Source organism: Amblyomma mixtum, chromosome 10 (assembly GCF_055824585.1).
Source record: "Amblyomma mixtum isolate Tamu chromosome 10, ASM5582458v1, whole genome shotgun sequence".
NCBI classification, from domain to species: Eukaryota; Metazoa; Arthropoda; class Arachnida; order Ixodida; family Ixodidae; genus Amblyomma; species Amblyomma mixtum.
Genome location: NC_143021.1, coordinates 34,292,348 through 34,364,436, shown reverse-complemented (window position 1 = coordinate 34,364,436; position 72,089 = coordinate 34,292,348). Strand labels below are relative to the sequence as shown.

Below are 72,089 nucleotides of genomic sequence, written 5' to 3'. Positions count from 1 at the left end.
CGCGCCTCCTCTTAGATAGAAGGACACAGCGCGGAAACACAGGACGAAGAAAGAACACGACTGCAGAACGCGCTGACTATCAACTCGTTTTTTTTTTTCGTTTCGTATTTTTGTGTTCTTTTTCCTACTGTAAGATGCACCAACTTGTCCAAGCATCGGCCCTAACACAGTTAATGTCAGATAGGGCCTTTTAAAAGCAGCGTTCAGTAGACCAACAACATTCAAGCTAGTTGAGGAAAAAACAAAATATAACTGTGCCTTTTTTGAAGAAAACTACCATATCTATCTTCTGCTTCTTTCAGCCACGCAAACACGAGACAGATTAGGGTACCTGTTTTCATCTACTGCTACTGCCTCTTAACCCGAAAACGAAGCCGTTGGCGTGTAGGGCACGTTTGCTATACCAGACAATTAAATCAACTTGACGCTGAGGCAGTTTGGGGACGTCCTGAATATGCTACTGGATGTGATGCAGATGTTAACTGCTGTGCACAGTCCTAATTCTTTTTGCACTTTCATGCATGCTGGAAAGCTACATTGCGCGACAACCGTCGTGACTTCTCGGCTGCTACTACAGAACGGAATCTGCTACTCGCACTTGTATCAGGGAAGCGCTCGAGGTCTTCGAGGACGTTGGCACATCTTAAGCATAGAATACTCAATTGCCGGTTTCTTCTAATCGTCGAATAATAGATGACCATGGCACTAGGTTTTAACTATCAGGATAATAGAAGTTAGGTTTGAATATAAATTTAACATGGAGCAAAGTTTTACTAAATATCAGCCATGGAACAAAAACGTTTGCCTCCAATTTCTTCAGAACAACTGCAAAATAAATGTTGCCGCCTTGCTCTATTATCAGTTAATTCTCAATCATTATTCCTTTTTATCTTCACATGTGCTGGCTGTTCTCTTGCCGGTTTTCACTGTCCAGTGTATTGTGCTCGAGACATTAACCTTAGATAGAACTGGCAACTTGCGACATTCTCTTTGAACAGCAGAGCTCTAAGCGGTAACAAATCCGCATGCGGCCTAGTTAGTGTGCAAACATCTCGGCAGCACCGCAAAAACTGCCAGCAAATGCAGGATCTTTTACTAATGCTTAAAGCCTGTCACTCGCGTTAGCTTTAAATACCTAGTATTGTTAAGTATTGTTAATATATTGGGGCAATAAAGTTACATGCAATGGCTATAACATTCCACATTGCAATGCGCTGCCAAATGACAGCTCTCAAATAGATATGCAATTATTTACCATTTCCTGCTTCGATCGTGGTCAAAAAGCACAAAATTTTACTGCCCACTTGACAAGGTGCCCGCTTTCACTTTTTCAGGGAAGCTTGGTGCCAAAGATGATTTCCTCACAACAGCCTTGAACTAATATATCCCAACGACCCGTCGCTGCGGATTCATTCGCTCACTCCTTCCTCAACATCGCTGCTCTGCTGTCTGAGCCCCACAGGCGTAGCCGTATTGTCAAGATTATAAGAAAAAAGGGTGCAGATCCGTATTAAAAAGTCGGGCCTCTTAATGCCACTCCGGCGGAGTATGTTAGTCGCCATAAGCGGGAGTTTTCTGGTAGCGCAGTTCAGTTGATTGGTTCGTGCTTGTGAATAATTAATCAGACTTCCTGTCATGCACTCGCTCGAGGCAACGAGAAGAGATTGCACAGTTTTTCACAGTACGTTTCGATTAGTTAAGAAAACTCCATCTTCAAAGGGTGGTCATTAGGGATAACGCAGTTTGCCGGCGGTACTTGATTAAAACTTGGCCATTTTGGGGGACGGGCACAGAACGTAGTAAAATCAAACATGGCTCCACGCGGCCTTAACTGCCGTACATTGAGGTCTATATTTCAGTATTTTTTTCACAGTTTTTTAGCTCACTAGAAGAATATCAATGCTCGGCAGTAACAGAGCACGTACCTCGGTGCGGCACGGCGACAGAGCGTACCAAAAGTTAGTCTGCAGTTCCATTTAAGCTTTCCCAACCATTCATTTGAATCTATCTAGCATCGTCCCGTTGGTGCGACCAACTTGCTTTGTTTCGCCGTACTAGTGACGGCGTGGAAGCTTAATACGCGGCAGGATTAATTTCGCTTTTTCTCTTTCACACTTTCCTCCATCCCTTCGGGCCTCAAACTTGATTTATAAAATCCACAGCGCTGTATCTAGAATCTGTTTTGCTCTCGGTCATGCATAGTCAGCAGCCTGTCAGACGTCGAAAGGCGATGTTCGTAAATGCGCGTTTAAAGAACGGAGTTGCTCTAGTTTGGTATGGCTGCAGCACTGCTGTTCACTTTGTAACCCTCAAAATCCCCTCGTCTGTTGTCTTCGGAACAGCTGTGATTGCAAAGAAATGGAACTCCAGCTGATTTTATACTCTTAGCTTTTTTCCGAATGCTCATTACCGAGAGACGCGCTGACACTCTTTAATTAAGAGCAGAAAGACTACCACGACAGCATTTCTTATCCATTGTTATCCTCGCTCTTCATTATTATTACCGACGCTTCTTCTCACGCAAAATCGCGGCTTCCTTTTTCACATCACGCCTGAGAAAATTTATTATTCGAGAGAAAATAGGGAGTTGGCATCAAGACTGCGTAAGGAATTCGATCAGAGCCTAGAACTTCCAAAAATCATGAGCTATGCAACAGCTTTAGTGAGATTAAAGGGACCGCTTTCTGGGACGTTTTGTATTCACAGCGAATAATAGCAACCGTAATTTTATTCACTCTCGAATAAAGAACTAGCCATACAATGTACCAGTCTCTCCACTCGGAAAGGGAAAAAATTGTGACCATTCAGATAATGATTACTCTATAATTTCGTGCGATAAGCGGTTTTTTCTTCTTTCTAACTACTTCTCCAATCACTTTCAACTTTATTACAGAAATAATATTAAAAATTCGTCTTCTAAAATTAATTTTTAGAAAATATAATTTTGTACTCCGAAAATTGCGTCACCTGTAATTTAACTGCAGATAATACCTCATGTACTCTTCTAAGGCAAATATTAATTCCCTAGATACGTCTTTATTCAGCTGCAACCGTCGAACCGGGTTGCCAAACTTCGTGGTTTCTTCAAATTTTACTGAGCGCCCCTCTTTATTAGGGTTTAGGCAGGAAGTTTGCGGGTCTGTGAAGCTTTCGAAATTTCAATTTTTTTAAGAGTACTTACTTTCTTTTTGCGTAAGAGACTGCACAGTGATTTGATGTCTCTCCGCCGCCATTCGATCGTTCTGGGCACTTTGGCCTCATGGGTAATGATGTACTAAAACTCGTGCGCAAGATGCCGTTTATTGCTTGCGCCAAAACGTTTTTCTTTTATATAAATTATACACCGCAGTTCTCCCTGTTGAAACCTGGCTTCAAAGGAAGGAACATTTTTGTCTCTTTTTTTAACTGTCGTCTGTGCAATTTACTTGAAACCATTGAACAGCTTCATGACGTAAAAGGATACGTTTTTGTTTTTGGATGTACTAGAAAGGACGCTAAAGACGGCGTTTGCTTTAAATTTCTACCCTGTACGTTACGTTGGGGCCACTCAACCTAGTTACGAACCGCCTTGCAAACTTTTAGCGCGAAAAAATTTTAGCGTGTTTACGAACCGTATGTGGTTAGTTTCTTACCACTATAGGCCACAGCAGCGGTGATGCAGTGGTTTTACTCGCTTCGTATTTGCGTGGTGCCATGATCGTATCTCGGGGGTGTAATTTTATTCGTTGACGCCAGAAGTAAAATGTTGCCTGTGGGCGTCCGGCGGTGGACTTGCGGACGTCGACGTAAACGACGCAAAACTGAGGAAACAGCAGCTAACGCTCTAACCATTAACGCACCCTAGCGGAGTGAGGTGCTGGGCTTGTAGGTGGGAGATGCATATATTCCGGTGGGCGTTCGGCGGTTGGCTATGTGGATGGTGCCATCGCAGCAACATTTTTTATGAACGAGCTGAGAATAGCTAACGCTGTGAAATGCACTAAACATGTGCGAGGAGTTTGTAGTTTGTGCTCAAAAAGCTGTTTACATTCTACGCGCTTTGTCCAGAGAAAGGAACTATTCGGAAACATCACTAATATGATGGTACCAAAGAACCAAAGGTTAGAAATATAGAAATAATATAAGTGCAGTTTGAATTATTTAACACGCAGACTAGTGCATGAGTTGACAGCATCCTATTCCCGCTTACCTGAGTACCACCATATTGCAGTTGTACGCTGTATGTGCTTCAGGGACAGTGAGGAAAGCTCTATTAATATCTTTTTTAAATATTAATACAGCTTTCCTGTATGTGCTTAAGGGACAGTGAGGAAAGCTCTATTAATATTTTTTTTAAAAGCAAAATTCGATAGTTCTGCATTTGATGGCTTTGTTGCCCCTTGGCCGGCAGCGAAAGATGAATTTATTTCTAAGGAATTTGGATTCGAAGTTGAAAAAGTTTTTCCCGCCGCTCTGATTCAAACTTGGGATTCTCTTATGACGACACAGGACTAAGTGACGTGAAACATGACGTGCACATGACGTAACGCAGACTCCGTGATTTCTAGGGGGCCTGCAGTGCGGCCTAGCAACAGCCGAAGAGAAAGCTACCGCTGGCCGCACGTTGAAGGCATCTATCGGCTATTGCGGCCGTCGCTACCGTCGCTTCGTTTACGTTTGTAACGGCGTTTTGCCAGCGTTACGATGGGTCCCGTTCCCGAAGTCGTCAACGAAGTTCTCGCAAATAGACACCTTTAGCCTAGCGTGTACCTTGTTACCTTTAGCGGAATACCGGGAGCCCGCCTACCTCCGGTGAGCAGACGCTGATTGGTCCCGATGCTACGGCGCGCGCGTAGCTGCCGGGTGCGTGGCACCATCTGGAGACGTCAAGTAGATATGCGCATGCTTTGGCTGCGCCTCAGTGATTCGCGGCTTCTCGTGTCTTAGTGTAGGTTCTAGCAGCACTGTTTGTCCTATGACGTCATCACGCTTGTACTTCCGAGTTTGGCCTGTGGCGGCGATACCTGTATTTTGGTTCTTGCTCTTTTCTACGTTACAACAGCTTTGTTGTCAGTATGAGTGGCGTGTTTGTAATCAGGAGCTGGTATTCTGTCGGTACAAGCCAACTGCATTTGCTCTTCAGTGTCCCTTTAAGCAGATAATTGATACCATTTCGATACCACTTAAGCTCTCTCCGCCATCCGCAGTTCCAGGTGTTGAAACCAGAGGCACTTCCTCTCGTTGTTTGCAACCAGGGATTTACAGTAACATAAAGGAAATCAGAGAGTGGTCTCAAAGCAGTTCAGCGTGTCAACGTGTGCACTATTCCGAGACTACATTGTACAACAACTGACATATCAGCTTTGGCCCAGGCCAAATACTTGACCAGCACATGATTAACGGTCTCTCTGCCGCTGTGTAAATTGTCGAAGCTGATCTTTGCTACCGTACAACCAAAGAAAAATGTAGAACAGTTCAGACTCGTTACCCTGTGAATAAAACTAACCCATCAGCCTGTAACGAAAGAGTCAGAGTTTGGTTTATTCAGAACGCCGACGGGCGGAAAAACGTTCCTATTTGCCTTTCAGTCAAACGCTTCCAAAGCGAACACAGCCTTGTAATTGTAACCACAGAATGCAGTGTGCGGCTCTGAGGCAGCAACAATGTAGATCACATGGCTGGACTGCCAAAAAGTAACCACCACATTGTCAAGTCTGAGTTCAACCGTTGTTTAATTGCAGTCGCAATGGGATTGACAATCGAACAGGAGGCACAGGGTGGCGTTAACAAACAGCGTGCATTCGTCGCACGTGAACGATGGGCTCGCGTGCACAAGGTCCGTGCTTGGAGACGTCTGTGTTGGGCACGCATAGTGCCGAGTTACTGTGGAAAGTGGGTTCGCAGCGGGTCACAAAATAAAAATCACCAGCTTTGTTGTCTTTGGTCCTAGCTGATCGCTACTATACAAACTACCCGAAGTGCTGATGTTTTAGGATACCTTAATAAGTTAAACAAAAAAATGCATTCGACAGTAACATTGTGCACACAACGGCCACTTGATTTCTTAGATTTTCCTGGCCCTTCTGCAACGCATCTTAGCCTTCCGCTTCCGTCGAATCTCTGAGTAGTCCGAGTGATTTACAGAGACCAAAAGTTTGAAGGGGTCCCATGTGAACGTTCAAGCACTGTCACGTTTAAATAATATAAATTGGTTGACGCGATGTATGCGTAAAAGCTAGCACCATTTACTTGCAGCCAGTCTCATATTCGAGCCCTAAGGGTGGAAACCTTTTCTGTACCAGCTGCTCGTTTTGGCGCTGATAAAGAGATTATTGAGTTCTTGGGCCTTAAAGCAGCGCCATACCCTGCACCCATATATACTGAGCGTTACCTAATAATTGAAAATCGGAGTGCACGCAGCTATAGTTGACTATTCTCCTTTTAGTACCAATTGGCGTACTGAAATAGAAAGCCAAGGTGAAGGCCATGCTGTACTGCACAATGTTATTACGTCTGTAGAAACTTAACCTTCAGAGAAACGGTTTTGTGTTTTTCGTTGCGATGTACCGATGAGCTCGCGGCTTTAAAAGGGCTCAATGCCGCGAACAATGGTGTAATATGAGTCCTGGTAGTATGAACACATCATATTTTTTACAGTTAACGTCCCAGAGACTTGGGCACGCGCGAGAAATGAACCAAGTGTGCTGCGTAGCTGGCACAACGCAGCATTTGCACACAGGAAAAGATTTCATTGCCAAAAAAGATGAGGGCATGCAAGGTGCACAAAAGAGGGTTTAACTCTAGTGCAGTACATCAGAGTTGTGATTGATCGCCTGTGCATTTAGTTAAATAACTCAACTGGTGATCCTACCTTCTGGGCACAAACTCTGGTTCAATAGGGTACGTTCTACGCGGACATCCAGAAATGCTGCTTAAAGACGCAATGTTTAAAGGTCGTGCTCTGCAGTGAAGGATGAAAGCGGTGAAAATGGCCTGCATCTACTTGTAGCACCATGAGTGATGGGCATCATATAAGAAACGCTTACAGTGTAGTTTTCGTCTCGTCGGTGGCGAGTGGCGCGTAGATATATATGTATATATAGATAGAAGTGTTTATATATGTCATGCTAAATGCATAAAATGCTAGGGTGCACAGATTTTTCTCGAACACGACGCAGTAGATAAAAAAAACATTAAAAATGCAGGGCCTACACTTTTAGTAGGAGCTCTCCGAAAGTCAGCATAAACTATATCTAGAGCCTAAAGTGACATGTAGCAACTGGCGCACATTCAAGAGAGATAACAGGAACCACGAAGAAGTTAACCGTGGCCATGGCTCGTTACGGAGAGTGTGAGATAATTTTTCTGCATTAAAACTCAAGAGGTACGGCTAGTTACAATAAATACAAACACATTACGCCGCTAGAATAGATGAGAGAAAAACTGTTTGAGGGAAAATTGTTTTCTACTTCAATTAGAAAGCTTGGCCTCGACTATAGCTGGCGTAAGATAAATAATCCAGAAAGCGTTATTCCAGCTAGAACCTCGCGCAAAGGGTACTCAATAAGATTTCTCAGGAAGAGAAAGGTAGCCAGCGTAAAATTTTAGAAGGTCAATTTTGGCAGCTTAATTTATTACTTCAGAAGAAACCTTTTTTATGGCCATACAATCGAGTAGATTTAATTAATGCAGGGCTCCTAATTTTTGCCGAATCACGGCGGGCTTTTTACACGGGATATTAAAACATATAATATATTAATGCAGAAAACACTCAACCTGCGACCAATGGGTGCGACCGGTGCGTTGCAACGACTATGGGCTTATGATATACCCGAGAAAGGCGCAGGTAAGGATAATGTATGTAATAAACCAAGCGACTAATGCTCGAAAATTGCATTTTTTTTATTTTGGCCTCCGCGATGTTTAATTCTGTCTTTACTTTCAGATTTCTTTTGCTTTCAAAGCAACCTTTGAAAGCGAATATTCTTCGTTGCTTTTTCATCCGATGTTATTTCTTTGTACCAAACGGTTGCAGCATCTTTTTACGAGAACTTAGCACACTGAATTAGTTAACGTTTCGCCGATACTTTTATTCAAGTTTGATAGATCAGCCATCCTTATAAGGCATTTTTGGCTTTAAGCATTTGTGACTTAGGGGGCATTAGCCTGATTGTTTCTGAAAAAAATTTGCTGAGAGGCTGCTAATGGCGTAAATTAAATGCTTGTGACATAAGCGTATGTTCTACTATTTTATTCCTAAGACTGACCGGTGTCTGGCCTCCCTCAGGTGAAGTCTTTAGCTGACTGCCTACGCCAACCATTCTGTTCTGCTACTATACTGTAGTGTATCGCTTTTGTTCCCCAGTGGCCTATGTAATGTAACCGTATGCTTCGTTTCATCAACAGACGCTAACACTTTAGTTTGGAAAGATAATGAAATCCGGCACTTGTGCAATACCAAGCACGAGCACCAATCTGCTGGCCACTGGTTAAAATGAGAGAAAAGGCTTAATAATAAATTAGTGGCCTATTTGCATCCGCACTGAAGGTGAAGTATTTTTCTGAGAAGTGATTTGGCGCTTACAGTACTACTTTTTCGACTGTGAACAAAAACGCGCACCCGAGCCTTAGCATTCCAATAAGTTCCAGCACGTCCAAGTGAATACAAGTGCTAAGAGCATAAAGTTCAGGTGCACAGAGGGACTATTTGGCGCATAATACACAGGCCGCAAAGTGCAACAGGTGAAAAGAGAATAGAGAAGCCACCACAGAAGGCGTACCAAAGTGACTGTACAAACGTGTTGATCCCTCGACCACCTGCGTTATATGTGGGCCTAGAGGCTCTACACACGCCGTTGCGCGCTGTTCGCTAAAACAGTGATATTAAGCTCAAAAAGGAAGGGTGGAAAGCAGCTCTGTGTGTGCAGAACATCAAATTGTGGTGTTTGCATACCACCATGGTACTTTTGTATAAGCGTCCCACTGTAATGATCTTCTAAGAGTTACCTAGGAAAGAATCTCATGCATTGCTAAATGTTACCTGATGTTAAGTGAAAGCGTGTAATTCTTAGCAAGCACAAGAAAAAATGAAGATCGTCTCAAGATTCCTGGAGCTTCTCCCATATATTAGGAATCCTTTCACATGTCTTTTTATGACCTCCTTGCTTATAATCAACAAAGTATTTCTTGTGATTCTCTGCTATCATTTCCAGTCAGTTGGTGATTATTAACACGTGTTTTTAAGTGGGGCAAGTTGCATTACTCGCATGCTAAAGTACCCTATACCCAAAGATATAGAGCAGCTTTTCGGGAAGGTGTGTTGGTTTCTCAGTCATAACAGCATCTACAAATCTTTCGCTCAAAAGATCACGAGAACATAGGTTCCTGTGATCTATATTCTTAGTAGGAGTACTGTACGCTAATCTTGCTTCTTTGAACATGAAAAGTTTTTGAAACAAGATCGTACAAAAGCACGCTGGAGCTGCCCGGAGGTATCTACAATATTTACTGTTGTTTAAGCTGTTTTCTCTCTTGGCGTGTAAACTGAGTGATAAGTGGAAAATACACACGGCTTTGGTAAGTTAAAAAGAAGTTTCAGTTTAGCATGTTCACCTCTGTATCATTATTAAGAGGACAAAAGTGTTATAACATTATTGTGTTGCAGCTTAAGTGTTGTATTCGTAACATACATAAAGTGAGAGACAGCCAAGACAGCAGTGTGCGAGTGACCTTATTGACACAAAGCCTATGAATTAGTGAGTTATTGAGTGAAAATACCTGTCATTTACATTTTTTTCTTAACTTAATATCATGGCTGCTGATGCGTTTAGACAGATGAAAATGTTGGACAGCAGAAGTAAGGGGAGCATTCGACACTGTTTTGCAAGCCACAAGAATGGTGCTTAAGATATGCAGTTGAATGCCAATGTGTAAGGTCAGCAGAACAAACTCCATAGATGGGTATTAAGTACGAAAACAAGCAAAGAAATAAATGAGGAAGTCTTAGTGTCAGTTCCAAAAAAAAAAACGCATAGGTACTTCGCGCTTTTAAGCGTTTTTTTTTCAATATAAAAATGAACGACAACAGTGAAGAGCTTGGACCCCTGTTGATTGTCTTATATCAGTTATCTGCACAAGCATCCGCTGAAGGAAATGCCGCAAGCCACCTCCACTGTTTGCGTTCCCAGTAAACATGAACGACCCGGTTTGCAACGGTCAGGTGGGCGAAATATGATCCTGCAAGATCTTTTTGCGCGATGCACGCTTAACTGCGGTCATCATCAACATAACAGTTTGGTTCGTGCAGCTTTACAGGTTTTGAAAACAGTATTTTGAAAAAAATTAACTAGCACAGAAACCTGTGCGTAACAGCATTCTTTAAGTGCGCTTTATGTAAGACCTTGTGTGCCGCTAAAACATGCTTGCAGATATTTTTACAAGTCTAAACCGCTTAAAAAATGTTGCATTCATTTTTCTCATGTGGTCAGTGACTAAAAAATGAACTTTTCAAGTCACGTACATTAGAAAAAATCAAAGAATTCTTTTAAAATTTATCACAGGTAAATAGTTGGGTGTGCACTGTTTCAACCCTTGGCCGACAATAGAGCATGACAGAAATGCGTCATTCCTCATTATTAAAAATTAACAGCACGCGTCTGATTAATTGCGAAGCTTATAAAAGGGCATTTTTCTCAATGTTTCTTCACTCGTCCATCTATTTGACATATACATTGTGCATACCTTAACAATTCAAATTCATTCAAGTTGTGCAGATTAATTTTGCGTGTCTATGAATAAATTGAGAGTCCGTGTGCGTGACGAGCATGCAAAAACCTGTGCATATGATGGGACTTATAGTGGCACAGCTTCAAGAGTGAGTTGAACACTTATTAGCGGCGTGAAAATACTGTGACAAAATTGTTATGCAAGCAACCTGGTAATGAAGCACAAATAAAACCACTTTATGTACAAGTTGAAAATGGGGCTTATGTAGCACAGTTGCATGTGCAATATCTTTGCTCCACTGCCTGCCATTAGTCACGCAGTAGCTGAATAGCTGAGCTGAGAACGATTTCGCTCATGTTTCCACAGAGCGCCAAAGCTGTGAACATTCTGTAGATTTAACGGTAGAATAGAATGTAACATCGCATGCCGGCCGCGGATGTGTTGCACTAATCGTAATTTCTTTACTGCAGACCCTAATATCAACACGCGGTCAACAACGACTATGTGAATTCTCGCATACGCGAGCGAGTGCGTATGAGTACATCATAGGTATCATTTACCGCCATCTTCTGGGCTGAACTGTGCTTTCTGGCAGCGTCACTTTTACACACATTTTAATACTCCTTCCTCTTTTTCAACTCGCTCTGTAAATGATGAGCACGCTGAGGACTACGTTTTGTCTCCATCAAGTGTGTAGTGAGGTTTTTGAACACATTATCCAGTGTGTTTAACATCTTTGAGCGCACATTACAGTTTTAGGAAAGAATAAGAGTTGAAGCACAGCCCACTCTCACGTTCATCGCCTTTCCTTTCGCGTTTTAGTCCAGCAAACCACGTGCTTTTGAAGAATGGCTTTCCTAGCCACAGTTCGGATAAACGGGTACACACTCTACGTTTCGCAGTAGACACATTAGTGAAAGCTTTCCTTCCAGCACGACACTCTTCATTCAAAGAGCATAAATCACAAGTGCCAAAAGCGCTTGCCAAATAACAGCTACGCAGCGGCCATCGCTTATAAAGAAGGGTATCAAAAAGACGGGACAATAGTGTTACACCCTGGTCGAGTGCAGGTGAGAGTTGAACGTTGCTCGTGACTATTTATTTATTTATTTATTTATTTATCATCATACCCATAGCGCCATTGGCTGGCATTACAGTGGGGGGGGGGGGGGGTAGAAGAAAAAGTACACAAATGCCACCGCGTGCAGGTGGTTACAAAAAAAAGATAACAATGAGATAGAAAGAACACGGAATTATTATACACAAAAAAATGTCACAGCATGGAAGAAAATGAATCATTTGATAATATGGACACTACTTCCTCAGGCAGCTTGTTCCATTCCGAAACCGTTTTGGGGAAAAAAGACATTTTAAAAAGGTCAGTCCGGCACCTGTATTCTTTAACTTTAAGTGAATGATCTCTACGTAAAGACACGTAATCAGGGTTGGCTATATATTTGGTTCTGTCTATTCCAGTTCTAGAATGAAATATATTATGAAATAATTTTAAACGCAGTACTTTCCTACGTTTTTGAAGTGAGTCCCAACCCAAAGATTTTTTCGCGCTCGTTACACTAAAATATCGCCCATAGTTATTGAAAACAAAACGAACGGCCAAATTCTGAACTCTTTCTAGCTTTTGAACGTCAAGCAAGGTTTTCGGATCCCAGACTGTGCAAGCATACTCAAGTATGCTTCTAACGTTTGTATTATACAGCAGTTCTTTAGTCTTTAAAGGGAAAAGTTTAGCGTTACGTCGCAGGAAACCTAAAACACGACAGGCTTTCGCAGTAACGAAATGCACGTGACGATGCCAAGACATTGAACTTGTTAAATATACACCAAGATATTTAAATTCCAACACTGAAAGCAGTCTGCTATTATTTATGTTATAAGTGAAAATATGGGGAACCTTCTTTTTAGTGAAACACATATGTACAGATTTTTGTAAGTTAATATGCATTCCCCAGTTCTCACACCACTGGGCCACTTTACACAAATCCTGTTGTAATGCATCGCAGTCACTTTGATCGTTAATAATTCTATACAATACACAATCGTCCGCAAAAAGACGCATGTATGAATAAATACCTGAAAAGATGTCATACATGTAAATTATGAACAGTAATGGGCCCAAGACGGATCCCTGAGGCACCCCTGATGTTACAGCCACCTCATGCGATTGTTTCCCGTTGACAACAACACATTGACGCCTAACGCTCAAATATTCCTTTATCCACCTAATAACGTTCTCATTTATGTTGTACCAATATAATTTTTGTATTAATAAGGCATGTGATACAACGTCAAAGGCCTTCTTAAAATCTAGAAAAATACAGTCAACAGAATATCCCTTATCTAAAGCACTTGACAGGTCATGTACAAATTCGGTAAGCTGGGTAACACACGAGTAACCACTGCGAAAGCCATGTTGATTAGTATTTAATAATGAATGTATACTAAGATGATTCATAATACTAGTATAAAACACATGCTCTAAAACTTTGCATAATACACTGGTCAAGGACACTGGTCGATAATTTGAAACAACATTCCTAGGTCCCGATTTATGTATAGGTACAACATTAGCAAGCCTCCATTCATCAGGCAAGGAGCCTTCCTGTAATGACTTTGTGAAAAGAATTTGAAGGTACCTTGACAACGCGAAAGCGCAAGAAGAGAGCAGGATCGTGGGTAAGCCGTCCGGACCGGTGGCACTGTTATCTTTTAAGCGTTCTAAGAGCGACACAATTCCTCGCTGATCAAATTCAATGTTCTCCATGGGTTCCGTACAGTTCAAGGCAAGGCGAAAATCGGCAGGGCTATTGCTGTCCTCAGCAGAAAAAACTGAGCTGAAAAACGTGTTAAAGCACTTGGCTTTCTCCAGATTATCATGAACGATACTTCCGTTGTGATCGAGTGGCGGGATAGACAATTCATCCTTTCTGTTTTTTTTATGTACTGCCAAAATTCTTTAGGGCGATCCTGGATACGCATGTCGAAAGACTTAAAGTAGGTAAATTTAGCCTCTTTGACCGAAGCATTCATATCCTTTGTAATCTTTTTTAACTGATCCATGTTATCTTCCGACAACGATGAGAGAGCAATGGGTCGCGGCCACCGCGTGTGAACAGGAGAGTGAAAATTAATGCTGCGGAGGTATAGGCACCCAGCAGTCGCAACGTGTATAGTTCATTCGTCGCCGCGACTGTGTTTGCACCAGAAAGTCATGCGTGGTAAGAAGGCTTCTTTTGCCGTCGTCGTCGCCGCCGCTGTATTCACTCTCGGCGTTGGTGGGAAGGCGGCTCGCTGCACAGCAACCGGAGACACTTCAGCGCCTCAAACGCGGCTCACTTTCTTTTGCCACCGCTATGTCTGGTCCAGGAAGTTGATCTCGTTGAGGGCCGGCAGCGGACTTTCCAAGGAAACTTTCCTGCGAAAGAAAAGAGGTTGAGTGCGTTTGAAAAGTTTGAAGGTCTGAGCAAAGATAGAGGAGACAATTTTTTCCTCTTTGATTACTTTTCTTCCATGAGTTCTTTCAGGTACAAGCAGTGCTTTATTGCAGGAAAGGTTGTGGCTTTGAATAAAACAGCAGATTAGAGTTTCTTAAGCATTTATCAGAGAGCCTGTGATCTGAAAGATCGTGCGACCACGTTTCGTTACTCCTGTCACTATCTTCAAGTGAAAATAACTCCCTAACTCCGAATTCGACGTACTGAGTAAACTGCAAGCAACCGCGAGTGGAAAAAATGGGCGCCCAGCTGTTAATGGATAGTCGCGGACAGTGCAATACTTTGAGTTTAAAAAATTGGATTCTGCTCGTTTTTGAGCACGTCCTACTTGTACATGTAAATTCTGTCCCGGTAAAGTTGGCTGACGGCATTTCGAGGCATAGCTGCGGTTACTCTGAGATCAATACCCATGAACTGGAACAGATGTGCGCTTCCCTACAGCGTCGGGAACCGCCTTCCTTATTCCTCGTGGTTCTGCATTGTCATTTTCTTTCAGCGCGCCTAATGCAGCTCAGGATGGCTAACTACGGTAATCACGAAAGCACTAGCCGACTGGCACACCAGTGGTGACAGCGCACGTGTAAGGCAACTCGGGATTCCTACTTTGCCCCATAATGCCCCAGGAAGATCTCCATCTTTCGGATAAACACATTTAGCCCTCGATTTCAGGCAATAAAGGTTTAAAGAATGCACTGCATATGTGGAATCGGCCAAAAGTGGCCAATAAATTTTGCCATTTTTGTAGCTCAGCGATAAAAGTGCTGCGAAAAACGAGCGCAGGTTGGTAAATGACCGGCGCTATTACCCGCCAACAGTATTAATTAGCTACGTTTTGCCGTGGGAATTCTTGTGTTTTAACGTAACCATAATTTAAACCCGCTTCAAGTTTTAATTTTTCGAGAGGTTCTCTACTTCGGCCATTTAAATATTATTGCACCACTGGCTCACAAGGTCAGCATTCACTGTTTGCTAGCATTACGTTGAAACTGCATTACGCCTTGTATATTAATTAATTCCGCATGTTCGCGTGTGACAAGACGCACGTTCGGCAAATTGGTACAGCTTATCTTAGCGTACCTTGGAAGGTTGAGAAAATTTAGTCTTTTTCTCAAATTCGTCCGTGGTAACCATGAAAATCGAATCGATAAATGAACAGCACTAGTGTCAGTAAGTACGGAGTTTATTAATGACCCGCATAAAATGAATAGCAAGAAATTCCGCCATACCTTTCAAGAAACAGGTCAAAAGAGGAAGGTGCTGAATTGGATCGAGTGGCTTTGGTGAAACGGGCACGGTGGCGGGGGAAGTCTTTGTATGGATTTCCAAACGAGTGCTTCTTCAGCATGCTTTTAACCAGAATCTGCAGAGAAAAAAAAATACATAAATTTTACATGATGTAAATAACAACAAAATTAATAAAGTAAGGGCGATAACAATGATGCATGTTTATAGTGCAAGGGTAGCTTGAGCCAGAACGCGCCATGGCAGAATGTGTTTATCGTCGACTCATTGTGAGGATAAATGACCTATTTCTCAAGCATTTCGCCCTAGAGACACCGAAGAGATGAGAAGATAGGAAACTAGAAGAAGCTTGAACACACAACAAACACCTTGGCAGATAGCGCGAGCACGAGAGCAGCCCAGGCCAATCTGTAATCAGCGAAGTGATTTCTGCAGTAAATTCATTCCGAGGTGGAGCTCCGCCTAGGATTAGCATTAAAAAGCTTATATGTAAGGTTATTTCATTTTTATTTCCACGACGACTTGTTATGGGCGGCTAAAAATGCAATGCATTTCCGCTAACGCTATCAAATCAGCTAAGTAGAGCACTAATATTAACAATAACAAGACAGAAAGATGGCTGAAACAGTCAGGAACACTAAATTAAACCTAGCCATAATAATAACATTCGCTTCAATAAAAACTCAAGTGACACTCTTAAAGCATCTGATTGTTTTTTGCACTTTGTCCTTTAGGTAAATTTTTAAAGAAAGATCTTTGTGATAACGGACTGTCACTCGGGATTGCAAGGACTCAGATACATGTGCAATTCAGGTGCCTATTTTTGCCTTACCCCTTCATCTGTTTCCTGAGCTTTCCGTGTGAGATGGATCCATCACGCATAAAACCTTGTTCGCGACCAGCAAATAAAATAGACTCCATAAATCGTCAATTCGGTTAGTCTCGGAGTAAGACATGATGTTGGACTACTTGCTTCGTATGATAAGGTAATATGAAACTTCGCGACGAAGATGGGATGGTAAGAGACCACAAGGACGTACGCTCAAAGCGCGGTCTCGCTGCTCACAACTGATTTACAAAGGCACTGCATACTTTCCGGGCCCCTAGTCTTTTTAATTGTACAAATGTTTACGCCGTTTAAGCGGTGTTTCCCACATACATATGTCAAGAGATTTAGATTAGAAAATTTTTGATGAAGTCAAAAACACCTTCCTTACCAACGTGTCAAGCTTAGGGATGGTGCGCACGCAATTGTCGATCTCCTCTTCGGTGACTTCCACAAAGACACAATTATCGCTTTCAGATGGCATGGGGCATGTACCGTTTCGCGTCACCCAAGGATGTACCTGTGTGCAATGAGATAATACGTTGCAGCACGATTATTGAAGCAACATGAATGGGAGATCGTATGTGCTTGAAAGGGCCGTTCTCTGGATTCTGGTAAAGAGGGAAAATATTTCGAATATTGTCATAGGCCGGGTGCAGCTCTCTAATTCTTTCTTAGCTTTAAAATGCGGGCAAGGGCCTCCATATTGTTTTTAATATACGAGTGTAAAACAAGGATGTCACAACTGTACTGATAGTAACTTGTAAATACTCGTAACACGAATTGTCAACCGCTCCTACCTCTGGGCGAAGATGGTGTCACGAAAGTTTTGTAAGGGAAAAGTAGTTTTGGTTAACCATACGGCTACGAGTTTTTTTTAGAATCCTTGTCTCATGCTCAAAGTTATGTAGGAAGGACATTTAGCGGTCAGCAGTCATTGAACACTTCAGTTCTACGATTTCACATTTGACGTTGTTCTCAGCCTAAGCAGTGTCATGGCACACAATAAGGCGAGACTTGCTACCCTCTGGCACTGACATATAAATCAATACCCTTGTTGTTGTAAACTATCGCACTCCAGATATCGGACTGAAGTGTAGTGCTTGAAAAACAGGGACCAACTTTACCTTGACTTCAGGTACTGTTATCCTCTCCTGAGGGTTCTTCTTTAGCATGTGTGCGAGAAGGTCTTGAAGCTCAGTGCTGAGATTGGAGCTGGAAACAAGAGGACTGCGTTGTTTATCCCACATAACGAATGAAGGCTGGTAATGGTTAAAAAACTTGCGTGAGTTACGTATGGCATACCGTCATCGCTTCACGGAAAGGTATTTCTCTTTGACCATGTGTCTCATGTGGCTTGCGTGCCTTCATATCTGTATCGGTAGCTAAGTCATCGTCCCGGAAGCCACGGGACATGCGCACACAGTCGGCTTCTGGGGAGAGGAGGTCGCCCTTCTTTCCAGTGGTGGCTATAAAACCAGCGCGCAATAAAGCACGAAGCCTCCTTTGCCCTGCAACCGTGTTGTCATGTTCTATCGACTGTGACAGCCGATACATGGTGTCAGAAGTGGGATGCCACCGACCAACAAGATGGAATTCCTAAAGCCACCGGAGCCGCTGCGTGTGACAGGGGACATCAGCAAGCACTGGGAGCTCTTTAAACAGAAGTTTGAGCTCTTCTTAACTGCATCGGAGCCAACCGAAAAACCTCGACCAGAGTCTGCGAAGGCCGCGCTGCTCTTGAGCATCGCAGGTGAGGAAGGCATCGCAATCTACAACACGTTTACCTTTGCGGATGGCGAGAACAAGCTCGACTATGCGACGGTGGTGAAAAAGTTTGAAGAATACTGTGCTGCCCAACGGAACGAAGTCCACGAGCGGTATATCTTCAGGAAACGGATGCAAGATTCCGGTGAGCCCTTTGAACATTTTTTGCGTGATTTGAAGACTCAAGCCCATTCATGCAATTTCGGCTCATTGACGGAGTCAATGATTAGAGACCAAATAGTTTTTGGCACCAGTGATAGCAAAGTACAAGAGAAGTTGCTCGCAGACAGCCAGCTCACCCTCAAAAAAGCAGAAGGAATCTGCAAAGCCGCTGAGAGCGCAGCTGAACACCAAAAGATATGGAATGAGCGCCAGCAGCAAACGGTGGACTTGGTGCGAAAGGAAAGCCCGTTTTTGGGTAAAGCGCAATCAAAGCAATTCAAGTGCAGAAAATGCGGCCGAACTCATGCGCCGCGAAGCTGCCCAGCGTTCGGACGTACATGCAGAAAGTGTCAAGCAAGGAACCATTTCGCGGTCTGCTGCAAGGCAAATAATCAGGTGGACGCACTGCAAGAATCCGAAGAAGACTTTAACGTACTCGACGTGTCGGTTAGCAGCGTCAGCAGTCGACGTGAATGGACCGTTGAAGTATGCATGAACAGTTTGCTGGTGAAGTTGAAAGTGGACACGGGATCCCAAGCTAACCTGTTGCCCTTCGGTCTTTACAGGAAGATGAATCCCAAGCCATCATTAATGCCGAGTAGTGTGATCCTGAGATCGTATGGCGGCGGCATTATCAAACATATGGGTGTCCTCAGAACTCAAGTGGAGCTGAATAACCGAAAGAGCGTTTGCAACTTTTTTGTAGTGCGCAAAGGAAATCAAGCAATCCTTGGTCTTGAAGCAAGCGAAGAACTGGGTCTTCTGCCGCGGGAAGTTCACAACGTAACAGTGAACAGTTCTGATAAAGTCATTCACGATTACCAACACCTGTTCAGCGGCACAGGCTGTGTTCGACGCGAATACCGCATGGCCCTGAGCGAAGGCGCCACACCTGTTGTCCAAACAGCGAGACGGGTACCTCTGGCTCTGCGAGAACCGCTTCGGCTAGAACTTGAACGCATGGAAAAGGCTGGGATCATCACAAAAGTCACAGAAGCCACAGACTGGGTGAGTCCTCTCGTTATCGTTCGCAAAAAAGACGGCAATATCCGAGTGTGCATGGACCCTAGAAAGATAAACGAATGCATTAAGCGAGAACACTACGAAATGCCAAGGCGAGAAGATATAGAATCCGAGCTAGCGGGCGCAACAGTGTTCTCCAGACTTGACGCAAACTCGGGGTTCCATCAGATCCCATTGCACGAAGAAACCTCCAGGATTTGTACTTTTGCAACACCGTTCGGTCGATATCGTTTTTTACGGATGCCTTTCGGTATTTCGTCGGCATCTGAAGTGTTTCAGAAAACACTAAATGAAGTTTTTGAATCTCTTCCCGGCGTGAAAGTGTACGTCGACGACATACTAGTCTGGGGCACTTCCCGGCAGGAGCACGACGTACGCCTTCGGTCAGCTCTGCAAGCAGCTGAGCAGGCCGGTCTCACATTTAATCGTGAGAAGTGCACAGTTGGCGTTCAAGAAATTGAGTTCTTGGGCGACGTTATCAGTGCAGAAGGTATAAAACCGAGCCCTTCACTAGTGAAAAGTATGTTGGAAATGCCCGCCCCCTCTGACAAATCGGGAGTTCTGCGAATGCTGGGGGTCGCAAACTACTTTGCAAAATTTTTACCCACGCTGGCGGAAAGAACGACTCTTCTCAGGAGCCTAATCAGACAAGATGCAGTTTTTGAATGGACAGATAACCATGCGAGTGAATGGAAACTGCTATGCCATAGCATGAGCCAACAACCGCTCCTGTCAATGTTTGACCCCAAAAAACCAACAAAAGTGTCCTGTGATGCATCACAGAATGGGATTGCTGCAGCTTTAATGCAGTGTCATAGCGATTCCTGGAAACCCGTGGCTTATGCTTCCAAAGTGCTCACTGACGCGCAGCAGCGGTACTCTCAAATAGAGAAGGAAGCACTGGCTATCGTATACGGGTGCGAAAAGTTTCACCACTTCGTCTACGGCCGGCAGGTTATTGTGGAAACAGACCACCGCCCATTAGTTGCCATCCACAAAAAAGCAGTTGGCGATATGCCGCCAAGGCTGCAGCGGTTTTTTCTTAGGCTGATGCGTTATGAGATCACAATATTCTACGTTCCAGGAAAAAAACTTCTGCTCGCCGACATGCTATCAAGGGCCCCCGCCGAGGACGATAAGAGCATCCAGAGCGATGACGTGGAAGTTCATGCCGTAAGTGTGGTTTGCTCACTTGTCAGCGACGACACGTGGAAGCGACTGGCCGTAGAGACGAGGAACGATCCTTATCTGAGCTCCGTTCTAAAATGCCTAAGTAATGGTATTCCTATCGAAGGGCCGCTGAAGTCAAGCGAGGGCGAACTGTCCGAAGTTAGAGGCGTCCTGCTAAAAGGCTGCAAAGTTATAATACCAACTACTTTACAACGGGAAATGTTAGAAAAAATACATCATGGTCATATGGGCATTAATAAGAACAAACTCAGGGCACGGCGTCTAGTTTTCTGGCCTGGAATGAACTCGGACATTGAGGCGTTTGTCAAGAAGTGTAGCGTATGTATGCAGTACGCCTACAGCCAACCAAGAGAGCCATTGAAAATGCGTCCTGTGCCTGAAAAGCCCTGGTACCGAGTGGGCATCGACATCTTCCAGTATGGTAGGAAATCCTACTTGTGTTTATACGATGCGTTGTCAAACTTCCCCGAAGTAGAACTGCTTAACGACTTGTCAGCGAGGAGCGTCATAGAGTCAACTAGCTCCATTTTTGCACGATACGGCATACCAATGGAGGTATGCACAGACAATGGTCCGCAGTTCGCATGTAACGACTTCGCTGCCTTTGCAAAGCGATATGATTTCAAACACACCACCTCGAGTCCACGATTCCCTCAATCAAATGGTCTCGCGGAGAAGGGTGTGCAAATTGTAAAGCGCATCCTAAAGAAAACCACCGAACTTAAACAAGATTTTTGGTTGGGACTTCTTGCTTACAGGACCACACCTTTGGAGTGCGGTCGAACCCCTGCAGAGATCCTCCAAGGCCGCGAGCTTCGCACCACATTGCCGGACTTGCGCTGTAGTGCCAACTACCAGGTGTACAAGCATCGCCAGACCGAAAGCCTCAAGCGGCCGTTGGCTCCACTGCAGAAAGGTGACGTCGTTCGGGTGAGGCAGAACACGTGGTCACCGAAAGCTCGGATCTTGCGTCAGTCCAGGTTTCCCAGGTCGTACGACGTACTCACCGAAGGTGGAAGAGTTCTGCGACGCAACCGGCGGCACCTGCTACCGACCAGTGAACCCTTTGAGCGGGAGCTGCCGGACTTCGTCGACGACGAAAACAGCTCGGACAATTCGGCAACCTCGGCCCGCACTGGTCCACCGCAGTCGCGTACTATCATGCCACAGCTCGGCACAGCGCCTCCAACGCAGGATCCCCCGCGCACTGCCTCGCCAACACCAGCACTAAGGAGATCAACAAGACAAATAGCACCACCTCGGCGGCTCTCGTACAACAAGGACTTTGTACAGGTGCCCTAAATTTCCAATGCAAGTGAAGTCAACAAGGCGTCTGTGCGAGGGCCATACACCATTCAGATTTGTTTGTAACAGAGTTTTCTTCTCTTTTCTCTTTTCCTCTTCTTTCTTTTTTTTTTTTCCAAACGAAGGAGGATGTATCGGTAGCTAAGTCATCGTCCCGGAAGCCACGGGACATGCGCACACAGTCGGCTTCTGGGGAGAGGAGGTCGCCCTTCTTTCCAGTGGTGGCTATAAAACCAGCGCGCAATAAAGCACGAAGCCTCCTTTGCCCTGCAACCGTGTTGTCATGTTCTATCGACTGTGACAGCCGATACAATATCGTCCAGGCCGCTGTGTTTGTACGACGTTTTATTTTACATATTAATTGGATTTCACTGCCGTAGTGCACACTGAGATGACGTCTATGAATATACATCAAAGAATGATTGTATTGCTTTCTCAGAGTAAGCAACAGCTAATTATTTCATGTTTTAATTCAGCACTATCGTTTGGGGGGTGATCACTCACAAACATTGGTCAGATGAAACAATTTTAAAAGCAAGCACACATTCAACGCATTTGGTAGTATATAAGATGGAATAGAGGGCAAATAACAAATTTGAGGCTTGTTACACAAGTTAATAGCATTCCACTATATGGAGTGCAAGTGTTAAAAATACTTGATTTTCCCTAATTATATTAAAATTCATTGTTTCCACGAGGCAGTAAAAATTTAGCTATGCGTGAGAACGCTCGACAAGTTTCATTCCTTTTTTTTCTCACCCTCGAGCTCCTTTTCCTGGAGTCATATCACTCCGATATTTATGGAGTGTTTCGACGGTCACAAGAAAAAGAAAAAAAAAACATCTTCTTGCATGCGCGACTGTTCGTAGAGCGCTCAGCTCATGATATATGATTTATTTTTCACTATTTTTGAAAGTCGGCGTGGTTTATTAATACAAGTCTATTGCCATACAACTCACGATCCAAAACCACATAAAAAAATTGGTCGAAAGTTACTTGTTTCTTTCATCAGATCTAAATAAATGTGCGCACAAAGAATTAAAACACTGCTCGCACATGTTTGAAATTTGTTTAGTGAAAATTATCTGGCTTATTTCTTTCCCTAAAAATATTTAAAAATAAACAACAAACAAATTAGTTATGAAATAGACGCCGGAATAATAAATTACCCAAATAACGAACCTTACATAAACGATGTAAACTGTTATTCAGGACACTAAGAGCAAATACACCAAATAAAGATTTGCACATTGACTCACGGAAAGACTACGGGCTGGTTCCGTATCTTGTTGTACAGGATGAGCACACTGGGGTCGTGGAATGGAACGTTGCCGACGACGAACGCGTAAAGGGTGACACCCATCGCCCACACGTCCACCGCCTGCGCAGGTGAAACAAAACATTCAGCTTCGTCAATGTTATCTCTGGCTACCTGCCGACACTGACAACTTAGTCGGCAGCCGCCAAAAGTAAATTGCTGACGAATGAATTAGGAACCAAATAATTGAAAATATTACAGCCCCTGCTGCTCTTTTATTTGATCTGCTTTGACTGAGCGTCGTTCCACTCGCTAACGTCTTACGTTAACACAGAATTTTAGTCGAGAAAAACACTTCAGAAATTGCATGCTTTTCAAGGTTACCAAGCCAAGCGTAAGTTCAGCATACATTTTGCGTCAGCAAAAATAATAAACATGCAGTTATATTTTCTATCGGCGCAACATGTAGCTGTTTCCTGACCCTTAAACATTCCGCAGCTTAGTATTTGATACATGCACCACGAAATGGTATCTCTCGCTACCTATCAACCCTGACATCACAGGCAGTAGCCGGTAACAGTAAATGGCAGAATTATGAATTAAGAAACCTATATGCTACAAAATGTGAAACTGTAAATCCCTTTGTTCGCCATTCAATACAGCATAATTTTAGATGGTCAAGTCATTGTTACATGTTAGTGTTTATATTCTTTTGGAATTCGGAAAAGTTGACGCTGGCACACCCTTACCTTCCCAAATTGCTTTCTTTAGAAGACTTTTAAACGACAAAGAGTCAAACTGCTGGTATCAGAAATATCGCTAACTATATCAGTATTTCTTTCATCTCTGATGGTAGCATACAACTCACAAACTCAGTTCGCAGCCACCAGCGATGGCACACTAGCAGCGCGGTACCATGAACGGTGACAATGTGACACTCGTTCGAAGCCATTGGCTCGACTACCTTCCTTAAATGGAGTTTGCCGCTCCTTCCTTGGTTTGTATCCGACTGCAATAATGAATTTAGACAGCCTTAGATTCTCATTTATACAGTTAGAGAGGGAGTTTCGGCAAAATGACAAAATTCTGACTTTGTTTGATTGCGGCGGTAACAAAAAAAAATGCATTATTTCCTTTCTCACTGTAATGTGTGGAGCGCATAGTTTTGGTGCTCTTCAAAATGTGCTGCAGCAATAACTTACCAGTGCTTTTTACACTTCCGGTTGCTTTCGCGACATAAGGGGTATTCGACACGCAAAACTGCGTGCACAAGAAAGCGTTCAATGACAGAAACCTCCATGAACCGCTGCGAATGCTTGCTCAGGAAAAGATACACGCACCCGTGCACGTTAATAGAAAACCCTGCGGAAAATCCCCATAAATATATTCATTTCAAGAGACCAGTTTGAGGAAGCAATATGTGAACTACAAAAACGAAAACGCCGAGCTGCAGACATAGCTGGCTTGGAAATTGTCTTTCTGGTAAACTGGGTCGTTGTGGTGTGTTGTAACAGATGAAACTCATGCACTGAACCCCTAGCCAAGAAAAATGTTGCACAGCAGTGGATTAAACTTGAGCGAAATATATGCTTAAAGTTCGATATCTTTGAAGAGGTGGTCTGTGCGTATGCTGCTGCTGAGGGCGAAAACCGCCGCGCTCATTGAGGTTGAAATGGGTGGTAAACAGCCATTCTTTTATATTAAGGCGAAAGCCTTTAATGGCTCATACTGTCGTCCGTTCACAAAGCGTGTCACACGCGTTTAACTCGAAAACTAAAACGATAGAATAAAAAGAATGCCTGCCGCAGACAGAGGAGGAAAAAATCAGCCTAGAAGCCAAGTTTGATGACTGCAGAGTTATTAGTTACTTAATTACAGGCAAAAATATTGAAATTGCGTCGAAATAGCGCGGACGTCGATATAGCCACGGGAACGGTGTGATCTCACGTCCACCGGAAGTCGTCACGGCATAGTGAAAATTGTCACAGAATTGGCGAAGAAACGTCGAATTGGTGTCAGATTAGATGGAAAAATGTGTAATTAAGCGTAATAAACACTGAAGATCTCCTAAAAAGGTATAATTTGAGCACCTATATCCAAAGGAACGGTGTGACGTCACATCTACCGGAAGTCGTCACGGCATAATGTCCTCCGCTTTCGCCTCTCAACACTTTAGTTGCCAAAGTGTCCTCGCAATTTTTTTTCTTCCGGGCACGAAGAAAACAGATTACCAGTATTTGTATGTTGGACCCCCTCCTTATACAGCAACTTTTTTAACGCTCACAGACTTTTGTTCTAAAACTGGGGAAATACGTCAGCGCAGTCTGGGCAGACAGACTGCACACCAAGGCGGGCACTATCTAGGTAGCAGAGATTATTAATTACATGAATTATTAACTAAGCTAAACTAATCAACTTTTTTACTCACGATTTTTCGGGGCAAGAAATTATAGAAAAATTGAAGGCCGTCAACACCAAAGATGAGCCCAGTATTTATTTTTTTGTAAATCGCGCAATGGGGTTTAAATTATTCGTCAAAAATGGTGATTTGAAAGGCTGTTATGCTGCCCTTCTCTCATTCACATATTATAAAGTGGGGTCACTTCCATTTATTTTGCATCCCATGCAGGAGTGTCGTTTGTGTATTCGAACATGTCAAAGAAGTAAACTTACTTTCCGTGACGATACAACGCGCGCACACGACGTTTTGTAAACTAAGAATGCGCGAAAGCTAACGAACAAATATCAACTGCATACTTTTGACGTTCGATACTTCAAACCCCACTGCAGATTAAGTAAATTTAAAACCTCGGCTCATCTTCGATGTTGACGGCCTTCAACTTCTCGGTATCATCTTGCCCCCAAAAATAAAACATTAAAACTTCACTCATCAGTTCAAGCAATAATTCTGCAAATTAATGAACATTATCACGTACATAATGTCCGCCTAGCTGAACAATTCGCCTGCACAAGCCGCGCTGATGTATGTAACGCAGTTATTAAAATAAAATTTCAGAATCGCAAAACCGAGCGGTCTGTCTTGGTTCTTTCCGACCATAGAGCCTCCAAATCTGGTACAATAATTAAATCGTTAGCAACAAAATTAACGCACTTCTGACGCAGGTAATTAGCCTCAGAAGTTGACTTGCTTCCCTGCAGCTAATCTCATACTGCAAAAAAAAAAAATGTTCATTACTCTTGTTCTTTGGCAGCTGTTCGGAGCTGCTTGTTAAGCAGGGACAAACGCGTAAGCAGCAACGCAAAGACCCCTTCATGTTCTTTAGGGGTACTGTCGCTCACTAGTTACCAGAAGAATTTATTGTTTCATTATGGAAGCAGGCTAGTGAATTAAAACAAATCACATAGAGAAAAGCTGCTTTTTTTCTGCATTAAGGATTCCGTGATCATCATCGATGTTTAGCTAGCAAGGAAAACAAAACTAGTTAGAAACTGCCGTTGCGAAACCAAAAGCCATCTGCTGAAAGGCCTGCCAAGCAGTTTTTGCTTACTTTCAGAAGCCACCTCGTAAACTGTGGAAACCCTCCATGCATAGCAGGATCCTTTTACAGAAATGTTCCATAACTCGCTGGCGATATATTGCATTAGTTAATTTCTCGCGGAGGAAAGTTTTGTTTATTATCCTTGAAGGATATACATCAGCCTTTCGTATGTTAATATTTAAAGGCATCTTCAAATCGTCAGTCATTTATTTCCTGAAAAAGTAAAAAAAAAAATAAAAACTTTCCGGAGCTGCTATGAGCAGCCAATGTTGGAACTTTGCTAGCTGGCGCTAAATGCGTGGGCGCCGAAATCCCATTAGGTTCACGAAGGCGTTCCTCCTAATAAGGCTAGTTCAGTAAATTGATGGCTTTATTAAAGTATCGAGAAGGGTGCATTAAAACTTGCGACCGTGATGCATGGATTCTCCGGTGCTTCGTTTCAAGAGAAGTAAATAACTCTCCCGTGCCTCGCTCTTTCCATGCTGAAGTGAAGTAACGAAGAACTCACCTTCCCGCTGTACTCGCTTCGGTTGTCTGCAGCGTAAAGAGCCATTGGAAAAGAATAAAGAAGAATTAATTAAAGAGAACCGAGAGTTTTAAAAATATATAACAGCAATAGTTGGCGAAGAGAAAACATGGACACTCAAACAACATTAAGCAGCAGCAGAGGTCGCCATTTCTTTTCAAAGGCTGTCCACTAATAAATTGTCACCGAAGTCTCGCTGAGGTGAAACATCGCGTGGACAAATTGGCGACATTGAATTCTAGTCTGCTTTCTTTTTTGAAGGCTGTTTAGTTTCTTCTCGTTTTTATGCCCATTTCTGCGAGACTTCCGCTGCAAATCAGTCGACGAGAAAGTCCGCGTACGAGATCGTGCAAAAAATGGTATCGTTCAGGAAAATAAGGTGCGGAGTCACAAGATGAATGGCTCGCGTAAGTTCGTTGCATGTGCAAGGTAACTTGTACTCAGCGCGGCAAAATGAGAGATATGATCGCACGGCATTAGTGACTAAGCAGAAGCGCGCAAAATTACCCAGGAAGAAAAAATGTCGACCTCGACGCCTGAACAGCAACTCATGTTTTACGTGGTGTACGAAGCACAGGCCTGAGAATTAAAAAAGAGCTGTGAAACCCTTTAAGCTCCATGCGACTATATTAGTACGGCAGCTACTCGTCGTCATATGCACCTTAAAAGGAGGGAAACAAGCTAATGCTATGACGAAGGTATTTAGATAGAGAAAAGTTGGTCGTTGACGAGTTTTTACTTTTCTAAAAACAAGACCTATTCGTCTGATGTACTGCATTACCTGTGGGAATTTCATATCAATTTTTATTTTTGAGCACAGCGCTGTCCCAGTGGAATTCAAGAAATGACCAGAAGCCTTTAGGAATCGAATACACCTGCACATGGGTTTACAGCGAGGGCTATCCGGTATTTTATAATAATTTGTACCAAAGCTACCAACGTAAGGACTGAAAGCAAGTTTTGAAAATTAGGTGAAAATTATCCCAAGGTAGATGTCCCACCAGGTAACTGCAACAGATTCATGCTCTATTAGAAAAGAGATCTCACACATTATGCAGGCAGCGCACAGTAAAAAAAAAGAGAAACATTGGTGTGTTTGCTGTCGAATAAATCCGCTCACTAGCTCCAGCGTTCCATGCTAAAGCGCGCACACCCAAATGGAGTGCGAGTGGCTGAGATAAGTGCAGAGTACACGTCATGAAGCACCTGAGCTTATGTGTCTAGTAGAACAGGCAGTTCCTTGACGTCATTTGGCACACTTTTTATTTCTTCTCGGCACGGTGCACCAGAGTTTATACACCATCGTCACTGATAGAAAGAAGCCAAAATGGAGCAGTGATCAACTCACCGCTCAGAGCTTCTGGTGCAACAAAGGCGGGCGTGCCTGCTGTTCCAGACAGGAGCGCGTCCACGCCTTCGAAATGGTTGCACACACCGAAGTCGGCAATCTGGAACAGGCCATGAGTACTAAATCAGTTGCTGCTGCAAGATGAGTTAAGCGGTCACAATATTTGACAAAATTAGCATGAAAATTTCAAAGGGAAAAGCGTGAACACTGTCGCTCCTATATTCGGTTGTGTAATTCGAAGTAACAGTTTTCTGTTGAACAGTGTAGAGCCCATGCAAGTCTTTTCCGCGTGGAAGTTCTGCAGGGTAGCAGAATTAACCGAGAATCTGTGTGAATCACCGACGTCTTTTCCCTTTGCAACAGCGGCAGATTAAGGAGTCGCGCTACACAGCTCGCCAGACTTAATCGAAGTTTCGCAGCCCTAACCCACCATGACTTTAATTTCACAGGCACCTATACTTGCGTGCTCCTATAGCTATGGAAGGTCTCTCTAACGACAGAAAAGCCTACACGTACACCAGCCAAGCCTCTGCTTCCATTAAGAGGAGAGAGCTAAGCACCTCGAATTTTTGGCAACGAATGTCTGCAATGCATGCACCAGGTGCTCATCCGTAGAATCATGTTGCCATGTTTTCTCCTTGCATGCAAGTAAAACTCTAAAACTCGTGGCGTGTTGTTTTTGATGTCAGTGCCGAATCACGACCAAGTGGAAAAACACTTGCCCTCCTACAGTTTCTTCGTATTTTCAACAAAACATGTAGTTGCAAGTGCAGCGCTGGTCTGATTTTCTTGTGATGCTTTCGTATCTTCCTGTAGCATTCTGCAGCAACAGCTGAGCCCCCATTGTCACTGACATCCTGACACCTACGTCACGACAATGCCCTCGCAGTGGTCGCATTTGAAGTCACTTTACTCATGGCCTTACGACAGCGACACCGTCCTGACTGGCTGGATTGCCAGCTACAAACTGATTTGAACACAATGACGAAACTGATGATGTCTATAGTTCTCTCTCTCTCTGTCCCCTTTTCCACACTTCATTTCTTTTGCCCTCAGCGGCTCTTAGGTTGGGCACCCTCCTTATATAGATGAATGGATAGGCGATCGCGCGTGAGTGTGCATGGCGGGAGTTCACACGCATGAGACAGTAGTCCATGACGCGCACACCCCCAGCAATAGGCACCCCTACCCAGAACACCACCCCAGCTCTGACTGCAGTTCGATTATCACACAGATACCTAACACCCTTTCAATTTTTAATCCTAACCCAGGAGCAAAAACATGTTCAACCTACAACACCTACACAAAAAAAAAGCATAGAAAAAAAAACTGCTTGAAATGTTGAACCACCGTTGAGATTATATTTAAGCGAAGCCGGCAAATCTTCGTGTATTGAAGGCTGCGTTTCAGCAAATTTCTTATAATTCTGTTGCAAGCCAGGCTGGTTTGATGTTGCTGTAATTACTTATTCGCTCACCGCTTCTGGAACACAAATAGCGGAATCGGCTGCCATATGTATTTGCCGATTCGACCAAAGTTTACACTGGGTCATGGATTTCATAGGCCTAAACAAACCCTATACTTTCAGTGATTGCCAGGGCAACCGTTTATTGTGTCTACTAATAAACTGAGTGACCGACAAGGGAATATTTAAATCTTTGGACAAATCACACAAGTTTCAAGTAAATAGCGCCTTAACACCCTCAAAGAATACGAAACGCCGCAATTGTAAAATGGAGAGTTTATTCAGGACGTTATTTAACCATAACAATTCTTCCGAAACGAATGCAAGTGATCTCCGCGTGAGCGGCCGCTTTCTAAGTCATACGCCCAATGACGCAGATTTATTGAAGCATGCCGCCAAACACCAAAGCATCGTGGGATGAGCGAATTCAGCACCCGTGCTCAGGAACAGCAGCATTGTCCAAGTCACCTTGGGATATTCGCGCACACGTTTACTTGCACGTGTGCTCCTCCATCGAACTTGAAAGACATAGGAGATCTGGTGTCGGGATAAAATTCCTATAAAATGAGCAAGCATGTGTTTTACCTTAAAATCGAATCACTAATTGTATGGTAGTTAAGTCCTCCCTTTAACATTGATGGATCTTGCAGTTACAGCTGCAATAAGGCTACTCCTGCGCCCAAATAATTATGAATTATATTAGGGGTCGGACTATTCGGTTTAAACAAAAAACGATAAATGCACGCCGGGCGACCTTTTCGAAATTCTTTTTTGTGGGGACGCGGCCCTAATTCTCCCTTGTGGTTGGCTTCTCCGCGATGCACCCTACCGAGCTTAGTTACCTCAACTAAAAAAATCTGGAACATGCTTAAGCTTAGTCTTTAAGAGAGGGACGCGACAGCGTGTTGCAGCGTTGCCAAGGGGTCCACAGAACGCCATCTGCCGTCGGCGCGACGCCTTGCCAGAAGGAAAGGAAACGACATATATTTCGGTGGACACCCAAACCGCGCCGTAAGGGCCTTAAGGAAAAGGAAATGAAAATTGGTTTTAAGGAAAGGATATATGTCTGTCTATCATATCTCGTGTACACCCGAAAGGAATGGACACCACAGTCCTCGTAAGACAACACTGTGTTCACTACACGCGCCTTTGTTCATTCCAGACCATCGAGCTGGTGGTGGTGGTGAAGAGCATTTATTTAGTTATTTACAGAGAGGTGCTCGGGGAGACGCCCCTAATGGGTCTCACCCCTTACAATACTAGGCGGAGTCCCTCATTCCGGGATCCCGTTGGTCGAGACCGCTACACAAGTCCGCCGAACCAGGGCCTGTTGGGCCGATAGTTCCTGGCAGCTGAGCAGGGCCGCCTCCCAGTCCTCTCGGGTAGAGCTGGCGTGGCGGAGTGGTTAGCGTGCTCGCCTCGCACTCTGGAGACCCTGGTTCGAATCCCAAACTTGACCAAATTTGTACTCGGTTTTATTTATTAATGCTTCGGGGATTTTTAGCTCACGGCCAACGCCGCTGACGCCGGCGACGGCTTTTCTGCGGCATGGGGCCCTTAACGCTGCCGCGTTAAAAAGTGAGAGCGCCGGCGTCGTAGCGCCAGGAACTCCACGGATGTGACTAATGCGCGCGTGCGTGGAAGAGACGGCCCTCTTTGGCTCGGGAACTTGGACGCGCACTGACGTTCAGGCGCGAAGCTCCGCTCTCCGCCGGCGGGGCGACGCCTCGTGGGGAGGAATATTCTCACGCATCTCGTCCCGTCCCGCTGTGGAGCATCTCCCCTGCCCTAGCGTGGGCGAACACTTGCTCGTAACCTTGCTGGTGAGTCGAACGTCCTCGATTCCTTAGCGTTTTAAGGTGAAAGCCTTTAATGTCTCATCGTTGTAAGCAGCAGTTGTCGACAGAAATGTCACGCTTTTCAGTTGGTCGAAACGGTCGTGACGTCACAGAGCGCCAATTTCAAACGGGGCCAATTGCAACCAATTGAAGAGATCATATAGTGTTGCTCCATGTAAGTGGGACTAATCTTAGTTAATTGCTTAATTACCCAATTAGCCTAATTACCTTTTCTAGTCAGGCCACATAAATAAATAAAACTGAGTAGGAAATTGGTCGAGCTCGGGAATCGAACCCCGGTCTTCGGAGTGCGAGACGAGCATGTTATCCACTCCGCCATGCCAGCTCGATGGTTTGTAATGAACAAAGGCGCGTCTGGTAAATACGGTGTCTTCGTTCACTCCCATCTTCCTCCCTTCCCGTTACGGAGAGGTTCAGGTGTTCACCGAGATATGCGAGACAGATACATTTCCTTTCCTCAAAAAGAGTTGCGTTCAAATGGCAAGGCAGCGCGCCGAACGGGTGGTGGCGTTCGTGGACTCCCTGGCAGCGCTACAATACGCTCTTGCGTTCCACTCCTAAAGGCGAAGCTTAAGCGTCATTAATTAGCATTTAATTAGTGTTCAGGCATTAATCAGTAATTAACCATTAATTAGTGATTTGTCATCACTTAGTAATTAGTACTCAATTACATGTGACGCCACCAGTGCCACAGAGGCAGTCAAAGTGGTGCGGAAAACGCTTTCGCCTCTACGCACTTTAGACAGTCAAAATGCCCCTGAATTTTTTTGCTGCTACCTGGCGTTATTGTTGTTTTATTATTGTTGTCATTGTTGTTGTCTGCGTCAGCCAGTGTGCTGTTCATTTGTTCCTTCAGAGCAGGGCCCGCCGTGGTCGGCGTGCGCTCGGTTCGCGCTTGCGCGATCACGGGGTGGGGTCCAGCGGTTTTGAACTGTGACGGCCGCGGTTAAGCGGGGAAAGCATATTAACGGGCAAAACAGCTTTAGCCAAAAGAGGTCAGTATACTTGGTATGTAAGGCATAGCTAGCTGGCTGTTCAATGAGAGTTACACTCTCTCCGAGTTGAAAATCAACTGAGTGGGGAAGGCAGGGGCATTACGCGACGATGATATTGTTGAGTAAGCAGCGCAGTCGTGCGATTTGATGTATTGCTCCGCTAGCTTACACTCCTCTGCACACCGAGAAAAACCCCTCCTCGACGTCTTCTAGTGACCAGTGTTTGTTCGCTATCGTCACCTACTTAAAGCAGTTAATCGGTTAAGTAGGCTAATCAACTGCCTGTAGGACACTGATGCGAAACCACGCACGGGCGTCACGAAAGAGTGAACCAGGATACCGTGCACACTGAGCAGCAGTTCCAATGTTGCCATCAACAAGTAGACTACGTGAAGCCCCGCCCTCGAGCTTAACCCAGTGCGGCAACATAAGAAAAACATGTCAACCTAGTTTTCTGAAATAAACTTCCATTTTTCTTTTTGTATGCCGGCTATCCCATCTAACTTGACTTTCTCTTTTATTGACAATAGCAATATCTTGCACAAGCACAGCTCCAAGTATTGCTATTTACAGTTAATTGCTGTTAAATAAACTGTTCGCGATGAAAAAAACACCGAAATAGACTGTCACTTTTGAACACACAGAAATGCTACATTAAATTACGGAAAAAAGTCGGTGTTTCTTCGATAGAAAATAATATTCGCCGAAAAATACCGAAACCTGGGTTCGGAAACGAAAACGTAAAAAAGCCAGCCCGATTTTTTAAAAATACTAACAGCAAAGTCAAATCGTACATCCGCTACTGTCAGATATACAACATGCTTAAACATACACGCGGTTTCATTGTGATTTTATGAGAGATCGGTTTCCATCAGACACCACAATGTTATTCATCACACAGAGGACTTGCAAATTATGTTGTCTTGTTTTCAAAGCGCTGTAATTTAGTATCCGTTGAGGAGTTTTTTTTCGCCATTGAAAACTGTAGTTTATCAAATTCGTTGGAATAATGCACGTTGTTAATTGGGCTGGCCAGTGTTTGAACTTACCACGTAGCATGCCGAATCACTATCTTAGCCGGTCGTCAGCATAATTCACCTTGATTCACCATGCGCCATATATCTTTGAACAATTACCTGCACTCTTCCTTTGTCATCCAGCAACAGGTTCGACGGCTTGATGTCGCGGTGAATGATTTTCTGGTGGTGGACTGAAAAAACAAGAAAGCAAAAGCGTGATTAGAAGCGAGCAGAAGTAACAGCTAGATCAACCTAGCACGACAAGAATGTTTTATTAAAATTGAATTGATGAGTTCTATGTACCGAAACCACCCTGTGGGCGACGACGAAGGTGTCGGGAAGAGCAACGAAAATAACTAATATCACCAGACTTTCGTACCTTACAGATAACTTTCAGCCCACCGTCAGTGATACTTTTCGCTCTATTATTGTGGTAACAGTAACCGGGCTCCACTTTGCCACGTAATTCTCTGTAATTGGACGCCATTGCCACAAAGTTTAGAATCTATTTTATTAAATAGATTCTAAATTTAATTTTCCGCAAGTTTATTTTAGCTCAATGGCCAGCGAACAGCCCAAACAAGCTAAAGCGCTTAGACAGCCTAAATCTCAGTAGACATGAATCAATGTGGGACCTTAAAGCATGAGAAGAAACAGCAGATATTTCTTTTCACTGCAGGAGTTGGTCTTCGCGGACAAGAATCAGTCAAAATGGAAGTTCATATCATGAGCAGAAGCAGCAGACATTTCTTCTCACCAGAGTTGGTCCTCGCGAAAATTCGCGCTTTGTATTTACGGGTCTAAATCTCCGAGTTAGGATGATTTCAATGTCAGAATGCAAAAAGTAATTATTTCACCTGCTCAGCCTGCCGAACAAGCCAAACCCAAAAGGTGCATCAACTCAAGTGTCGCGGCGAAGACAGTTTTCCCTTGAAGAACATTTTGAAATAGAGAACAAAACGTAAAAGCACGATGTGCCCGCAGAGAAGAAATGAATGCCCTACAGCATCGACGAAAGGATGAATCCGGTAGAACCCGAGTGCGCTTCGACAAAATCCCAGCTTTTCGCAACCGCGTACCGCTCAGAGAGACGCGGTCCTGGAGAGCCTTCGACGAAGCACGCGACGACATTAGCCGCAGAGAGCATATATGCACGCCCGGTTGGTTCACCCGCAGGGTGGCTTAGTCAAGCATCGACTTCACCGCTCCTAAGTGGGGGCGACGGCACAGGTGCGCCAGACACGCGGCCCCATTCAGACAAGCGGTACTGACGGCGTCTCATGCGATTTCTTCCACAGAAAAAAATATTACTAACAGACAGGAACGCAACTAGTCTTTCTAAGACTTTCTAAGTAAAGTTTTCGAATGGGTAACCGGCTCAGGGACCTGCTCGCACGTAAGTACTGCGGTTCGCATTCTCCTCACCGCGTTAGGGCACCGGCTTCGTATCGACCGCTCGCCCTGCGAGGAATGTAGCTGTGGTCGTAGTACCTCACGAGGTTAGTTTTAGCGCACGCATCACAAGTGTAGTCAGTCATGAAGCGCCTGCGACGGAGGAAGCGTGCCTTTCTGGCTTCCAGAGATTGATTGCGCGTCGTGCCCTTATAAACTTTCGGGACATCGTTCTTCGTCATTGAGTCGTGCTGTGTGGTAGTTTATGGACCTTCGCGTAATAAGTTCGAACTGAGCCTGGTGCAGTTTAGGGCGCTGTGGAGAGAGATAGTAGATATAGGCATGACTTATTACTGTTAGGCCCAATGAATATAAATAGTAGCAGTTTTATCGGTGCAATCTGCGGAAAAGGACGCTGGCGCTGCACTAGAATGCACCAGAACTCAGTGGTCCGGAAATTTACTCAGGGGAAAAAAAAAAATTTTAGAATAAGCGAAGACAAGAAGCACCATTATTTCTTCCCGAATATAACAAACACAGTGCGCAAAGTGGTAAAAAAAAACAGAATTTGGCAGTGTAGCCGTTAATCTCCTTTTGACTAGAAATAAAAACATTTTTAGTGTGCGCACTAAGCATGCATGTTTACATTTGAAACCTAGAAGCAGTTGTACGCATGCTGTATTGTATTTGCTAGAAAACTCGAAGGGCGAACTTCTTTCGTAATATTCGCTCCAAAATTACGACTCAGTCTAGGTAAACTGCGCACTGGGCGGTAATAATTCGCGCAAGGTTCATTTCTTTGTGACGTAGCTGTTGCGCATGGCGTTTCGCCCACTAGTAGCGAAGAAAAATAAGTTTATATCGATTTTCTCCTTACCCAAAAGCTACGCCACACCAGAAAGAGTCATCCATCCACCCTGACCAGGTTTTACGCAAGGGTTTAGTTGGGAACTTCAAGGTGAATATCTCGATATTCAGGCGTACTACCGGACTTCTACCGGGTAGAATCATGCAGGAATACGACTCCCTCTACGTTTCCAATAGAAGCTTGCTTGCTAAGTGTAGTCACCTAAGAGTTTAAAACCTAATTTTTGTTATTTAGGGGATTGATGGCTACAATTATACTCCTATATCATCTCCCACCGATGGCCTAACTTGCGTTCAAAGGAAGTTCGAATATTCGTGCATTGGTAATGAATAAAATTATTTTCAAAATTCTGATTCTAATTTTGAATGCCCTATATATTGCGTCATAACGCCTTCTGTTTGGATTTGAAAACGAGCACGCATTGAAGTCTTGAATCGCACGGCAATTAGATTCACGATCAAAAGAGCGTGAGTGTGTGACATAAGCACACAAATAGGCAGGTACCGCCACTTTTCTCTGTGGAGTAAAAGAAATTGCTTGTTCCTCACGGTATTCTATTCCCAGCACGACGTCCCTGAAGAAGGTCCAGGCTTGAGTCTCCGACAGAGGGGTGCTCGTCGGAATCTCGATTACCGGCCTATAACAAGAGCAAAGCAGAAAAATCAAGCACCTTTGCAGTGGTATATTCCTAGGTGCAAGAAAATTGTACCTGCTCGTCCGTTTGTATTGTAACTGCTTCTTACAGTTCACCTTTGCTGTCACAGAGGAACGAAAATTCCTTGCGCGCTTCAGTATGTGATGAACTGCTTATCGCTATATTCAGTACCAGCTTACACTATTAGTGAAGGTCCCTGGCAAAAGCCTCGCGGTTAGATCTTGCTTGTTTTCCTTCGGATCTAACACAAAAATCAGTCTTTGTGCAAAACACCTTACATGCACAACTATAATGGAAGTACAATCGTGACCTACAACTACTATTTCAAAAGCGCCTTCCTAAAAGCTTAGAAATTTTTGCAACGGAAAAGGAACAAGATATAAAAGGTGACGCAGTAAAAAATTATTTCAAAGCCTAGATCTGCGTAAACTTTGTCTAGCCGGCTGGTCCAGAGCGTATTGACAAAGATATCAGACATGGACTGCAACGCTATGCTTTGACCATGTCTAATGCTTTCATCGATTCGCGCTGCAATGCATTCCTCAATACGCGCATCAAAAAGCCTGAAGAGTCAGCTCTGCTTTACAGAAGCATCTTGACGCTGGCCGCCGGTTCTCGCTGAGTGCCTTGGGCATGCGTTTGCCTCCTGTGACAAAACCTCTCGAATTCAGGAAGCTTTCATAGTAGAGCTGTAGAGTTGCTGATGGGCGCACAGAATTGTGGTGGACAGCTTCGCTGCCATCGGTGTTACGGTACACTTTCTCTGCCACAGTGTAGTCTAGTGTTAGGCCTCAACACCCATAGACTGCAATAGCACCTTTGCTTTGTTTGCTTTTACTGACAGGCTACAAACACCGCCGTAAACCACGAAAGACATCGTTCGTACGCACACTACTGTTATACAGTATATCTCCACAGCACTGACCGGCAAAGGAAGCAACTATCGGTTTGGCTAAGCTGTTGCTGCCGCGTTTCTTCGCTGCACCTGCACTATGGTTATAAAGGTTCTCTTAAACTAACGGAAGCATACTAATGTGGCCGATATATTTACCAATCGTGATAGGCTGCAGATGTGATTTGTCACAACGCACAGCCTACACCAAAGCACCAAGCCATAATTGTTAGTCTATAATATCGTGAGAAACGAACGCATGTATTTCAATAAAGAGTTGAGTTTAATGGCGCATAAGCGACTAAGGCTATTTCAATAAACAAAAGCGATTAATAAATACTCACCCTTTCTCGAGAAATTCGAAGACTGAAAGACACAAAGAATGATAGTAGAGCGTAAGCAGATAGAGTCAAACTTATTTCTTTCAACACACTTTCCTCACCCACGCCACTACTTTGGCGGTGCCAAAAAAACCACATATAGGTCGAAAAACACGACGTGAAGATTAGAACCGTAAATTTACGGATGTGATGCCATTAGCAGGTATTGCATTATTCGAGTTTGGCGACTATACGAAAGCAATATAGCGACCATACCCAAAACCGGGTGTAAAGAAAAATTGCAAAGGACACGGTACATAAGCGACTAAAAAAAGTCGCAAAAGAACCGCAATAATTTGAAATCAAGATCCTGTAACGACAGACGCTTATGTAATCCTAGCCAAACGGCTTTGAACAGAAAGAAAATATAAAAGCTACAACAATAGGTTTTGCAAAAAGAAACAATAACGGGGTTTTTTTTCCTCTGGCTACTTTTACTGGTCCAGGTTCAACACATTTCTCTGGATTATAAAAAAGGCGTGTTGCTGAACACTCCAATAAAACAGAAAATGAATTTCCCTGAATTCTGTTTTCGCAAAACTTACGCAAGCAACGTTGAATATAATAAGGACTGCTGGAAAACAGGCGTCTCTGGTGTTCGAAATTCAGCAGACATCGACAGAAAAAAGACACGAGGCGTCAAGTGCGGCCGATTGCGCTGCTTCGCGGCTGAGACGAAGACTGCGCCATAAGAAAGTGCAAGTATAGCCTCTGCAATAGCCGCTAGACATTGTCCGCAAAACCTTTCGAGAATTGAGTAACGTGCGGTAGGACTCGCGCTGCTTCTCGCAAGGTGCGCTTTTATTTCCGTGCTTGGTACACACTGGACATGGCCAAAACAGTACCGTCTTTCACGCACTTGGCGAACCTTCACAGCATAGGATCAACAGTGTCACTCCACCGAGATACTTTAGACGGCGTGCAGCACACAGCTCAGAGAGGTTAAAACGACGACCAACTCTACTCAAAGCATAAGCACTAAAAAACGGAAACGTGAACAGGAACGCACGTCACTGATTTTCATGTCGGTGGAAGAAAACTGCAGGTCCGAGCAAAAAACTTTGGCTTTTTAGTTTAATAGGGTTTAACGTTCCAAAGCGAACGAGGTTATGAGGGGCAACGTATTCGAGGACTCCGGATAATTTCGACCGCCTGCCATTCTTCAGCATGCCTCTGCAAAAAAGCGACCCCATAAAACCAACTAGCTTGTTCTGCATAATTATACAGATATTTGCGGCGCTTCCGAAGTACTAAATAGACTTCTTTCTCAGCGAGACCAACAGACAAAATGCAGACGTCAATTGGAAGCCCTCACTCGGTATGAAGGGGCATTCCGGGTTGCTCATTCTTCTTTCATCGTTACTCGCATGCAGCTCTCAGTTATGAGCAGACTACGCGCCCGACGTCCTGAAAGAGGCTTGATCAGACGCCGCTGAATAAGTAACGCCTTCTGCTTATTAAGCAGGGCTCGCGGATCTTCGCTCAAAGAAGCGAGCGTCACCTTCCGTGACTGCACGAATCCCTTTTTCGATTATTTTATGCCCCCCCCCCCGTCCTTCTTCCCCCGCTGCACGTGCGGCCTGACCGAAGTTATTCCGATGCGCGGCTCCACGGCCGAGGACCAACCCGCAGCTCTCAGACCCTCGCTTTCCGGCTTTGCCTGATCGATACGTCGCGGACAGAAATAATGCCGGCTTTCGCAAGCGCGTGAAGCGTGGCGGCAGAGCTGCTTGAGAGCAGACCTGCTAACCTCGTGGCCGACGTGTGGTCTTCAAGCAAGCCGCGTTGAACGCCGTAGAGTGGATGCAAATTAATGCGCCAAGAGTGACATACCCTTTCTAAACCGAGTAGAACTGGATTTTTTTTCTTCACTCCAGGATTGTAAAGGATGGGTCTGGAGGTATACTTTGAACATTGATCACTACTACGTTCAAAAGATTGCACATGATGGGTCTGGAACTATACTTTGAACTGTGATCACGGCTACGTTCACAAGAGTCTAAGGTTTAGAAAGTACATTTCACAAAATATCCACCAGTACGCATCAAGCAAACAGCCAGTGATCATGCGACCACGGAAATACAAGGCACTGGTGTCTGCTATAGAAGCACTCGGGAAGGCATGCAAGCCTTTTTTGTAACATGCCCGCAAGGAAGAAGAAAATTTGTTCACGGATTATTGCTAACTACCAAATTATTTATTTTATTCTCTCGCGTCTATTCCTGCGCCTCTTCTCTATTTCTTCCCACTCTGTAGCTAGTGGAGCGGCACTGCGGTTTTCCGGTTTCCGCTGCTCTCGCAGACAGAAAACACCTGATTTCAGCTACCCCTACCGGGGTATTCCGGAAGCTCTCGGCCACGCGTAAGTACTCTCTATTGCCTCAGCTACTCTAGTCCTTCTCTCCGTCTTCTTCGCTTGGTTGTTTGCGGAGCTGTTGTGCTCAAAGCATTAACTGTGCATTATGTCCGCTGTGTATGTTTTCGTTTTCGTTATTCCGTCCGAACGAAATCTGTTCAGCTCCGAACGTATCACGCAGAAACGAATCGGAATGCAACCTTTCTTCCTAGGCCTCCGTATATACCGGAAAATAAAAATTGTTCCATGTTTGCTACTGATGTACGATATTTTAAAAAAGTATTCCTAACGTTCGTGTTTCTTCGGTTTCCATCCTGCTACGCAAATCTGATTTAGATTTGTACTCCACCTAAGTTAACATATGATGCTTACGCTGCTGAAAATTACGCGTGATCACTTCTGCATGGCCTAGCTCTGTGCTAGCAGAGAATCCCGCATGTTTGGATGTTTCCTGCGAGGGCAACATGAAAACGGGGATTAAAAAGAACGGAAACAGAACTCAGTGCGTTTCAGCTCGATGCATTTCAAGTTTCAGCATCAGAACCGATGATGGATGGCCAGAAGCGACCGCTTTAAATGATAAAAAGCATATAACCACATAGGTCCACAAAACATTAGCGGGTTCGACTTACCCATGTACAGGTTATCGCTATCAGGGTCATCTAAAACCTGAAATAAAACAGGGTGCAAACACAAACATTAAAGGGTGCTCGAGCAGAGGGTCATATGCGGTAGCAATTGTAAACTCTGACTTTCACTGACCACGGCAGCGTAAAACTGACTGCCGTTAGCTTTTAGGGCGCGAGATGCCTGTAGGTGTAGCACACATTTCTGATGTTGGTAACGCAATGAAGTTCTAAGAAGTCCACGTGAAGATGACCGGTTGGACACTTCTGTGCTTAGCAGTCAAGTTAGCTCATTGCATTCCAACCTGCGTCAGGTTAACGAGAGCCGTTATTCTGTCCGCGAAAGTAATGTGACTCCATGGTGCAACTACTTTAAATAAGAGCGTTTTTAACTTGTATTCAGTTTGGAATTTCGTTCGAGCTGCACACCCAATATATTGTACGCCGCTTCTGAGTGAAATAGTTTGGTGTTTCATTAGTTATTCTTTTCAAGCCTCTAACGTGCGGTGCTCACTGTTACTACGTCACATTTTGTGCCACATTCTCTTCGTTGATCAGGTCAGCCTTGTAAAGCGCTGAATAATAATGGCTGCTTTCGGCTATGCGTTTTAGTACGTTAAGCGGTAATCGTATACAGGCGGTCTCACGTTACTTGGACCTAGGCTTTCAAATAAGCGGTACACTGCACCTGAATGAAAGCAACAATAGATTTTTTGCGTCTTGTGTGGCTCCTGGGAGCATTTTTTTCCGCAAATTTAGTTGCTTACTGCACAATAAATAATAAAAAATGAGCAATATTCACTATAGAACCAGGCGCGTTCCTTTAGGTAGTGCAGGGGGTTAATAAGCAGCCGACCCAATTTTTGTGGTACAATATATCCTGCGTGGTCTGTTTTTCGGGCATTTGAACAAGCCGCGCGAAATATGAAAAAAAAAACATTACTGAAGTTTACCTTTTCTAAACCTAGTTACAGAGATCTAAAGCTGTGTTTGGATGGCGAGCTAGTTCTAATTCTAATGAGCAGCGGTAGCCTCCGTCGCTAACCAATTGGCCTTTCTCTCCTGGTCATACTTCATTTGCTTCGCAAGTCTAGCTTCTCGTTGCTCCTCGGTTTCAGCGACTCGTTTAGCTCGTTTCTTTTGTAGTACACCTTCTCGGCGAGCTAAGTCGAGTGGATGATCCGACGCGGCTTGACGGCGACGCCGAAGAGTTGACACAGTCGGCACGTTGCGCGACGCATCCATGGCAAAACTGAAGAGGTAACCTCCGACGTAGCAACTATTACACCCTCTCCTAGTCACTTGGTATCACAACGACGAAGTCGGCTAGCGCGTACAGCTACCCTTATCCCAACCTGCCCTCTCCTGATCACGTGGCATCACAGCGGCGGAGCTGGCGAGCACGCGCGGGTGCGCCTCTGCTTGACGAATCACGTGATTTGCCTGCTCTTCGGAGCCTCAAGGTCAAACGCGCGTCAAGATTGACCTTCGGAGACATGTAATAGAGCTTTCGCTCTTAAATCGCGCGACTGGGAGCATGCGCTATCATATTGTCTAGCTCCCAACCGTGTTCTGAGCTAACGATACGCGCGCTGACCACGCCCTCAAGTGCAGACGCCGCTCACTTTGACGGGCTGCGCAATGATAAAAAAAAAACGGAGGCAGCCCTCAACGACGCTAATCTCCCGCGTTCTCTTGTTTATATTTTTTTGTCTGTGTGATTTCTGAATAGAGGGCGCATCTGAAAAAAGCTGTCGGTAGCAATCCTATTGCTTCTCGCAGATCATGGCTCCTGCTTTCCATATTCCGAACAAAGGTGCTGATGCACTGTAAAGACGATGCTGACAGCGGCGTCGGCCGCTCACTCAAAAAGCCATCTGGTAGCTCTAAAATTTGACAGAAGGGCTCAAAAAGTGTTTTTTTCATGAAAAGCACCACGTCAGAGATAAATTCCTATACAAATAGTCAGCTTTTTCAGAACCTCCTCTAGAACTTAGCGAAGCGCTATTGGCGCAGAAATTTTTCTCATAATTAAACTCACGTAGCTAAATATTAGGAAGAGTTTAAAAATACTATGAAGAGGCCCACATTATGGTAAAACATAAATGCGTTTGGTTTCATCGAGTTTGAGTATACTCCTTTTTTATTCAAGCTGTGGCTGAAGCTACGAGATACACTTAGTGAACTTATATACCGGGTGATTCTAGAAAATATTTTTTTATATTTACTTTAAAAACCGTGAGAGGTGCATGTGTCCACTCTGTGCATTTGAATTGTACAGCAAGCGGAAGTTATTTGCCTGATGTATTCAATGAAAAGAGGATTGGTCAGCTGAATTAACTAAGAAACTTTGAATTTCCAGTTTCGAAGCGCGAAAACATATTACGATATGTAAAGTCGCAAACACTGAAAGAGGCGTAATTTTTTTAAGTTTCTGAATTGGTATTGTGGTTCCAAGTATCAAGCTCAAAAATAGTGTTTCAGACCCTTGTTTAGTTGGATATCCCGCTTGCCTCTTTTTCAAGTGGCGTTGCTTCGCAAGGTATCGTCGGCGAACTAATCTTAACTTGTGCATAATGAAACACACAAACTCGTCTGTATTGGCTGCATTAGAAATTCTAGCGATGCCATTTTATCAGTTTTCAATGACAACTCGACCTGCTTTGAAAAGCTATTTTTGACGCTCGAGATTTAGAACCACAAAGCGGAATCAGAGAATTTAAGGACTGTAGTCGCCCACGTTGTTGGCTGCTGTAATTTGAGTTTAACCTTCCGCCAAAAAACCTAAACCAAGAAACTGTTAGTTTTTTTATTGAATCAATGTATTTTAATTCAACTCTATTACGAAATTAATATCGTCTTTTTGTGCAATCACTTGTACAAAGGGCACCGACATAATTATGTCTCAAGGCTTTGGAATAGTAAAGCGTAAATATAGCATCACTGGGTATATAATTCCTGACGGAAACCCCAGGTATCAAATCTGCTTACCTCTACCAACTTCACCATGTTTGGGTGATTGAGTTTTTTGAGGACGGCTATTTCATGGTATACTTGGTCCAAGGGGTTGCTAGTGCTATTGCTGCGTCCTTTCCGCGGGGGCGGCTGGCGTCCTACAGAAGATCGAGAGAGAGCCTGATCAGAAAAAAAACGCTCAAAAGTCCACCCTTGGTGATGAGTGTAGAACGGCAAGTAATAAGTCTGCCCACACAGAGCAATGTCGCCCACTCGATAGAGCTACCAGGAGCAGCTTAGAGGCAAAGATACTGAACGAAACGAAAAACACAAAGCCAGACATATGCTCTCATAAAACACGCTATCTAGTCTGTATCCAATAAAATACAGGAAGTGTATAAGCAACAAGCAAGAAAACGGGATTCTAGGGAAAACTTCATTCGACCCCTCCGGTGTAAAAATAGCAGGAAATTCAACCAACAAAATGCAAAGAGGTTAGGATGACGAGCTGTGCTAGAAAACAGTAGACTAAAGCTTGGGCTCCAAGGCAGGACGGATTTTATATCAAAAATAACCATTAAGCAATATACAAGAGCTTTTTTAACCCACTGCAGCTGCATCTCATTGAGCCGTAACCAGCCGTAAACAGCACAGCTTGGGCATTAAGGCAGCGCCTGTTCATCCGACTGCTGAAATAGCCGCGAAGCATGACAAGAAGGCGGCAAGAATGAGACAAAGCCGGCATGCCGAATCCAGCAATGCGTCCACAAACGCCAGGTTGTCCGCTACTTCAACGCATCGCTCGGTAAACATCAGAGCAATGCTGGTTCATTAATTCTGGAATGATGGAACTGTGAGCTCCGTATGTTTGCAGGACAGCAAGTTTATACAAGGCATGGCTAATGTTGACGTGGCGATGGCGCGACTTTCACCATAGCATGTTGTTCCCGCTTCGAGACAGGCTGTGGCCAAGCTTGTAGCCATCGGCAAGCATACTCTTTAAGGAGAGTCTGGAGCAGGGTTCTCAAGTGACGGGTCACGGTAAGTGAGCATCGAGGTTATAAAAGGTAAAGACTGTAATTATGACCAGACATCGTTTTCTCGACTCGTTTTTAGAGCACGGTTGTGCGGGTGATACTTCCTCCTTCGTGCTTAGAAATAAGAAATTAATAAAGAAGTGAACGATACAAACGGCAAAGTCCGGTTCCAACGAGGAATCGTATCCAGAAGGCAAAAGTGCGGCTAACTCAATGCAAATCCACTTCTTGGCGAGGTATTTCACATTCCTAACCCCAGTTTTTGAGCCGCATATGGCGCTGCAATCAACTGGAGTTCTCCAACACCGTATTCTACTGGGTTAACATTGCGAACCATTTTCAATGCAGACAAATTAGTATACACCGCTAGCTAAAGCACAGTAATCAGCGAGAAGTGAGTGGATAAAAAGAAAGACTTCAGGAGAGCCATCGATGCACTAACTTGTTCAGGAGCACTTGAGATAAAGGGAATTTGAGCTGTATGAACTATAGGGTAATTTTTTTTTAACCACAGCATTGCGCACACTAAAGATACTGTGCTTGATTTTTTTATTGCCGCATCTGTAGAGCTTAAGTCAAACGCTGGGCACCTCACCGCTCTGAAAGAAAAAAAGTCGCAGCGCAAATGAAAACGAAGAACCCTCCACTTTATTCCCAGTACTCGTAAGAGATCTTACCGGTGATTCTACGTTACATTCTGCTAATTAGTCACTTTTCTGACGAATTAGGCAGATATGAAAATTGCATATTTTGCTATTTTGTCGGCACGTGTACTCATTAGCGAAAAAAATAATGGAGGATCAAAGCAGACAGTCTCCGTGATAATCCATCACGGCAAAGTCCTAATCAAACAAAATTTGTTGAAGTTAATCTATCACGATTGTAAGAAAACTGTCAAGTGAAGACAAGAACGGTAACTTGGGCTAACAATAAAGAAGGAAAGCTCTGCTCGCTTTTTTCCAACAGTTCGCCATCACAGTTGATGCGGGCAATATTTTGGCAATATTGGGCGAACTCACCGAACATGCCAGCCCTCTTCAAAAGCTTTTTCTTGGACAGGATCTTCATTTCCTGCAAAAAAAAGGCAAAAATATTTCTCAAGCAATAGCAAACACTCTCAGTAGAAAAACCAATGATTATGCTGTTTATAATAACTTAAAAGACTAGCAAAGTTAGCGAAGTACTGAGAGCGTTAACGATTAGCGCCGGATGGTCAAAACGATGCATGTATGCAAACTAAGTGTTTTCAGATGATAAGATTTTTGCTGGTGTTCCCGTTACGTCTGGGAAGGCATGTGCTATACGAAAGAAATTGTTGTGCCTATTTGCTATTCAACCTATCTATAAAACAGCATGTCTGAAAAGTTATGTCTTGTCGAGAAACCTTCACAAAAATTGAGGGACTAGTGCAGCCTCTTAAGTAGCGAATACTACAAGACAAGACTAACACACCAGGTGCGAAGAATTTCAGAAAAAAGCGTCTTTATTAATCATATTTATTGTGTGAAGCGCTGGCTATAATACGGGCGCTGTAGGGTGCGTCGTGAGACTGTGAGAATATAGAAAGCGGAGTGAAAGATATCAGAAACGCCAATTCTAGCTTGGTTACCTTGTTGTGTTCCATAAAATAAAAGCAGAAAAGAATTTTTAGCTGTATCACTGGTGACTTGCACAAAAAAGCCCTGCACGGTGATTTGATGCTCTGAGCACTTTTTGTACCATCTAGCTTTATTCAGACGACAGTAAACAAATGTGCACCAACCTTAAACTAAGACGTGCTGTTAATAAGCCTTTGAGGCTGACACTAGCGCTAATTTGTAGTATTTAGCGAGTTGTAACAAAGCTCCAAAGACACCAGAATGCCCAAAACATCAGTGAAATAGAGCTTCCTCCTTATCGTTTGTTTCTTCCTCGGTTTTACAGCTTTTTGTCGCAAATGAGCCCTGCACAAAGCCTAGGCTTAGGAAGAGGTAAAGGTTGAATGTGGAAGTTACGAAGCACCGATTACGCTATCTGTGCTATTCTGATCAGGGCATGCAAGCTCTCCACTACTTACCCGATTCTCTAAAAATGTTTTAAGATGGGATTCTTTAAAACGATAATTATTGCGCATTTTTATTTTTTACATATTTGTTTCTTTATTTATTTTCCTTGCGTACAAAAACAGGAGAGGCCGCAAAAGAGCTGGTTCAAAGAGCAGCATGACGAGGGACCGTCCCTGTATTTTACAGCATTTGACGGCACAATGCACGTTGTTCAACGGAAATGCCTTTGTAAATGGTTGAGTAATGAATTGAATTTAACTAGAAGCACAGAAAGAATACAAAGAAGTACGTAATGACAAAATATACGCTTATTACAAAGAAACACGCGGACGGAAACAGTGTTCTCTTAAAGTGACTTGTACTTACTACAGGGAACAACTATCATTAACAACACGGTAGCTAAAAACTCATCTTCCGTAAGTGCGATTAACAACGCCACCAGTGCACAGAAATCTGGATTGTTGACCGCTAGTAAAGCAGGAGGAAAATATTTGCGCTCTTACTAAATTCATTCGCAAAAAGAATTCTGCATGAGAGGAATATTAGGAAGAATCATGGGTCGTAAGGAAAACGCCAATCAACTACATAACTTTACGTAGTCACGATAAGACCATTCCTTGTATACACTTACATAATGGCTATCGTCTTCTTCACTGTACGCCAGCTTCACAATTCCGAAGGAGCCCTGAAATCACATCAAAAGCGTTGCATAAAAACCCTAGAGACACTGCCAAAGAAAATACCCCTTATACGGCTTCAATTACCTATCCCCAAGGAGAGCTAATTTATCAGGCAGCGTTACAAACAATGCGAGCACTTCACAAACAGTCTGACTTAACGCTTACTTACAGTAACAGTGAAATAGGCTTGTAGAAATCTGAGTCCTCATGCATACATTTTTATTTTTCTCATTAAAAACCACGCAGGTGGCGGGACTGCTGTTTCATGATTACGTGTGCGCCAGAACAGGACCGAAATACGGCTCAATTTTATGAATAATAGCCAGCGCTTCGTTATTTAACCTACTTCTTTGCATTCCCTAGTTATATGAGAATACAAACTGTATTCTGCGTTCAATAATTAAATTCTCGCGTCATGATATTCAAAGTCAAAGTCAAAGTCAAAGTGTTTATTTAGACAACTCAATGGTACAGTTGCCTAAGGCGCAGACTAAAAGGCAAAAGGATGCCTGACAAAGAGTCCACGCCCTTCTTGCTCCCCTTCGAGAGCACAAGACATTCAGCGAGTAAAATAGACATAAAAACGAAATGGAAATACAGAAAGTATTGGTTAACAGTGAACTGAAGTAATTTCATCTTAAACATTTATCTACAGTTGGAGAAGTACTATGAGAGACAACAGAATAAAAAAGAAAAAAAGAAGTGGTTATGCCTGGAGTGACAACAGATACATGGTGATGCAATTTTTGAAAGCTTTCAATGATTTGCTTTCTTGAATAATGTTTACAGCAGGATGGTGATCGTTTAAAAAACTGGAAATTCTGTAGCTATGTTTCTGGGCGCCGTAGTTAGTACGTATTTTTTCCTTATTATAACTTATGTGCCGTATGTTGTAGCTGTGTGGTTTCGTGAGATACTTATGACAAAAGGCGGCAGGATCAGAATGCATTTGTTGGTAAGTGGCTAACGCTATCTTTTTGTTTATAACATTCCACAGTGTAAGCAATTGGTGTTTCCTAAACAATGGGGCAGTGTGGCTAAGGTATGGTGCATTATCCATTAGCTCTATAATAGTACTATCTGCGGTTTTTATGTCTGCTCATTAGCCTATTCATGATAGCAGCACTGTACGACATGCCATTCATGAGAATAAATCTCGCTGCTCCCTATAGATTCCTGTCAATGTTGACCTGTCAAAACTTCTTGAACAAGATATCGTTGGCAGTCCCTTAGCAAAAACTAATACGTTTGGAATATACGGTGGGCTATTTAAATTGTATTTTGATCATATTTTGTATTCATGAATGCACTAAAAATGTGTAGGAAATACGTTCCTGAAATTTCATGCTTGGTATTCGAAATATATTTTTAAAATGTGCCAAAAATACCTCACTTAAAGCATACTTCGAGCACTTTTCAAATACGTGAAAAAATATGTATGCAGTTTTAGCATCTTGTCAGTGTATTAAAAGTGTATTTTCGGAAATATGAAATTAATTCATCGAAAGTATACTTCAATTCTAGAAAACGGGCAGCCCTTGTAAACGTATATGTATGCAGTTTTAGCATCTTGTCAATGTATTAAAAGTGAACTTTCGTAAATATGAAATTAATTCATCCGAAATACACTTCAATTCTAACAAACGGGCAGTCCTTTTAAACGTCTTTGCACATTTCTAGCTGCCGTTGAAGCTCGAAATCGCGTTTCGGGAAATGGCATTTGCGTGTCGTCAATGTACTTAGTGTACTTCCGTAAATACGCAATTAATTCGTCCAAATAACACTGAAATTCTAGCAAATTGGCAGTCCGCATTAGCATGTTTGCAGCGCACTACAAGCTGTCGTTGAACAATCTAATGCTCAAAATCGAGTTTCGGGATCGCATTTTGGTGCTGGCCATCTATTTAAAGTGTACTTTCGTAAACACGCAATTAATCCGTTTGAAGTATATTTAAATTCTAACAAATGGGTTGTCCGCGTAAACATATCTGCATTACACTTCAAGCTACCGTGGAACAATCTAGGGCTCGAAATGACGTTTCAGCGAAGAGTGAAAACTTTCCCTTTCTTGTCATCCTTTCGTTTATAGTAACTTCTAGCAAGAAGGTGATCACCACTTATACCCCTGCTACACGGGCGCTTCGAATGTCTTCCAACCGAATGTCATCTAACGATGCTACACGTGTTCTGTCTAAGGGAGTGCTTGAAGATAATATTACGCCAATGAATATTAACCGCGTCAGCATGAAATTTCCCCGGGAGTGCGCCGATGAGGACGACTGCACTCATACTGTTGTTTACATCGCTTGTTTACATAACATAAACCCAATCTGCGCTTTCGTTCTATTAAACAATCTGTTTTCTTTTTTACTGGTTGTACTCGTGCTTGTTTACGCTGATGCGATCGCACGCCTGAGAAAGCCGGGTTGTTGCATCGCGCAGGACTGGCGCTTCTCGCTTCTTGTCCCGGCTTTCTCCGACGTGACCAGTACTTTTTTTTTAAACTACTTTCTCCAGAAGTATGTCTGGCGACTGTTATCCACAAGCCAGCGACGGCGACGACTGCTGCTGGCCGTAAAGCACGGCTCGGCAGTCTGGGTCACACTGGCGATTCCCGTTCATCGTACGCGTGCCCTGCGATGTAAGCAATAGTTGATTTCAGGTCACTGTTGCCAAAACTACACCTGGTGACCATTTGCATACGCTAAAGCTTGTGATTCGCTCTTCACAACCGCCGAAATCACAGATCCAACCCTGCGAACTCGCTGGGCCTAGTCGTCGCGGGAGGGAACAGAGCCGTCGTCGACTGAAATTGATTTGGCAAGCGCTTATCGCTGGTGAGTGTTCAGGTGTGCACACGTGAAATATAGCCGTTCGTTTCGCTCATTTAGAAGCCCGAGCATATACACACCGCCGCCTCATCACCGTGCTCTCGCTCAGCCGCCGACAAGGCTGACCGTCCGCCGACCGGATTCGTCGGTGTCGTTGGCCTGCAAAACGTGTCCCTCTAGAATCATATTATAGTAAACTAGATATTTCACTATAATTACATGCTGTTGTTCAGCGTGATATATACTGTCGTTGTCGGACTAGTGTGACCGCCGTCTTCGTCGTCGCTGTACACTGAAAACGAGCTGAGGCTTTCGAATGCGTTTCGAAAGTGTCGTGCAGCACCGCGGCAGTCCGTCGAGTCCGAATGCCATTCCTATTCTCGAATGTCATTCCACTCAATGTCATTCGAACATTTCCGTGTGAGAACGTGATAGCATTATACCAGCAAAAGCGCCTTGGGTACTTCTGGGTCCGAATAAGCCAGCAGAAAGGACCCCGTCTGGCAGGGCAGACCGGCTCCCTTACACACCCATGTATCTGTTGGTTGACAGTTCGACTCCTGACCTGTGCCTGACGCAAGTTTCAACTAGCAATTCCGTTCTCAAATAACCGCAGATTCGAACGCGACCAGTAGGGTACTTCTGCAATAATTTGGCAGCCCACAGTATTTTCGCAAAAAAAGACCTCACCGTGCAAAATAATGCGTCGCTTTCGCTGGGTATATATACCACAAGCCAAGTATAGCGCTTGTCGTAGGATTTGTTGTTTGCCGTGTCGCTGTCGTCTTGGTATGCTGTGTGTAGGTATCTGCCGTTCCCATTCAATCACGTGACCTTATAATGTCAGACTCCTGTTGATTAATACTCGTGTACGATTTGTTCGCCAGTTGAAGAATTAACCCGTGTCATTCCATGTAGCCGCCCAGAAGAATTTTTTTAAGCCCGAGTAAACCTATTTTTAATGTATTAAATGTATATTTTTAGTATATTTCTAATTTTTATTTTTATTATATTTTTAATGCATTATAAATATGCTAAGCGGGCAAAAATGTACTTTTCATGTATTTTTAAGAACGTTTAAAATATTATTCCTAGTATACTTAGAAAGCATTCGTATTGCAGTTTAAGCATAGGGACAAAAAATGCGAAATAAATATGAAATTAATACAATACGTTTGAAATGGATTTTTAGCACATCCTCTTTTTCGCTAAGGGGTAGCAGGAAGTAGTTTGACCATTCGGGAGTGGTGAATCATCTTCGTTTCTGTCACAACTATACTTCAGAATTCTCTGAAGGCAGAGCGAATACTGTGCTACAAGGACTCTGCAAAACTGAATATCATACTTTACATTTTAGAAAGCCAACTTCGTGGAGTTTTGCCATTTGAACCAGACAAGAGACCTACTTTTTTCTGTAAATTATCCTCTTTTATTGGACCCTGCTAGTAAATGGCACTGTTTATTTGTGTTGCCTAGAGACCTCAACACCATCTTTCACTTTACGTGCGATAATGAATGGTAGCAATAAGGAAAGAGCTGTTGGGACGAGTTATCGGATTTCAATACTTTTAGAATCATGCAGAGAACAAGGCGAACTGAGGATCACACTTCCTGTACATTGAAAGAATTTTGTCACGTAAAGCAATAAGTTGCTGCAGTAAATTTAATACGAATTTTCTTTTGCGTACCAGAGACCGCTCAGCCTCAAGCGACATAAGTTAGTAGCGTCGAGTACCACGATGCGCCGTCCACGCAGAGATGCCTCGATTTGTTATCTTTAATTTCAGGAATACATGCATGACAGCTGTAAAAAACACTCAAGGCACCAGCTCTAAATGCTTTCGAATCGTCTAGTGTGAAATCTTCTACACTGCCAGAGGGCCTCGCATTTGGACTGCGGCAGGAACGCTTGTCTTTATTCTTTCTAACTCAACAGTCCTCGTGGCGTTTGAAGTTTCAATACGAACGCGAGAAGTGAGCTGTGTCTCTACTTTTGATGCAATATAAACGACTGGCATTTTATTCAGAGCCATAAAACAGGAGCAGTGCTCGGTACGAAAAACAATGGTAGGGTTTTAACGAAGTTAAACCAAGTAGACAGGCGAAAGCACGTGATTAACCTGGTTGGGTTATGGTACTGCTTTACTGGGTTGTCAGGACGTCTGGCGACGATATCAGTTCTATAGTAATATTACTTGATGAAAATGACGAAGTGCAGCGCACAGCGCGGGCGTCTGTAGATTAGATCCATAGTAGTAGTATCTGAAGAGTCCGACGATTGGCAGTGCGCAGCGCAATAGTGTATTGCAGTTTAAGACGAGGCGCGATCGGATGCGGCGGCAGCGTAGTGTCCTCGTGTGGAGAGCAGCGAAGCTGACCTGTTCCCGCCGTCGCGGGTTCGAGTCACAGTCGCGACAATGTTTTATTTATTTACTTATGGTTCGTCCAAGGTCAACCTGAAGGTCAAGCTCCACACAAACTCGATGAGCAGGTTCAACCTCGTGAAGTCGTGCTTTTGTACTAAACCCCGCAGTCCATAAGACCACAATGCTGGGCATGGTCTCACCTGTCCGATCTCCTCCTTGAGCCTGTACTGGTTGAGCTGCGTGTAGCCCTTATGGGCCTCGATGGAGACCCTGCGGGACTCGCGGATGCTGCGGCCCAGTTTTGGCGACGACGAAGGGGAGCTGAACGGTGAGTACGGCAGCGCCGGGTACAGCGCGCGCTCGGGTCCGGGGCCCACTAGGTGGGAGTCCTGCGTGAGTGTATTATTGAACTGAGGGCTTTTCTGTCACGTACGTACGGCCTAAGAATTGCATATAGGTATCTGAACTGAAAGATAGAGAAACTAGTTCTATTGAAAAGAAGTGCAAAAAGATGCTAAAGCTCTGTTCATTGCCCTGTCTTCAACCACTTCCCCGCTGGCCCCATATGCCTCGCGAACAGCCTACAGGAAGGTAATATTTCCATATTCCGCCGTAGCAGATAGCAATTCTGGCCTCAAAATAACATACTAGGAAGCCGTGTAGCCTGTCGGGTTGCCCTCTTCCGACGATGGTGTCACATTTGCGTGAGAAGGGTTTCCAGTATCAGCAACGCGACCCACTTAGTGAATGTCTGAACGCGGGTTCTTCATGCCCTAAGGCTTTCAAAGTAATGAACGAAGGACAATGATGACAAATGCACACGCCTTTCAATCGGTAACGGCCATTTGGAAGAGGTAACATCAGCAAGACTCCATTGGAACTCGATTTGGGAGGCACCGTAGAATGGCATGTTTTGTAGGCAATCATATGTAAGGAAAGATGCGGACTTCATCACTTCTTGCACAGTAGCACATGTTTTTGCTCTATGATTTCAGCTTCAACAAGTGCTACCGCCTAAACACGTGTGATGTGTCGTTAGGCCCACAGAAGCCTTCGCTCATCTTGTAATGGCTGGCAGTTGCTCACTGTCGAAGAAAACTTATCTCGATATGACCTGTCCGACACCACAAAAACAAATTATCTGTGCTTCTAGAAGCATAATCGAATGAAGGCAAGCATAAATTTTGGCCCAGCCTTCAGATGCTCAGGAAACAAGTCATACGGGGTTGTACTCTTAGTCAGGCAATCGAGAGATGGGGCACAAATTGCAGAGAGCGAAGTTGTAACTTAGTTAAAAGAAAACGCAAAGGTGGACGGTATGGTTAAAAACATTTACCTCAAAAAAGGCGACAAAAAGCTTCGTCGGCCAGAATGAGGTCAGTGCTGCTCATTTCAAGAAATAGTAACGGTGAGAGCGCCTTCTTAATTTTAACTTCCACTTTCCGTCACAATGAGAAGACTCACAGAAGGGGCCCACTTTTTGAAAGCAGATTTGAACACTATTCATAAGCGACCTGCAAAAAGCAGTTCCTAGCTGACGAAGATTTTAAGCCTTATTAGAAATCCGCAGTGTGCCTTCACCCAGTTTATCCTCGCAGAGACATTTTATGAACTGCGACTCATCTCAATATCCTAAAACCTATTTGTCAGATGAAGCCTGCAGCGCGTGTCCACGACTTTATAATTTTGACATGTGCCATGATGAAACGAGGTTTTCAAGAAATCTGCTCTTCATTTCATGGCTGCTCAAACATACTTGAGCCGTGTCCATCAGTATCACTGTCGGTCATTTATCCTCTGTCGAAGCCTCGTTCCTCACTGCGTCCCCTGGGCTGCTTAGCGAACCTCGGTCTTTGCTAAAAACCACAAGACCGGCTGTGCAAGTGATGTCCTGTCGTAGTTTCAGTTATCAGAGCCGTTGAATGTTTCCAGTGCCCACCGAGAATGCTTGCACATTCACGCAGCTGCACAAGCGCTCAACACTTGTCTTCAATTTGTAGCTCTGTTTGCTCGAATGTGCTGACACGTGTCTTGGGGTGCAGTGACCACTAAAGGTGGAGCTTTTAATGAAATTCAAATCTAAAACGGTATTCTGCTCATAGTAGAACAGTTAGTAACTAAACAAAAAGCTTGAAGCGCGGAGAACACTGAGTGAAACACAAGACACACAGAAAATAAGAATCACGCTAAAAATTAGAGTCTTGTTCGTACCTCTCTTAGTCGCGGTACGCTTGTGCTATGTTGAACTAAATTGCCAAAACACAGGTTTTCCTTCAGTCTATGAACTAAGTGTTTCCACTGAAGTATCTGGTTTCATAAAAAGAAAATCGCCGCGGTGCTTTCGCTTCCCCCACCTGGGACATGGAGTAGGTGATGCGCGGAAGGCGGCGCCTTCGCTGCAGGTCTCCGGCGCCGGCAGCCTCCGGGGGCGGGCTGTCGGGCGGCGGACGCTGCGGCGACGGCGACCGCTGCAGCCGCGGCGACGGCAGGAATTCCGGCGGGACCAGCTCGGGTGCAGCCAGGAACGGACTCGACACGCGCCGGCATGGCGACAGCGACAGCCTGAACGGCCGGGAAGAGGAGACGCAAGCACGCAGGTGACGCCAGTGCCCTGTTTCGCAAGTTGCTGGCAGTTAAGTCAAGGCCATACATGCGGCTGATACTCTCAATTCTTAAAGCAAGCAGCGTGTTATGCATGTTTGTAGACAATCTATAATACGTTTTTGGCCGCTCAGCACACATCTCTTAGATTGCTGTAAGATTGGCTTCCATATAATGGATCTACGGGTGCTAGCCTATTCTCTCTTCGCTTTCGTTTCTGATGATTAGTTTGCCCCCTACCAACATATTGGCACAAAGTCACTAGAGAGGGGCAACGGGACGACAGCCAAGACGTGTGCTAATTGCAATTCTACCTTGCTGTGGGGGAACTAGTGTCTAAAGCAATGTATTTATAGACTTAATCTCTAGTACTTGGCTTACTTGTAATGTGTACAACGAAACGTAGCTAAGCCTTCTTTTTATTTTTCCAATAATTTGCAGCGTCCATTGGACGAGCATCGACTATGGGCGGGATAGCACACCTTTCGATGTCCTCGGCCGCGGACGAAACAGCGCCACTGCTGCCCTCGTCGGGCGTCGAGGCAGCCGAGGACGAGGAAGTGGAGAAGCGGGGCTCCCGCCTCTGCGCCGGCATGGCTTCGCAGACGGGGTCCTCTCCCGGACCTTCCCACGGGTAGCGGCGCTGGAGCTGGGCCGTGGGCGAACCGCTACCGCCGCTGTTCAGGCGGCCAAGACAGAGGCCGTCCAGAATCTCGGCGCAGCAGTGGGGTGGTGAACCGGCTGTCGCCATGTTGGGGACCTTGCTGCGCATAGGCTCGTCATCGCTGCAGTCGTCGACGCACGGAGGCCTGCGAATCCACGCCATAGAACACGAAAACAGAAGGACTACATCCGTATAACCTAGACAGAGGGTGCATAGCTTACAATAAGTATGTGTGTTTTACGGAGTTCTTTTCTACAACCGCCCCAGTTCTGCAACCTAAGTGCCTCTAGTAGTTAGTGGACGCTCGGTGTGATACCATGTAGTCGCCTTTATAAGAATAATACGCCAATAGAGAAATTCTGAACAACTTGAAAAGTTCAGAATTTCTCTTTCTTCATCTAAATTAATGTCCTGCTCCGATCAAGTGATGAACTCCAAAGTGTCTGGTATTTCACCACATACATAAATGCAGAGAAGGCAAGAAGGTCGTACTTTTGACAACACAACACAAAATAACCACGAGTCGATGTGGACCCTCAGTCCACTAGGCAAAGTTGAAACAAGAGCACTTGTCTTCATCCGCGTTTCACTATGTTTACAAGTAGACTAAGACGCCTCCTCGACTTTACTTCTTTTGTTTTGCCTTGTCACGAGCATATATACGCGTATTGAATGTTTATTAAAATATGCCTTCTTCATTGCGAAATATTGCACCACAAGTCATTGTATGTTTCTGCGGGCATAAAGACGCTCTTCCCAGTGCATGAAGAAAGGTGATGTAGAAAGAGCTGTTCGACATAAAATGTAATTAAGGCGGAAGCGCTAAGGCTTCCATTAAGCGGATGACCCGGCTTCGGTGTTGCCGTTCGAGCAAACCCGAATTTGTCGAGAAGGTCGAACGCAACAGATATATGACCTCGTGCGGGTAATTCAAACACGCAGCAACGATCACACAGTGCAACAGTGACGACGCCACTGCAAAATTTCTCATTCGTCTCCAGGATCGTGACATCACACCACAGAAAGAAAAGAAATTTCGCCCACAACGTGCCCGCTGGACGCGGTCCCATACTTAATGAAGACGCCTTGAAAAGCTATGAGCGGCGACGGCCAGGGAACAACACGTCCGCTCTGGCCGAGTGCTTCGAACACTCCACTCTCCACGTGTCCGGCACGTAGTCTCCCTTTAAAGTGCCAGTCCATGTTGTGGCGCTGCACGCTGAAAAGGAAAATGGTCGAGCCGGCCGCTCTACCCATAGACCGCTAATTAACATTTCGTTCGACTGGATTAAAGGGAAGCCTTGTGTCTTGCAGTAAATAAATGAAACCAAGCCAAAATGAAAAATATAAATTTAAATCAAAAGAAGAAACAAAAAACACTGCATCAAGTCAAAACACTGCACAAGTCATCAGCAAAGAGGACCCAAGGAAACGGACCCATTAGCTATTTTGTCTTGCATTTAATGAGGAGTTTAAGTGTCCCTCGAACTTTGGTATGTTCATGGGAACGCTCAAAGAAAGATATTCTCGTTAACTTTGACAAACAATTATTGCTCACCTCAGGAGAGTATGATCAACTAGACAGCCAGCACGGCTGATTTTGATTTCATGTAGGCTGACGGTACACTGTGCTCAGCTCCAACAGCTGCGCCAGACGGAATCCGCGAGTCACCAATTCGAGCTTATATCGAAAGCTTCAGGCTGTCGATCGTAACACTCTAGTGCACGCTCCCTGCCTCAGACAAAATGGGGCCTCGTAAAGAGAAAGGCTTGTTCTGAAGATGCATCCGAAAGGTTACCTTCGTTGGTTACACATCGTCACAATCATAACCATTTCACTCTTTCCCTCCGCCATTCCAGAGTAGCAGGCCAGATAAAGACTCCTCTGATCGACATCTCCAGTTGAACCTCTAAATAAGCCTCTCTCGGTTGAAGTGCAAATAACAATTTCAGGAATGCTTCTGAGTAAAAATCGAAACCCAATCAGGAAATACTTACGAAGTCAACAAAATGCATCAACAGCCTTTGCACGTGATCATGACAGTGTCTTGGCGGGAAAAATAAAGAGAAACTACAACTGCTTACGACTATGAAACTATTAAATTTGCACTCAGCGCTTCCTTCGTGAACCAACCAGGCATAAAATTTAGCACGCCACTTCTAAAACACGTATTAGAGGCCGAGAGAGGTTCTGAAGTCTGGTCTGGTGAAGTGCTCGCGGAAGCCAAATTCCTCGCAATTTTGAAACTTCCCTGAGGACAACACAAAGAATTTCCGGACTCCGTGCATTTAGGTTCTTTAACGATTGCGGCTTTCTTTTCTTGAGCACTCTCGTCGGTGCCAACTGAGCGGGAGGACACGGGCTAAATCAAGGGCACGGTGGTCGCGTTTCAATGGATGCGAGACGCAAACGCTCTTATGCAGTGTGCGGTATCAGCGCAAGTTAAAGAACTCCAAGTGGTGTATATTAACTCGTAGCTCTTCACTACGGCGTCACTAATGTGCATGCATCGCTTCGGGATGTTCAACTTCCCATTTTATCGTTTCTTTCTTCTCTTCAGTACGGCTTCTAACGAGTAAGACGCGGCGCAAACTGAACGAAAACGTTCGCTGAAACACACACTTAGGCAAGGAGCGCAAGGCGTTATTTTATTTCATTACGTAACATGCAATATGTAACACGACATCACACAATGTCGTGTGGTGCCTATCGAATGGCGTGTGACGAGCAGTCGGTTATAAAACAGGACAGGTGCGCATGCTGTTCTGGTGACAGGAACTATATTTCTATGCCCAAGCAAAGAGTCTGATGCCAAGGTTGCAGATAACGCCTCATGATGTGAAAACAAGCACGAGAAATAATCAGAATGAGAACAGGATTTCTCTTTTAGTGCACAACCTTGAGCCCACATTAGTCATTTATTTTTTTTATACGTATAAAAATCAACAGCCCTCGTCAGCTGTTGATTAATGAATGCCTCTCAGCTCAGTGTAACCACGGTCTAATTGCTTACTTCGGATGGGGTCCATAATGAAGCAAAGTAATAGGTTCAAGCCGACAGAAAGGAAATAGCTGAGTTCGTCGTCTGTTCACAGCCCTTCCAAAATATTTTATATCCAGGGCCTTAAGGGACATTTTTCATGCTTTAGAGATCTTCACCACTGTCCTAATGAATACAGGTACTCTACATCAGACAACAACACAACTTGTCATTGTGCTGCTGGAAAGGTGCTAATACCTGAATGAAACAAATTCGTCTTTACTCTGACCACCAGAGTGCCAAATTTCAAAAACGGCACCCCTACTGTTTTGCTCAGCTGACACCCGTTTATCGGGTGCAGACCTCCCCCTTTACACGGGGTCGAAGATGTAATTAAACACGGGATGAGGTTCAATCTGTATTTAATTACATTTAGCATGCATGGCTGAAGAATTCATTAACAGAGATAGTGCGACGGGGAGAAGCGCGAATCAAGCAAGGCGCTGCATTCAGCTCACTCTGACACGTCTGTCGCGTTCCTGCGCTTTCGCCTTATCACTCAGGACCCCAATTAAGGCCACCGTAATCTAAATATAAATCCCCGCGTTCCACGTGGCCACATGAGACAGTGCGCAAATCAAACACTTCATGATGCCATGGCTCTCGCAGAGGACTTAGTTGCCAAGGTTGACGGCCGTCGGGATTAGGCAGTCCCTCTCCAGGGCTAGCGCTTATTAGCAAGCTGCCAAGCTAGACGCTGCGCCGCACGTAATCAGCAACTGCACATGTAGGAAGGCCGCTAAGAAAGGCATTAAAGAAGCAACTCAAATCCTTTTTCTGAACTGATTTAAATACACAATATCCTGATCTGAATACAGCCGAAAACTAAGCAAGATCGTACAGGTAGAGATGAAGAGATTACCAAGGAATAAAATTGATGCGCATCAAGAAATTCCAGCTTATATGTGCTGTCACACTGACTCCGACATTCATAATCCTCCGCTGGCTACATTAATTGGGTCTTATTAATATGCATTCCAGGGGAAACTGCTTAAAGCTTTCCGCATTTTAATCCTTAGCGTTTTGGGCCACAAATTGACACACAAGTATGACAGTCGTCGTCAGGGAACAGCGCCCGCTTACTACGCCACCTATCGAACTGTTTCAAAAAAGCTGTTGGGATTATCATCTCTCGCTTTTTCTGGTAATACTCAAATCAGGGCATCAGGGTGTACCAAGACGCCAGGCGCTCCTCGCTCCGTGCTTTCCGTGATTCCTGGCGCCTTTCATCCCCTTTTATTCACACTACACGCGCGGCCTGGCACATCAGTTTGGTGCTGCCGGTTTTGCGGCCTTCAAAGCGACACATAGGGACGGCAGTGTCCTCTGTCGCAAGGGACAGACTTTAATAACCCTCGTCAGGACGTAAGAGACCGAGCAGCCCTTTGGGAGCGGAGAAGCAGGAGAGGAAGCCGCGTGCCAGTGTAGTGCAAAGAAAGCTTTCGAAAGTTCTCCCAATAGCCTGGCTACTGCACCATCGTCCTCTCCACGCAAGAGCGAAAGTAGAAGGTGGCGGCTATGTTACAGCAGCCAGCTTAGTTCCGTGCATTGCGCTTCTCAGGTGATGAAAGCAATGCCTACTTTGAACACTGTCTTGTGTCTAACTGGTGTTACGTGCGTACGTGTGCATGTAGGTGCACAGCATCAACGATAACGGCATTTACACTAGAGGAGGAGTCGAGGAGAAACATAGTTGCACAGAAGACTGAAATATGAAACATGACTAACCGCAAACGTTATAACAATTCCTATTGAGACAAATATGGCTAGGTAATTATTGTATTCTCATAACGTCCTTAAAATCACGTTTCCTTATTATTTAATCAGGTGAACAACTTCGAAGCCCAAGTGCTTCTAGAGAATTAGAAAGTGCGCTTTGCAACATTTTATGAAGACTGGTTCTCTAACCATGACATCCACTTTGAGTGCTTTTTGTGCGCTCCCACGCCATCATGCTGGAGATTAATCAAGGTGACGTTATCAACTCTTAGATGTTTTTCTTCCTCTCTGCTGTGTTTGCGACAGCTTCCTGGCATGTCACCGTATAAAGGGACAAGGCACCGCAATCTACCTCGCGCGGTCACTAGCCTACACAGAGTGAGCGGTCAAGGTCGGCCGCTGGTAGCCACGCAGGCAATGGATGATTTCCCATGGGTGTGGGATTCTAGTCCAGTTGCAGGATGGCTGCGCCGGGGGAAAAGATTAGATTGTGTTCAATCATTATTTTTTTACATGTGCGGTTGCGGCAACGGCGAAGCAGAACCTGCCACAGCCAAGCTTCCAACGGTAAACAATTATTAGTGGTTTATTCAACCAGAGAATAAAGTCTGCTAAAACATAATCTGCTAAAGCATCTGCTTAAACAAAAAGAACGACGCAGCCGATCCCAACAGCTTAGATAAAAGTTATGCAGAAAATGCGATACCGAAAGTCATTCATGTGACTTATGTGCAGGGACTTATCCGGAGAAAGCGCCAAAGAAGGCTTTTTTTTTAGACCAAAAGTTTAATTGCCCTAAGGGAAGACTCACCATCAAGTCATCCTCTACAGGCATCGTTGCCAACAATCCTCCCATTGTCCATCTGCGATAACTTTAATGTCTCTGATGTACCGTTTTTGCTGCGTCCGCAGGGAAATCATGCGCTCGCCACTCCCACGACTTCCTTGCAATACAAGAGGCCGATGAACTTTTTGTGCTCCACAAACAAAATAAGAGATTGAGTAAAAATTTCGTGTTACCTAAACAACCAGAAACAACCTAAAAACTTGCTGTAGATCGATGTCAGATCGAGGCGGCCCATCAAGATGAAAGAACACAGAATTGTGAACTGAACGAAAGCATGAACAGAAGGACGTTGCGAAAAAGGCAGCAAGCAATAATAAAAACATATTCTGAGCAAGAAGGAACGCTACTACGAGGGTTGAGGCGACCAAACCAGAGTGAGATCCCTAGCACATGCACAGGACGATGAATAATGTTTCTTAGGCTGGTCACATGTACAGCGCTGCCAGAATTTTCTTTACGTCAGGCAGAAAACGCCTCTGAGCGTAGAGCAAGCTCAGCCTCATAGTAGCAAATAAGAAGCGATGCATCCCAAACCGTTCGTACTGTTTCATGCTCGGAACACTTCTGTGCGCAAGCACCTTATGCGTCGAAGCGCCCCAGGAAGCACCGAGGTTTAATGCCTCCGGGCGCTGACATCCCAGACCGTCGCCGGCTCTCTAGTCTCACTCATCGCGGCTAGAGGCAAGCTACAATGAAGCTAACATGGTGCCGTGCCGCCGCGGGGTCTTCTCTTTAATAACCACTAACTCCCTCGCAAAGGATGCCGATGCATGTTCGAGACAGCTACGCTTCGATTATTTCAGGGAGTTTAAAGGCGCAGAAATAATATCGCTAAAAAAAGTGAAGGCTCATAACTATTGCTGATCAGCATCGATAGCCTAAACCAACGTTTTAGAAAGTGTGTCGAGAGAACAAAAAGAATTTTAATCAAAGTAATATTATTTTTAATACCAGAGACGCCAGAATGTAAAAAAGGACCATTGTTGACGTTTCAGCTTCCAGCACGAAAACATTGTTCACAATGAATACTTCACCAAAAGAGTATCATTTAAATAGGCTTCAATAATCGCCGCATGGAGCGTGCGTAGATAGGGTTAAGATTTGCGCCGTTTCGGTTCAAGGTGTGTGTTGCAAAACTCTGAGATGTAAACGTGTGTGATGTGAAGTAAAAGTCTTTCTACCTAGTTTCAGAATTAACTCCGCGAGCGTGATGATCAAACACGTGTAGTTTGTATTTTGATATCGAAGGTAAGCCGGTATCCTGATTTCAGCGTACAAATTAGCTCTTTGCAGTTTTCTACTAGAAGTTTGGATTGCGCTTTGAAGACATCAGACCATAAAGAAATTGCTGACGGCTCCTCATTCCAGGATGTTTTCCTTGGAGAGATATAGGTGGATGATTAAGCATTTAGCACCCAGGCGTGCTAAATGCTGGCACCAATTTCCCTCCATAACAGCAATATGACTCACGAGAAATCGCTTGAAAAAGAACGGAAAGCAGCGCCAACTTACCGCGGCAAATCGCCTATCTTGGGTGGTCGCACTCGTCGTTGGCAGAATGACCCCCAGGACTGGCGCAAGCAACTCGGCCCTAGAGAACAAAAACGAACAAAGAGTAAACAAAAGTATGGTAGTGTTCTTAAACTATGATAAAGATAACAGGACTCATTATATAATAACCAGTGACTCTTTGACATGAATCTCGGAGCGAGATGGGGGTTAGTTCAGTGACGAGCCGAGACCACATTTCAGATGCAGGCTTGTATAGTTTTCCAGAGTACTGCATAGCTTCCCTTTTGGGGATGCAATTGGCAATTGCATCCTTGTTTTCGTGTTCCAAAGGAATGAAACAAGGGGTAACAGAACTGTGGTAGTTGTATCTATCACAAAAGTTTCATCTTCTCGATGTAGTGCACAGCAAGGAACGGCGAAGTTTAAACCAATTAACGGACAACATCTTCATTGCTCCCTGCCATGCAAAGTTTTGAAGACACGAAGCCCTCGTGTTGTCCCTTGCGTATATGTACGTGTCTTCAAAGCGCTACATGTGTCCTGTTTACAGTCCTGGGTATTTTAGGAGCCCTTCAGTTTACAACACCACCGTGTTGTATACAAGCGGAGCCGATTGCTGAAAGCGAGAAGTCTTTAAGCATGATGCCTTCTAAAAGAATAAATTGAGTAAAATAGTCAACCATGAAAGCATCGTGCTGTATGCCCAAAACGCTTCTCCCCTTGACTTTACCAGTCCGATACATAAGTGGTTTGGTTTGGTTTATGGGGTTTAACGTCCCAAAGCGACTAAGGCTATGAGAGACGCCGTAGTGGAGGGCTCCGGAAATTTCGACCACCTGGGGTTCTTTAACGTGCACTGACATCGCACAGTACACGGGCCTCTAGAATTTCTCCTGCAAAGAAATTCGGCCGCCGCGACCGGGATCGAACCCTCGTCTTTCGGGTCAGCAGCCGAGCACCATAGCCACTGAGCCACCGCGGTGGACACAGCTGTAGGACTACATATCGCAAATTATTTACAAATCAAACTTTCAGAACTTGCCACAGTTTGTCATGTTTCCATTCGCCGTTGCGCAAAGCAACGACAAGGATTTTTGCGCTAAAGGTTAGAAAGTTCTCTATTCGTTACTGAGCAACATAGACATAAACCATAAGACGTCAGCACAGCGATGTCCTCAATTCCTTATTTGCGGAAACCTAGGCGATGTGCGCAATACGTAACCAAAGTGAAACAAGTATAAGCCTGTCTGGAAAAGGAAGTTTCCAGTTTTGTTGCCGATCATGTCGTCATCTAGACTACTAAATCGCAAGTTATGTGCACAGGCTAGATGGATCACATGTGCAGAAGTAATTGATCAGCTCCTTAAAACGCACAAAAGTTGCGCACAAGTTCTTTTTTATTAAGCGTTCGGACGGAAGGGCTTTACTTTTCAGCTAACGTTGCTTTTGCCAGGATGAGTGCGTGTCTTCTAACGAGAGAAGTATAGAGAACTAAGGAGAGCTCCGAAAAACCGTATTTGAAGCTAAGCTGACGTTAGAGATGCGTCAAAACGACGAAACAAACAAGAGTGCAGTCAAGGTAAGCCTGAGTGCGGCTATTTCATCCTACGTAATGCGCGGAAATTTGGCACCCAGGAACCCAAATTTGCTGAGGTAATACTGGGAGCTTTGCGCGCACAGTTGGCTGCTAGAAACCGCTACTTAAGCAGCAGGCGGCCAGTGAATGAATGGGAGGTTCCCCACGCCATGGAAAAGTTTCAGCTGCTGAACAGAAAAACACAATTTCTGCCGAGATAAATGAAAAAACACTACGGCAGTTTGAAGAAGAAGATATTCGGCTCACGTCACTGAGGCCCCGGAGAACTCTGTACACATCGAGGACGAGTGGGCACATGTTCAGTGCTGCAGCGAACGTGCGCCTTCTTTGCCTCCTTAACTTTTGAATTTTCATCATTTTTCACGCAAGCACAGCTTGCCTTGGCATCTGTGGAATGCCGTAGTCACGTCTTGGTGCAAGGAGCTATGGGATGGGTTCCAGTGTAGCCTCGGATGGCGTACCGCAGCAAAAGACGTGACACACATCGTACAACACGTACGGGTCAAGTACACTATGAAAACGGCATGATGGTTGACTATGCTAGCTTTTGTGTCATCCACTTACGGCGGTTACGTGCTTTCGAACATTTCGCCCTCAAAACCAAAGCAAGAATCTAAAAAAGACAGCGGAGAAGTCGAAGACATTTTGGTGGCTCTAGGCACCGCTTTCTTTTCACTTTCCTTCCTGGCAGCTCTGAGTGCTTAAAGGACCTCCCTCCCCTCCACAACCCCCCCCCGCACGCCACGTTGAAGAGATGCGAACGAATGGCGTTCGGGTACAAAACTTGAGGCCACGAACACGAAGGGCAAAAAGCAGAATAAAAACGGTGTAACGTGCACTGCTAACTGCAGAATGCTGTCGTACACATGAAGACATGTCGTACACATGTCGTACACGTGACTTTTAAACATGATTAAACTTTTTTGTCTGGTTAACTACCGGCAACTCTCAGCATAAACAATTTAGAAACACCTGAGGAACACCGTAACCAAACACGGATGAAAAATTTTGAGACTGAAAAATTTTCTTCTGATCAGAACAATGTTTAATAATCCTGAACTTTAAGATTGCAAGAATATTATTTTGCCCTATGCCTAGTGGCTTGGCTGCTGTAGTAGAACAGTTTTGCAAAACCAGTTCTGTTCATTTTAAGCTTCGGCCACCGCTTACAAGCGACATCGCAAACTACAGTACAATAATTCACTCATAACAGTGCACTGATTTATTACGTCATCACATTTTGCTCATAAGAATGAAAAAAAAAAAACTCACGCCCTTTACGGATTATCCAAGAGCCAAGGAAATACAGCTAGATGGAGCGAAACAAGCCAGAGCCACTCCAGAAATACTAGACAAAAAGATTGATGGCTGGCATCGAGAAAAGAAATTGAATATTTAGCTTTAACAAAAACACTATACTTGAAAATGACTTCCCGTTTGGCGGAATAGCGAAAGAATGTGATCACGTCGTTATGAGACTTCTTGCATCAAGAGTAAAACAATAAGGCTGCACTAGGAAATGATGACGGGGTGTAAACTTCTCCGCCGTGATGTTAGTAGCAGATGGAGAGCAGGGACTTTTATGTGCTGCACGCGCATTTCGCATCTGCTTAGGCAACAAGGAAAAGCAGCATTTGCTTACCACATTATTGCATCAGTGCTGCTGTCACATCCTCATAAAAGCCGAAAGTCAGACAGTAATGGCGGAGCAACACAGCACTCTAATAATAACGATTCCAAAAAGCGTGTAGAACGGAAATCTTCGTCAAAATGCACAAAGTTCGGGATCGAACCCGCGTCTTTCGGGCCAGCAATCTCTATCTTCATAAAGATCTTTTAATAATGCCATATTGGTCATTTTCGCACTGGAGCGATCATAAAACACTGCAGGCATGTGAACATGCTCCAGAATGATCTTGCCATTCACTTCAAGCAATAATATCCCACTATACTGCAGTAGACAGAATGCTTTTCTTAACGCAAGCTAGTCTGCCACTGCGGAAAATCACATAAGCGGTTGTTGGCCACGATTAGAATTCAAGCCGCTGGTATGCGTTGATGAACAGGACAGGACAAATCTGACGACGCTTAACCTGCCCTTAACAGTATAATGCGAGATCCCTCAAGCGCAAAAACTATTTCACGGATTTCTATAATGCGGGGAGTCCTCATACGACTACTGTCGCAGCGCCGCAGCGGTTAAGCAATGTGCCACGGCCCCGCCAGGTGGCTGTTTCGAACAGCCACTGGAGGCGCTTGCGAGGTAGGTTGCCCTTCCGGATCTGCCGTAAGGCTCATATGTACATACTCTTTGGGAGTGTTTTTCTCTCGACCAATCATCTGATGTGCTGTGCAAAGGTTGTCACCTGCTCACTGTGAGCCGTCTGCTTTTTTTTTTTGAAGCGGATGGAAGGACACCGGCTTCTCTCGTGAACGCCAGCTCTGATTAAAACAACCCCACAGAAATAGGTTCAAAAACTATATTCACTAAAGTTCACTGTTGAAAGTAAGTTACGACTACACAGAGAAGGTGCGTTTTTTCTTCAAAACATGCATCCTCAGCAGATGTCAAGTTGAATCAAACCAACCAGGCTTCTTGATAAAAAAAGCTTCAATGATCGTAGCTTATAAATTGCGTCGTACTGTACATGAGTTGTATTGTAGATTTCCGGCAATGGACAGTAAGATTGCCACTAATACTACCTTTTACTAGATTTAGGTAATGTAGCGCTCTTTCATTCAAACATAGTCCTGTTTAGCCAATCTACGCTTTTTTACAACCCAGGGGAATACTGCAAACTTTTTTTCTGCAGAAAACTGCCAGCTGAAATACTGTCAGCAGGGAAAGCAGACATGCGTATCCGCTTGGCCTGATTTGACACTATCGTTTAATATATGTAGGCGATTGTTATTTTTTTCCAAGGCGGCTTAGATGCAATTCATAGCAACCCCACGTTTCTCTTTATTTTAGAATATGAGCTTCTATAAGGGAGAATGGTATTTTGTGACCTAGGTTGGTTGGTTGGTTTTTTGGGGTTTAACGTCCCAAAGCAACTCAGGCTATGAGAGACGCCGTAGTGAAGGGCTCCGGAAATTTCGACCACCTGGGGTTCTTTAACGTGCACTGACATAGCACAATACACGGGCCTCTAGAATTTCGCCTCCATCGAAATTCAGCCGCCGCGGCCGGGATCGAACCCGCGTCTTTCGGGCCAGCAGCCGAGCGCTGTGACTTAGGACGTCCTATAGCTGTGGTTGTGAACGAAAGAAATTCTCACTTCTAAAACTATCAGTTCAGCATGGAAATTCGTGCGTGAATTTTAAGCCTCCTTCAGCGACCTTAACAGCCGTGGTAATGTCGGGAACAGCGACGTCAAGGACGAAATATGCCCGTTGTGTAGAGCCAGCAATTTTCGATCAATATCGATACAACGTTAACGCTTGTTCTGCAACATGCAAGTAGTGAAAAATTTGCCCAAAGATAAGAAAGAAGACTGCGCCGCGCAATACTGAGCACGTCACGAAGATCACAGAAATCTGTTTCAAAGGCTGTTTGCAGCCTTCCCATATCTTGCAACAAAGTCTAGATTGGCCAAACAGGCTGATGTTTGAATGAAAGCTCTACAAAACTTCAATCGAGTGAAGGGTGGTATTAATGGCTTGCTAGAAATGCAGATGTCAACAAATGTGCAGTGAGATGCAGTTTCCAAGCTACGCCAATGGCAAGCTTCAGCACGAAATCATTGAAGCTTTCTTTATCAAGAAGGCTGATAACTACGGCAGCACGCGTTCACTATCGTTGCTTGAAAATGAAATGGCTTTTTTTTTGGAGATATGCAATTAGATTCTACGTAAAGAAAAGGTAATTAAGCGTCCAATCTCTTCAAATAAAATCAGTTCACAGTGACAACATTTACATACAAGGAGTGTCATTAAGAAATCTTTAAAAGACATGCTGATAACCACAGAAAGCCTGGTAAACTCCCGCGGACATCCCCCACATGTTTCGGCCGCGCTTTCTGTATTAAATGAGGGTCCGTAAGAAGTCCCCGAGGATTTTATAGCCCTTAAAAAGAGCATATTAGGCATTTTAGAACCGGCGAAATTTCGGTGCTGCGAGCCAAACGTTTACTTCTGCTGACGCAGGTTGGTCTACGTTCTGCAAAATTCAGTTTTTACTTTTTGCCGGTAACGCCCACATGTTTCCACGTTTTGGCGGGCTAGTTGGTTAAGCATCTTGAAATAACAGCGCGAACGAAGACGAGCACAAAAAATCAGGGGGCACTTTGACTGTCTAAAGTGCGTAGAGGCGAAAGCGTTTTCCGCACCACTTTGACTGCTTCTGTGGCACTGGTGGCGTCACATATAATTGAGTACTAATTACTAAGTGACGGCAGATCACTAATTAATTGTTAATTTCTGATTAATGCCTGAATACTAATTAACTGCTAAAGAATGGCGCTTAAGCTTCGTCTTTAGAAGTGGAACGCGACAACATGTTGTAGCGCTGCCAGGGAGTCCACGGAACGCCGCCTCCCGTTCGGCGCGATGCCTTGCCCTTCGAACGCTTTTTTGAGGAAAGGAAATGGCGCAGTGATTCTCCGTCATCTCGGTGGACACCTGAACCGCACCGTAGAGGAAGGGAGGAAGTGGGAGTGGAAGAAGAAAGATGGCCCGTAATGAAGAAAATGAAATTTGTATTTCAGGAAAGGAAATTACGCCGTAACTGTCTCACACACCTCGGTGGACACCCGTCAAAATTCAGGGGGGCACTTTTTTGACCTAAAGTGCGGTCACTGATGTGTGGTTAAGATGTTAAGCTTCGCCTCTAAGAGTGGAACGCGACAGCGTCTTGCAACGCTTCCAGGAATCCATAGAACGCCATCGCCCATTCGGTTCTATGCCTCGCTCGTCGGTAAATTGGTTTTTGAGGAAAGGAAATGTATCTGTCTCTCATATCTCGGTGGACACCTAAACCTCACAGGAAGGAAAGGGAGGAGGATGGGAGTGAGCGAAGACACCGTATTCATTAGACGCACCTTTGTTCTTCCCAAACCGTCGAGCTGGCATGGCGGAGTGGATAGCATGCTCGTATCACACTCCGAAGACCGGGGCTCGATTCCTGAGCTCGACCAATTTCTTACTCGGTTTTATTTATTTATATGGCCTGACTAGAAAAGTTAATTAGGCTAATTGAGTAATTAAGCAATTAACTAAGCTCAGTCCCACTTACTTGGAGCATTACTATACGATCCCTTCAATTGGTTGCCTGGGTACTAGCCAAAGTGCAATTGGCCCCGTTTGAAATTCGCGCACTGTGACGTAACGACCGTTTCGACCAACTGAAAAGCGTGACATTTCTGTCGACAACTGCTGCTTACAACGATTAGACATTAAAGGCTTTCGCCTTAAAAGACAAGGAAACGGACGACGCAGCGCTTTGTCGTCCGTTTCCTTGTCTTTTGTGCTCGTCTTCGTTCGCGCTGTTTATGCAAGATGCCCGCATGTTTCGCTGCATGCATGATTCTCACGTAGTTAGACATCATGTTAGGCGCCGGTTCGTACTGTTGAGAAACGCTGCATTTTTCTTCTTGCTACTGCTGCTCTTTGGTGAAGTGGAGCTAAATCCAGGCCCGACCCCCCAAGACACGAGTAGTGAACTTGTTGCTGCAGTGAAGTGCCTACCACGAATTCTGGAGGTTCAAGAAAATATTCTTAAAGAATTGGAAGCTCTGCAAGAACACCAAGAAATAATTGAAAACAAGATCGGAACGTTATCTTCAAAAATTGAAGGTCTGCTTGAACAGCCAGCCAACGCTGAAAAGGATGAGTTGAAATCCCAACGCAGCCAGCTGACAAGTGCTGTAAATGCGGTGCTAGCAAAACAAGATGACATGCAAAACCGGTCCCATAGAAATAAATTGCTCCTTTTTGGTGCTTCAGATACGGACAAAGAATCATGGAATGATTCGGAGGCTAAGGTCATATCAATCTGCGACGAAAAACTGGGTGTTAAAATTGATCCCGCTGGAATTGAGAGAGCGCATAGAATAGGCAGGTATGCTGAAAACAAAAAGAGACCAATCATTGTTAAATTTAACTTGTTTAAGGACAAGCAGCGGGCTCTTTCTGTTGCATCTAAGTTTAAGGATACCGGTTACTCAGTAAGTGAAGACTACTCGCCAAGTGCGCGTCAGTCAAGGAGCAGGTTAAGTGCGTATGCCCGAGGTCTAAACGCTAAGTATGCGTTAAAGTACGATAAACTAATAATTGATGGGAAAGCATACATTTTTGACAGCGCTACTGATTCTGTTCGTGAATTCGTGCAATAGCAATCATATACCCCTCCCCGTCGTAATAAGCACTCTATGAGCCAGCTATCTTTTCTTATCGTGAATTGTCGGAGTGTTAGGAACAAGACTGCTGATTTTGCCAGTTTAGTAGGGGTAACACAGGCTAATGTTGTTATTGGAACTGAGTCTTGGCTTGACCACAATATAACAAGCTCTGAAGTTTTTCCCTCGTGTTATATAGCATATCGAAAGGATCGAGACGCGCATGGCGGTGGAGTGTTTATTCTTGTACGCGACGACATCCAAAGTGTACCAATCAGCTGTGTTCATGATGGTGCAGAATCTGTGTGGTGCAAAATAATTTTGTCAAATGGGGAGAGCCTTCCCGTAGGATCATTCTACAGGCCACCTAGTTCAAACAACCCTGAAATATTTCGCAGTGTATCGAGATCGCTGTCAAGCTTATCATCAGATATGATTATTCTGGGAGGCGATTTTAACATGCCTGATGTCGTATGGAACAACCGGCTTCCTGTCGAACAAAGTAGATCAGCGCTACACTCAGCCTTTTATGAAATGATCCGGAACGATGGGCTCTTTCAATTTGTGGATTTTCCGACTCGCTTATGCACAACTGGTGCAAATGTCTTAGATTTCCTTTTTAGCAACCAAAATGGTACAGTTGAATCTGTTACAGTGGCACCGGGAATAAGTGACCATGAAGCTGTTGCCGCCACTGTTTTTTGCAAGAAACCCGAATTTCAAAAAGGGCGTTCAAGAAAAATATTTCTGTACGAGAGAGGGAGCTACGATGCTGTAAAGAATGCTTTAGTAAATAACTTCCCTTTTTTTCTCAGTTATAGCGAAACGTGTGACGTGGATGGCTTGTGGATCGCATTTAGGGACAAGCTTCTCTGCTTGATTACAGCGTACGTTCCTTCTAAGACTGTATCAGGGAAACTACGCGCAGACAAACCTTGGATTTCAAGGGAATTACGTAGATCCATTAGAAGAAAGGCCACACTGTGTA

General features: G+C 44.3%; 2 protein-coding genes across 2 annotated transcripts; one reads left to right on the top strand and one right to left on the bottom strand.

The window, feature by feature from the left end:
• Nucleotides 1-13,159: 13,159 nt before the first annotated feature.
• LOC149325582 (calcium/calmodulin-dependent protein kinase kinase 1-like) lies at nucleotides 13,160-64,224 on the bottom strand. Its single transcript, XM_089564339.1, has 19 exons — nucleotides 64,212-64,224; nucleotides 63,170-63,248; nucleotides 55,869-56,195; nucleotides 55,140-55,347; nucleotides 52,986-53,174; nucleotides 47,540-47,593; nucleotides 45,883-45,934; nucleotides 43,863-43,984; nucleotides 40,878-40,914; nucleotides 37,854-37,875; nucleotides 36,511-36,599; nucleotides 33,820-33,893; nucleotides 28,365-28,464; nucleotides 26,999-27,024; nucleotides 22,992-23,113; nucleotides 17,412-17,499; nucleotides 16,676-16,804; nucleotides 15,443-15,576; nucleotides 13,160-14,137 (listed from the first exon to the last, which is right to left on the bottom strand). Exons 1-19 carry the CDS (start codon nucleotides 64,222-64,224, stop codon nucleotides 14,074-14,076), a joined length of 1,929 nt encoding a protein of 642 aa, XP_089420465.1. The 3' UTR covers nucleotides 13,160-14,073.
• Nucleotides 17,802-20,542, top strand: LOC149325583 (uncharacterized). The gene is made up of 2 exons (XM_089563599.1): nucleotides 17,802-19,221; nucleotides 20,321-20,542. Exons 1-2 carry the CDS (start codon nucleotides 17,857-17,859, stop codon nucleotides 20,411-20,413), a joined length of 1,458 nt encoding a protein of 485 aa, XP_089419725.1. The 5' UTR covers nucleotides 17,802-17,856; the 3' UTR covers nucleotides 20,414-20,542.
• Nucleotides 64,225-72,089: the final 7,865 nt, after the last annotated feature.

Excerpts from the sequence above, each read along its gene's own strand:
- LOC149325582 (XM_089564339.1), bottom strand. Across the intron at positions 56,196-63,169 it reads AAGATAGGCGATTTGCCGCG|GCCTCCGTGCGTCGACGACT; the intron begins GTAAGTTGGCGC and ends GTGGATTCGCAG. Across the intron at positions 47,594-52,985 it reads TCAAGGAGGAGATCGGACAG|GGCTCCTTCGGAATTGTGAA; the intron begins GTGAGACCATGC and ends ATGTGATTTCAG.
- LOC149325583 (XM_089563599.1), top strand. The coding sequence starts at position 17,857 with ATGCCACCGACCAACAAGATGGAATTCCTAAAGCCACCGGAGCCGCTG. Across the intron at positions 19,222-20,320 it reads TCACAGAAGCCACAGACTGG|GAAAAAAACTTCTGCTCGCC; the intron begins GTGAGTCCTCTC and ends TCTACGTTCCAG.